The sequence below is a fragment of the Myotis nattereri genome (genome assembly GCF_964212035.1).
Source record: "Myotis nattereri genome assembly, chromosome: 13".
NCBI classification, from domain to species: domain Eukaryota; kingdom Metazoa; phylum Chordata; class Mammalia; order Chiroptera; family Vespertilionidae; genus Myotis; species Myotis nattereri.
In genome coordinates, this window is record NC_138088.1 from 5,477,162 (window position 1) to 5,548,757 (window position 71,596).

The 71,596-nt window shown below is 50.5% G+C and overlaps 1 protein-coding gene across 2 annotated transcripts; it reads right to left on the bottom strand.

Annotated features, from left to right (window-relative positions):
* Nucleotides 1–18,862: 18,862 nt before the first annotated feature.
* Nucleotides 18,863–49,543, bottom strand: TMEM273 (transmembrane protein 273). 2 transcript variants are annotated; one of them, XM_081104942.1, is made up of 6 exons: nt 49,359–49,543; nt 33,524–33,577; nt 32,619–32,759; nt 31,403–31,433; nt 30,239–30,262; nt 18,863–20,015 (listed from the first exon to the last, which is right to left on the bottom strand). In XM_081104942.1, exons 1-6 carry the CDS (start codon nt 49,402–49,404, stop codon nt 19,991–19,993), a joined length of 321 nt encoding a protein of 106 aa, XP_080961068.1. In that variant the 5' UTR covers nt 49,405–49,543; the 3' UTR covers nt 18,863–19,990. The 2 variants fall into 2 exon arrangements, with proteins under 2 accessions (XP_080961068.1, XP_080961069.1); XM_081104943.1 differs by lacking the exon at nt 30,239–30,262 and having other exon boundaries at nt 18,863–20,221; nt 49,359–49,417.
* Between the last annotated feature and the right edge of the window lie 22,053 nt (nt 49,544–71,596).

A 71,596-nucleotide genomic window follows, 5' to 3' on the forward strand; every position in this document is an offset into this window, starting at 1 on the left:
AACGGTGAGCAGAGCAGAAAGTGTTCCCCACGCTAGGTTTGGGGCGATTTGTTATGTAGCCACAGTGGGTGGGTGGACTGTGATGGCCCGTGCCATGTTTAATGTTCTAGGGAGGCAGCTCATGGGCCGGCATCTGATGGTAGTGAGCCTCCTGCCCCTGGGCACTGTGGGTCCCCCCACCACCCAGGTACTTATTTGTTCAGTCCCGTATGCATGCACTGCACTTACAGAATTGTTAGCCTGCACCCCGTGGGAAACCAACTTACAGCGCTTACATACAGTTACTTTTATGTTAGTCTTACCTTTTCCAGTCAAAATCCCCCTCCCCAGTCCCCGGTCAGCCCTCTTGCCCAGACTCCACCTAAATCCTCTCCAGTCCTCTCAGCACCCTGCCAGGTCCGTACTGCTAGCCCCACTGCGCAGAGGGGGCTGGGCTCTGGGTTAGGGGAGGGTCAGTGGGAAGGATGGGTGGGTCCTTACACTGCCCAGGGCAGGGCTGCTTCGCCAGGCTGTCTTATGCTGTCTCTGGGTGGCTTAGAGCAAAGCCCCCCAAGCTGGGCAATGTCCTTCACCCTCACGTGGCCTCTGGGCTGCTCTGGCCAGGGCCACAGGAAGACCCTCTGCCCTGGCCCCTCCTCCTGCTCCAGGCAAGCGTTTAGCCAAGGCCACCCTTACAGGGGCCTGCCCCAGGGGGTGGGGGAGGATGTCTGGCCCAGGCAGCCCAGCCCCCATCTTCCAGCTGCTTCGCAAGCCTTGCCAAGGCTCACGCTTCACTGCACAGCCAGCAGGGTCCGTGCGCAAAGCCCCAAAAGGACCCACACAGCACTTTGCTGGCGCGCTGACTCCGGCCAATTCGTTCCACACACAGCACGTGAGCCCTGACCCTCATCCAGAGGCGGGTGCTTTCCAGTCCTCACTTCTTTCCTGAAACTCTTCCAGAGACGCCACCGCCTGCTTCCGTTCCCTCTCACTCCGGAGACGGGCTGGTGCTGCAATGGAGGCGACAGGGAGAAGCGATCCTTCATCCCAGAGCAGCGAGGGCCAGGATTCGCCTGCCCCTGGCCCGGGAGCCCGATGCCCCCGGGAGCCCGATGCCCCCGGGGAGCCCGATGCCCCCGGCACACCGACTGTGGCATTTCTCTGGCTGAGCTGCTGTTGTCAAGTGTTTCAAATGGGCAACACTTCTCTTCACACTGGAAAGGGGAGACTAACCTCCCTTCCAACCCCTCCCAGAGCACCCCTATTGTAGGCTCCACACGTGGCGAGAGCTGGGCCGCCCAGGTGCTGCTGGGGTGGGGCCTGGAGTGGAGCTTCTCCCAGTGAAGATCCGTCTTCGGGGCTTATGGATGCCTCCACCTTGGGGCTAAGCTTGCGGAGGAATCGCCAGAAGCTACCGACACGGTGAGGCTTACAGGAGGGAAGTGCTTTGTGTGTCATTTTCTGTCGCTTCTTGGAACTGTTGAGAAGAAGTGAGTCAGTGGACGCGTAAGGAACACACAGCCGCAGAGAAATGGACTCTGCGAGCCCTTCCTCCTCCGGCCCAGGCCTGGGAAGGGAGCTCTGTTTGCCGTCAGACTTAATAACAGGCCGCTGCTGCCGCGGTTTGTTTGGAGCTGCCTCCGGGGTTTGGCCCAACCTCAGGGCGCCCACACAAATAGCCTGGGCTCCTCTGTCCCTGGAGGAGGGGCACCCCTCAGGCTGGGCCCTCAGCGTGTCCCTGGCTGTGCTCCAGACACAGCGCCCCCAGCGGGCCCAGAGCTGCCTGCCTCCGGCCCAGCGCTGGCTCCCTGGGGCCAGGCGTGTGTAATGAGGGTTCTGGATGCAGAAGTGCCTTTTCCAACATCTGCTTCCCGGGAAGGGTGACCTCAGCTGGGAGCAGGGGCTCCCTGGCCGGAGGCCACGCACATGACCAGGACTCCAGGATTCCAGGGCGACTCCCTCTGCATGTTCTTAGAGAGCCACGCTCAGCGCTCTGGGGGAGGGGCCAGGGAAGGGTCTGCCCTCCCTCTCTGTCCAAAGGGTGCTGGCCACAGGCCACCTTGGGCACAACTCTCAGCCGCCAGTTGCCAACCCATCTGAGTGAACAAACCTCGGGCGCATTGGCTCCACTTGGCAGGAGAGCTCCCAGCGCCCCCAGGCCGGCAGTGAGCCACCGGGGTTCCTAAGCGTGCCTGCCGGCCAGTCCCGCCCGCTCCGCTCACACCCAGGCATCCCAGCCCCATGCAAAGCTGCACGTGCGCTCCCATTTAAACAGAGCAGACTGGGAGGCTCTCTTTTTCTTTGAATATTTTTATTGATTTTTGGAGAGAGAGGAAGAGAGGGGGAGAGAACGATGGATTGGCTGCCTCCTGCGGGCCCTCTACTGGGGATCGAGCCTCCCATCTGGGCATGTGCCCTGATAGGAATCGAACCTGCAACCTTTCAGTGCATGGGACGGTACCCAACCAGCTGAGCCACACCGGCCAGGGCTGGGGGGCTTTCTTTTTATCCACACGAGTAGAATGGCTATTACAGGCCCTCATCATCAGACTGGCTTCTTCCCATCCAGTTCTTCAGGGACAGTGTCTCCTGGGAGATGACGCAGTCCCTCATAGGTGGCCAAGGAGGAGGCCAGCCACTGCCCCTTCCCCAGCGCACCACCCCAACCTCCTGGCTGATTCCAGGCCTCCCGGGGTGAACAGGGGCAGGTGCGGGCTTCCAGGAAGGCTGGATAAGGCTGTGTGGATTCCCACAGGAAATTCCCCAGAAAGGAATCTGACCAACACTTAGGCCAGAGCCTGCGACCGTCCGTTCAGACATACACGAGGGCTGCGGGTGTAGTTTTCAGTGTACAAATCTTGCCTTTCCTTGGTTAAATTTATTCCTAAATATTTTATTCTTTTTGATGCTATGTAAATGGAACTGTTTTTTAAAATTTTTTTTGTACTATTTATTACTGTTGTTCAGAAAACAACTATTTTTGTTATTCAACTTTGCTGAATTTGTTTATTAATTCTAATAGTTTCTGTGTGGATTCTTCAGAGTTTTCTACATATAAAATCATGTCATCTGTAAATATAGTTTTACTTCTTCTTTTTCAATTTGGATGCCTTTTATTTCCTTCTGTTTTCTAATTGCTCTGACGAGAACTGCAATAAAATGCTGAAGTGAGCCCTAGCTGCATTGGCTCAGTGAATAGACCGTCGGCCTGTGAACTGAAGGGTCCTGGGTTCGATTCTGGTCAAGGGCACATGCCTGTGTTGCGGACTTGATCCCCAGTAAGGGGTGAGCAGGAGGCAACTGATCAATGGTTCTCATCATTGATGCTTCTCTCTCTCTTCCTCTCTGAAATCAATAAAAATACATATTTTTAAAAATGTTGAAATGAAGTGGCAAAAGCTGGCATCCTGATCTTGCTCCGGTCTGGGAGGAGAGCGCTCAGCCTTGCACCACTGGGTGCGATGCCGCCGTGGCTTTTCATATACAGCCTTTCCATGTTGGGGAAATGCCCTTCTGGTCCTCGTATACTGAATGCTTTTATCAGAAAAGGCTGCTGGGTTTGGCTGAATGCTTTTCCTGCATCAACTGAGATAATTACGTGTGGGGGGCTTCTCTTCATGTGGGGCCTTACGTTGCTTGGTTTTCAAATGTGGAGCCAGCATCGCATTCCCGGGATGGGCTCCCCAGAAGGGAGGTCTGGTCCCAAAGGCCCCGCTCGCTCCCTGAGCTCAGCCAGTGCCGTGGGAGGAGCTCATGGGGAGGCTGGACGGGGCGGGCACTCCCATGGCGCACTGGGCAGCGCCTGAGCATGTGCCTCCCTGACCATCTGTCAGGAGAACCAGCCAGCACCGTGAGCACTGCCACCCTGCTGGGGAGGAAAGAGAAATCCCGCCAGTGTTGGCGGAAGGAGGTCACCTTCGCTCGGCTCACTTCGCCGGGGAAGGAGCTGTCCTCAGAGGCCGTGCCTGGTGCGCCCGCCGGTCAGAAATTCAACAAGTACAGCAGTCAGTCCCTCCTCCCCCAGCCACGGTTCCGCTTTCCACAGTTTTAGCTACCAGCCGTCAACCACAGTTCGAAATATTTACTAGAAATTTCCAGAATAAACAATTCAGAAGTGTGCAGTTGCGTGCCATGCTGAGTGGCGTGATGACATTTCCAGCATCCTGCGCCGTCCTGCGAGGGATGGGAATCACCCCTTTGTCCAGCGGGTCCATGTTGTATGTACATGGCCACCTGCTAGTCTGTTGTGAGATCACAGTGCTTGTATGCAAGTCACCCTCATTTTACTTAAAATGGCACACAGAGCAGTGATGCTGGCGATTGGGATATGCCAAAGAGAAGCCTCAGAGTGCCTCCTTCCAGTGGAAAGGGGCATGTGTGTGTGTGTGTGTGTGTGTGTGTGTGTGTGTGTGTGTAGGGTTCAGAAGTATGTGTAAGTTCAGGCATCCAGTTGGGATCTTGGAACATGTCCCCCCCATAAACAAGGGGGGCTGCCATGTGATAAAGGTCAGAGGCAAACACGTAAGAATTTTTATTATTTGTAGAACAATAGAAGCATGTGCATATTACTTAAATTTTTATTTACATTTTAAACCCAGCAAATTTATTATTACTTTATTGGATACCACACATAATAAGCTATTTACAGAGCACGGGTTCACAGGCAGGGGTACACTTTAATGAAATATCACTGTACAGGCAACTTTTTGTGTTATTTACATCCCGTAGTGAAAAAGGCATGAATGGCTCTTACACACCCAGATTCAAGTCGGCTTCCTGGAAACGTACAGCCCACAAGCATTAGCAATGTGATGCGGAGCAGTACGCCGTAGGACTCACCACCCAACCCACAACCGGCGCAACTGATCACAATAAAGCCAAACTAAGATCATTAAAAAGCAAGAACAGCAGCCATTGAAAACTGATCTCTCAAGACCACTGATGAGGCTCTGGAAACAGAGTGTGCGTGCTTCCCCTAATCGCCAGCCTTCTCTCTGCACGAGTCACATGCCGGGAGCCGCTGCACAGCGTGGGAGCCAGATGTCCCTGCATGGCGTTGCCTGCAAAGCCTAATACTGGACTGCTTTCAGATTCAACCACCAAACATCTGGAACCAGAATATCCAGATTGCCAAGGCATAGCCCTCAGTGAATGCAAACAGCGCGGTCGGTGTAACATGCGCTCGTCCTCGTGAGATGGAAAGCGACTTTGAAGTGCTCAGCCGTGCGGGGCCTCCAGTGGTCTCTGGGCCAGCGAGTGAAGGCCAATGACAGCCAATTATAAGTCTCTCAATAACTTTTGCAAGCCGGTTGTTTAACATAGTCATTATCAAAATTAAAGTTATAGACACTTATAATTAAACTAGAGGCCCGTTGCATGAAGATTCGTGCAAGAAGCCTTCTTTCCCTGGCTGCCAGCACCAGCTTTCCTCTGGCACCCGGGACCCAGACCTTCACTCTGGCCACCGCCTTCCATCTTCGCTCTGGACACAGTCTTCGCTGCGGCCGGAGCCTTCAGTCTTTGCTCCTCTCTCCAGCCGGAGTCTTCAGTCTCCAGCCAGAGCTGCTCCTGTAGCTCCTTCCACCCCCCACACTCCCCCTCATAGCTTGATCACTGCTTCACCTGCAGACCTCGCTGATGGGCTCCTGGGTCCCAGGGGGCCACCTTGCCTGCGGCCTGGCTTTCTGCGGCTCCTGGGGTCACACACGGGGGCCTGGATGGCGGCTACCGGTGTCCCACCCTGCCTGCAGTATGCAAATTAGCCACCATATTTGTTGGTGGTTAATTTGCATACCGTGCTGGTCAGCCAGTGGCAATGGTAGCGAAGGTACAGTTAATTACCATGTTTGTCTGTTATTAGATAGGATTATAATTAAATAAATTTTATGAAACACAAAAGTATAAATACATGCAAATCATCAATTCCTAATTATTTCACTACATTGTGTGATACACTGGCAGCTTGTAAGAGGGCTTAGAGGGAGAACTGACACCAGGGTAATTGGCAAAGGTTAAAATCAAGGCCTCCCCCACACCCTGTCCCCTGCAGGTTGTGAAACATTCAACATTGTACTGCATCCCTGGGGCTCCTATAAGCATTTACTGGAGCCCACAGTTCAGGTTGCAAAGATCAGCCCTTTAGACAACTTCTCCCCAATAACTCTACTTTCCAGAAGTTTCCACAATACAGGCCATATCCTAATCCTTCTGAAAAGCTCTTAGGACCCTCCCACCTACATGTGGGCAACACTTTAGGAAGGGCACCCTCGCCATCACTTTGTAATGCCACAGCAACCTAGAGCGTGGGCAAGGGAGCGTTCTTTCCCTTTAATAGTGAAGGAACCGAGCCCCAGAAAGGGGTGCGGGGCTCCTGGGCTCATACACCTGCAGGATGGGAACCTACTTCCTTGGCGACATGAGGCAGAGCAGGGGGGCATATTTCACTTAAAACCAGTTTAAATCAGCACCAGGTCCAAACTGGGTGCTGTGGTGGGGAAATGAATTGAGCAAACCCTCGGGCAGTGTGCAACAACAGCCTTACACTAAGGTGTGTCTGTCTCGATAATCCTGCTTCTAGGAATTCATTCCCAAGAAAATCAGAGGCGTGCCGAAGGTTGTGCTCGCTCGTTGTGAGTGGTGTTACTTACACTCACGGCGCGGAAGCCACCTATGTCCCAGGGCAGGGAGTTGGGCTACGCTGATTGGATGGCGTTAGCCTCACCTGGGGATTTGTTAGAAATGTAAATTCCTAGGCCTCCCCCAGTGTGGGCCAGCAAACTGTGCTTAAAGGAGCCTGCCTTGCGATTGACTCAAATGCCCTGAGACTGATTCCAGTGCCTGCTAGGGTTTGAGAACCCCTGGGTTAGTTAACTATGGGACAGCTAAACAGTGGAATACAAGATAGTTCATGAAGAACATGGACAAATATGTTCACAGTATAATAAGTAAAACATATATCATGCAATTCCAGCTCTGCAAACCTAGTATATGCATATATGCATGCTCACACAAATGATGCATGCCAAAATGTGAACAGCATTTATAGTTGGAAAAGGGGTTCCCCATCCTTTTATCTTTATTTTCAATTTTTTGTACAATAAACACAAGAAAGTGTTTTAAACATAAGCAATAAATTACTTCTAGTTTTATTTAAATGAAATGAAATTTAAAAGTAAAATAAAATGTATTTGTAATGCCCCTTGGGCCCTGCCCACCATCTCTGGGGCGCTCCATGCAGGGTCCCACGCACGTCCGCCCAGGGCAGCAGCCCCTGCCTCACAGGCAGCATTGGCCCCCTGGGCACAGAAAGGAGGCTGGGCCAAGGCCAGAGCCTGCCCCGTCCACACAGGGTTAAAGTCAACTGCCAGAAAGAAGCCGTGGGAAAGACATGACATTTGTTTGTGAGGAAACATAAACAAGAACAAATGAAGACAGAGAATGTGGCTCAGGGAGATCTGATCAGAGCCAGCTGGGCCAGCAGGCCGGGTGCGGGGCAGAGAGAAGCGAACCTGCGGAGGGAGCTCCCGGTGGGTGGGGGCCAGCAGCAGGTCCGCAGCCTTTCTGCCAGGGGGGTTGCCCCAGGGGGTGTGGCCCAGGCACAACACACCTGGGAAGCTGGGCTTCTGGTTGCCAGGATGGGAGGAAGGCCCACCCAGAGTCTGTCCTTTCAGCCCTATTCGTAGAACAGAACAGAATCAGCATTTACTGACCACTGACCTTGGGCCAGACACAGAGCAGGTGTTTCATTGTCATTTAATTTTATGATGGGCCTAGAGGAGGCCACTGCCTATGTCACCTCATCTGCCCCCGGTCCCCTCAGCCTGACTCAGCCTGCCTGCAGCTGTCCTCACAGCATCCACCCTCCACCTACCCCCACCCCGTCCTTTCCCTAATTCTGTTCCTACCACGTTGCTGCCCTGTTTGCAGAGCGGCCTTACACTTCATTATGTCCACTCCCCTCCCTGGGCCTCTCAGCCAAGGTCACTGCCACGACCCCTCAGGTCCGCAGGAGCAGCTCCCATTTCTCTCTCTCCCACAGCCTGGCATGGGTGCTAAACCTGAGGTGCAAGCTGGCACAAAGAGGGCAGGAGGGACATGCTTCCACCCCAATGTCGGGTCCAGCAGCCTGGGAGCCAGGCCCCGCACGGCACCGGGGGTGGCCTCATTATACCTGACACCGTCACTCACATGCCCCCTGGCCAGGTGGCACACACGCTGCAGCTTTACAAGGAAAACGCTCTGCCCTAGAGCAGGTACGCCTGCTTCTTGAATGCATGTTGCTGTTCCATTAAATCGTGGACGTTTTGGATAGAGCATCATGGAGACTCTGGATGCTGAAGAACATTGATTTCTAGTTGTGTTTTCCTAGATTTTGTATGTCTATTTAGCAGCCATTCATCATAGAGCCAAACTGACAGCCGAAGTTGCTTATGCCTCCCCTGCAATCCAGCTTTCGCAAGTAGGTGAACATCATAGCATAAACCCTCCAACCAATCTGGGTCCATAGCCCCAACACCTCCTGTGTGTCACTGTCACACATCAAGACAATAGTCCCTGCCTTCAGTCATCCTGCCCGGGTATCAGGGAACTGGAGACCGTGAGAGCCAGCCAGCGCCTGCCAACCTCACCCACACTGGCCATCCGAGCCGGCTCCCCCTGCCTGGTCTCCCATGGGAAACACTGTGAAGGCTTGGGTCACACTCCGCCTTGCGCCTGTCCCCCCCCAAATGGGGGCCCCTGGGGCCCTACACGGCACAGGGGTACCTTCTCCTTCTTTGGGGGAATGTAAGGAATAGTCATTTGCAATGACATTGACGTGTGTCACCACATAGTCACCTAAAACCTGGGCACAGTCATGGGTCTGTCAAGTTAAATCACGGCGAGTGACCTGGCGTCTGTAGACCCTGGGCCCGGGCTTTGTGGGTGGGTCTACTCCCGTTCCCTCCAGTCCTGGGGCAGCACCATCAGGGTTTCAGGGACGCAGATGTGTGACCGGGTGACTAGTGAAGGCTCTCAGAGAACAGAACCAGCCGGATGTGCAGAGAGCGATTTCTGTTAGGTAACTGGCCGGGGCAGTGAGGAGTGGGTAGGTCCACGCCTGCAGGGCAGGCATTGCCAGTTCAAGCCCGAAGGCTGTGCCGTGAAGCCTCCTCCCGGGGGCGCTCCGTCCGCTGATGGCAGAGGCCCACCACATGGAGGACAGCGGGTGTAAGTGTTAATCTCATCCACCCCCAGAAACACCCAGGGAGAGGTTGCCTGCTTATCCCGGCGCTGCGGCCCAGCCAAACGCCCAATAGACCACCCTCGCCCCACGGTCCTCTGACGTGCCAGGGTTTGAGCGCCACACTGTCCCTCAGCTGCGGGCAGCTGCTCAGGCCTCTGCTCAGCGCTCCCGGTGTCCAGCTGCTGTTTTCCAGGGGCCCTTGGCTGTTGCCCTCTGTGTGCCCAGCGAGAAGCCAGCAAGGATTTCAGGGGGATTTCTGAGCAGAATTCATGTCTCCCCCTCTAAGGCTGCTTCCTTTCTGGGATTGCTCCCCTAAGATCCTAATCACGATAAATGCCTCAAGTCCCACCTTGTCCTCCCGCCCAGGGAGACAGCCTCTTTCCGCTTAAACCCCACTGGCCCTGTGCAGTGTAAACAGGAGAGCAAGTGAGGGTGGGCCCCGCTCAGCGTGGGGCAGTGTGGGCCCAGCTCAGTGGGGGGCAGTGTGGGGCAGTGTGGGGCAGTGTGGGCCCAGCTCAGTGGGGGAGCAGTGTGGGCCCAGCTCAGTGTGGGCCCAGCTCAGTGGGGGGCAGTGTGGGCCCAGCTGAGTGTGGGGCAGTGTGGTCCCAGCTCAGTGTGGGGCAGTGTGGGGCAGTGTGGTCCCAGCTGAGTGTGGGGCAGTGTGGGGCAGTGTGGGGCAGTGTGGGCCCAGCTCAGTGTGGGGCAGTGTGGGCCCAGCTCAGTGGGGGGGCAGTGTGGGCCCAGCTCAGTGTGGGGCAGTGTGGGCCCAGCTGAGTGTGGGGCCCAGCTCAGTGTGGGGCAGTGTGGGGCAGTGTGGGCCCAGCTCAGTGTGGGCCCAGCTCAGTGTGGGGCAGTGTGGGCCCAGCTCAGTGTGGGGCAGTGTGGGCCCAGCTGAGTGTGGGGCAGTGTGGTCCCAGCTCAGTGTGGGGCAGTGTGGGCCCAGCTCAGTGGGGGGCAGTGTGGGCCCAGCTCAGTGGGGGGTAGTGTGGGCCCAGCTCAGTGTGGGGCAGTGTGGTCCCAGCTCAGTGGGGGGTAGTGTGGGCCCAGCTCAGTGTGGGGCAGTGTGGTCCCAGCTCAGTGTGGGGCAGTGTGGGCCCAGCTCAGTGGGGGGCAGTGTGGTCCCAGCTCAGTGTGGGGCAGTGTGGTCCCAGCTCAGTGTGGGGCAGTGTGGGCCCAGCTCAGTGGGGGGTAGTGTGGGCCCAGCTCAGTGGGGGGCAGTGTGGGCCCCGCTCAGTGGGGGGCAGTGTGGGCCCCGCTCAGTGTGGGGCAGTGTGGGCCCAGCTCAGTGGGGGGCAGTGTGGGCCCCGCTCAGTGGGGGGCAGTGTGGTCCCAGCTCAGTGTGGGGCAGTGTGGTCCCAGCTCAGTGTGGGGCAGTGTGGGCCCAGCTCAGTGGGGGGTAGTGTGGGCCCAGCTCAGTGTGGGGCAGTGTGGGCCCCGCTCAGTGGGGGGCAGTGTGGTCCCAGCTCAGTGGGGGGCAGTGTGGGCCCAGCTCAGTGGAGGGCAGTGTGGGCCCAGCTCAGTGGGGGGCAGTGTGGGCCCAGCTCAGTGGGGGGCAGCGTGGTCCCAGCCTAGCGGGGGGCAGTGTGGAGCCCTCCTACTTCTCTTCCTTTAAGGCTCGATGTCCCCCTGGCTTCTTCCTGCTTTGAGTGGCTCTTCTGTGCCTTTTGAAGTTTTTCCTGTGTTTTGTGCTGCGTTTATAACTGTTATTGAGAGAAGGGTTAGAATCATTCACTACTCTGTCATTTCCAGCTTCAGAAGCCCTCGAGAGTTTTAAACAATATTTTGAGATTTACAGCGCAGAATATTGTGTGCTAGCATTTTACTAGTTTTTAGTTTTTCATTTTCTTGGGTCGGTGAGATCACTTTTGTCCTTTGGCTGCCTACTGGGACCCCGCGCCTCCGCGGCTGCTTCTGCAGAGCTGCCACCGCGTCCTGCTCCTCCCCTGGGGCATCATGTTGGACTTCATTTCAGGGCCACGCTGTCAGGTACATAAGCTTCATGATGCTTCTGTCATCAACGTCAAGTGTCCTCTGTGCCCGTCAAGCTTTTTACTTGAATTCAGTTTTCCTGGTATTACTATTTCTACATCTGTCAGATGTTTGTTAGCATTTGCCTGGTATCACCTTTTTCACTTCTTTATTTTCTATCTTACTATAATTTTTAGTTTAGTTATGCTCCTTACAAACACCAGGTGGCTGAATTTTTAAATCAAAATAAATATTTGTCTTAAATAGATGAATTTAACTAATTCACATTTATTTTTGTATGTTTATACATATCTCTGCCACCCTGATTTGTTATCTGTTTGTGATGTTTTCTTCTTTGTTCTTCCTCCTCCTCCTCCTCCTCCTCCTCCTCCTCCTCCTCCTCCTCCTCCTCCCCTTTCTCCTCGTCTTCCCCTTCTTCTATTGTTTCTCTTAGCCCTGTAATTGCTTGGAAGCTTTCCAGCCCCACCCCCTGTTAATTCTAGGAGCTTCGCTCAAATTTATATCATACGAATTTAATACTATATGTTTCTATCAATATAGTATTAAGAATTAATCATCATTCTATATTATGGCCCTAACAATATAGTGCTTTTACTTCTCTCCCTCATTTGTCTTTCATATAACTTCCCATGCTGATAGCATGTAAAATTTAATGTAGTTAATAGTGCTGTAATTTTGAAAATAATCATTACCTATTTAAATTTAAACATAAATGTTAGAGTTTCTTGGCTCCCTGCCACTTCTTTTATTCCATATAGTCCTTTAAAATTTGTTTTTAATTTTGCTGAAGTTCATCTTCTAGTCATGTTTTCAGAAAGAATTTCTGGATAGTAAATTTACTGGGGTTTTGAAATTCTGTCATCTTTTCCTCCCCTTCTCACTCGAATGATCGTTTGAGTATAAAATACTGTGGGGCATACTTTCCCCTGAGAATTTTAAAACTACTGCTCCTTTATGTCCTTTCATTCAGTCCTGCCAATAGAAGCCTACTTTTGGTCACATCCTATATAATAAAAGCCTAATATGCTAAGTGCCCGGTCAGCCATTAGGCCGTTCAACCAATCAAAGTGTAATATGCTAATGATATGCTAAGCCAGGGGTCCTCAAACTACGGCCAGTGGGCCACACGCAAATACAAATAGTGTATTTGTTCCCGTTTTGTTTTTTTACTTCAAAATAAGATATGTGCAGTGTGCATAGGAATTTATTCATAGTTTTTTTTTTTAAACTATAGTCCGGCCCTCCAACGGTCTGAGGGACAGTGAAGTGGCCCCCTGTTTAAAAAGTTTGAGGACCCCTGTGCTAAGCTGCTCAACTGCTCGCTATGATGTGCACTGACCACCAGGGGGCAGACAGTCGACTGGTAGACCAGTCGCTATGATGTGCACTGACCACCAGGGGACAGATACTCTGACTGCTAGCTTAGCTTGCTGCTGGGGTCCAGACAATTGGGACTAAGTGAGAGGGGCCGGACATGCCCTGGAGCCCTCCCACAGTCCCTCCCCGGTTGGCCAACCTCCCGTGTCCTTCCTTGGCCCTGATTGTGCACTGGTGGGGTCCCTTGGTCTGGCCTGTGCCCTCTTGTAATCCAGGACCCCTTGAGAGATGTCGGAGAGCCAGTTTCACCCCGAAACAACAGGTCACTATGATGCACACTGACCACCAGGGGGCAGACACTCAATGCAGGAGCTGCCCCCTAGTGGTCAGTGCTCTCCCACAGGGGGAGCGCCACTCAGCCAGAAGCTGGGCTCACAGCTGGCAAGCGCAGTGGCAGTGGTGGGAGCCTCTCCCGCCTCCGCGGCAGCACTAAGGTTGTCTGACTGTGAGCTTAAGCCCACAGTTGGACATCCTCCCAGGGCTCCTGGACTGTGAGAGGGCACAGGCAAGGCTGAGGGACCTCCCATGTCCCCCAAGTGCATGAATTTCATGCACTGGGCCTTTAGTTCTCATATATTTATAGGTCATTCGCTTTTCTTTGTTCTTGGTAGCCTCAAATTTTACTTTCATTTTTCTGGGTATAGCTGGCTTTGGACTTATCTCACTAGAGCCTTCCTTTAAACTGGGTTTTGGCAGCTTTCTGCAGCATGGTAGTTTATTCTCTCTTTTGCTATGTCTCTCTGTTCTGCTTCTCGCTTCTCCTAGCACACCTGCTACATGACCATCAGCGGTTCAGAATCCTTCCTCTTGTCTCTGACCTGTCATACATCCACTCACTGTCTTTATGCAACTTGCTTTGTGAAGGAGAAACAGAGTTCATAATATCCAGACAAACAGGACACTGAACATCTTGGCACCTTGCCTGCTTCCTGCCCCTCTTCCCTGGCAGCCTGACCCTGGCACAGAGGCTCCCTGGCCCTTCTTAGCATCACCATGGTCTTCCACAGCCCTGGGCATTGCCACATCAGGTCCCAGGACCCTCTGCCCTCTTCCCTGGCACAGAGCTCCTTGCGCCCGGGCCGGGCACCACTCTGCTGTGGTCATGAGCCTTTCTTCCTTCCTGGGTTCCACAGTGCCCTGTGCCTGCCTCTGGAGTGCCGGTGCTGGCCCTGCTTGCCTGCAGCTTCCTCCGCGTAAGCACCACACCATCTGCTCCCACCGCGGCAGGTACCCAGCTTGTAGTGGGTAGCATTGTAGAGCATGCACAAGTTCCAGACACTGTCCAAACTGTTCCGCATGCATAGCCACTGGGAACCCATAGCGCCCCGCTGTGGCCACTCTCCCCAGGCGACAGAAAGGGCATTGAGGTCAAGCCGAGGGACTGGGCAGAGTCATGCACAGAGGAAGTGGCAGACAGAGGAATTAGAGTTTGGCTTCTGGGTTAGAGCCCATACTCTTAGCCAGGCCCAGAGAATGGTCCCGCCATGAAGGAGCACGTGGGTTGCGATGGTGAGCGCAAATGGCTTGGAGGTGCAGACAATTTAAATGAATAAAGTATCCATAGGGTCTAGGTGACGGTGGCAAGTGTCTGAGCAAGTTTTCTCTTGTTCTGTCACCTACCTTCCTTCTGAAACCAGCCATTTCTTATGGACGTCAGCCCCACACATACCCAACCCGAATGCATGTGAATCAAGGCCTGAGGGGGCATTGAGTGGTTCCTGTGACCTGACCTCTAAAGCTGGTGGAGCTGCACCAACAGGCACCTGCATCAGCGAAGGCAGGCTCTGGGAGATGGGGCCCTAGAGCAGCCGTGGGCAAACTACAGCCCGCGGGCCGGATCTGGCCCGTTTGAAATGAATAAAACTAAAAAAAAAAAAGACCGTACCCTTTTATGTAATGATGTTTACTTTGAATTTATATTAGTTCACACAAACACTCCATCCATGCTTTTGTTCCGGCCCTCCGGTCCAGTTTAAGAACCCATTGTGGCCCTCGAGTCAAAAAGTTTGCCCACCCCTGCCCTAGAGGATGGGCCCTGGAGGGTGGGGCCCTGGAGGATGGGGAAGAGTCCACTCTGCAAACAGCCCCCAGGCCCTTGCCCAGGCCAACCCGCCCCCTGGCCCAGGCCACCCTGCCTCCAGTAGAGACCCCCACCCCATCAGAAGGCTGGCCGGCCTGCAAACTGCCCCAGGCCCCTCACCCAGGCCACCTGCTTCCCAGCAGAGACCCCCACCCTGATGGGGGGATGTGGCCAGCCTTCAAACAGCCCTCAGCTGGCCAACCTGAAACACCCCCTCCCTCAGGCTGGCCACACCTCCCAAGGGGACCCTCACCCCTATAGGGGCATGGCCAGCCTGCAAACGGTCCTCAGCCCCTCACTCAGACTGGCCTCATCCCCTAGCAGGGACCCCCCACCCTGATCAGGGTGTGGCCAGCCTGCAAACTGCCCCAGGCTCCTTGCCCAGGCTGGTACCACCTCTCAAGGGGACCCCCACCCTGATCTGGGACCCACTTCAGGGCAGACCAGCCAGCTCCCACCCATGCACCAGGTCTCTATCTTCTATACTAATAAAAGGGTAAGATGCTAATTAGACTGGGAGAATTTCTGGGAGACTTTCTGGACATCCTTCCGGACAAAGCCATGGTGGTGGGGCTGAGGCACAGGTGGTTTGGGCGATCAGGCTGGAGAGGGGGTCCAGTTGGGGGCAAGCAGGCTGGCTGGGTGGGGCAATCAGGCTGGCAGGCAGAGTGGTTAGGGGTGATCAGGCAGGCAGGCAGGTGAGTGGTTAGGAGCCAGCAGTCCTGGATTGCAAGAGGGATGTCCAACTGCCGGTTTAGGCCCGGTGGGATCGGGCCTAAACTGGCAGTCAGACATCCCCTGAGGAGTCCCAGATTGGAGAGGGTGCAGGCCGGGCTGAGGGATACCACACCCCCATGCACGAATTTTGTGCACCGGGCCACTAGTTCTATATAATAAAAGCCTAATATGCTAAGTCTCTGGTCATCTCGTTGGCAATTCAACCAATCAAAACATAATATGCTAATGATACGCTAAGACCACTCAACTGCTCACTATGACATGCACTTACCACCAGGGAGCAGACACTCTGACTGGTAGGTTAGCTTGCTGTTAGGATCTGGCTGATCGGGACTGAGCGAGACAGGTTGGATACACCCTGGAACCCTCCCATGGTCCCTCCCTGGCTGGCCAATCTCCCGTGTCCCTCCCCGGCCCTGATTGTGCACCGGTGGGGTCCCTTGGCCTGGCCTGCGCCTTCTCTCAATCCAGGACCCCTCGGGGGATGTCGAAGAGCCAGTTTTGGCCCAACGGTGTAAAGACCAGTCCTATGATGCACACTGACCACCAGGGGGTAGATGGTCAATGCGGGAACTGCCCTCTGGTGGTCAGTTCGTTCCCACAGGGGGAGTGCTGCTCAGCCAGAAGCCGGGCTGGTGAGCGCAGCAGCAGTGGGAGCCTCTCCCACCTCCATGGCAGCCTAAGGATGTCCAACTGTCAGCTTAGGCCCACTCCCTGAGGGTTCCTGGACTGCGAGAGGGCACAGGCCGGGCTGAGGGACCCCCCTGGCCCCGAGTGCATGAATTTCATGCACCAGGCCTCTAGTTATGTATAACAGGATATTATAAAAATTAAGTTACGAACTTTTTATTAAAACATTTCTTACCTACCGTTATATTGGCTGGGCCACAAAAATATTCGTTGTGGGCCCCATGTGGCCTGTGGTTCATGAGTTTGAGATGCTTGTACAGAATGCCTGCCCAGAGTGACTTTGAAAGGTCAAAGTCATCAAAAGCAAGAACAGTCGGAGCAACCATCACATGGTGCACTCGGTGTCCTGGGCAGGTCCTAGTGCAGAGAAGGAGTACGAGGGGGAAACTGAGGAATCCAAATTCAGTCCAGACTTTAACGCATACTAACATAATCACGCTGGTTCATTAATCGCGACATATAAACCAGACCCACCTAAGATGTTACTTTAGTGCGGGGCTTGTGGGAACTCTTCGAACTACCCTCACAACTTTTAGGAAATCTAAAACGGTTCTAAAATTAATTTTTATTATAAAAACATATTTTAAAATTATATATTTCACCTGAAATTTCACCAACAATGAAAACTTTCTTAATCTCAGTGCCTGGATTTTGGGATAGGATCAAAGTGGACCCAAACCCGTTGTAAGTAATAGGTCCCATTTGCTGAGTGCCCATGACATGCCAGTGTTGTAAGAGGTTTATGTGAGTTACCTCATTACATGCTTCAAAGACCCTATTGGGCAGGGACATCTATTAGCCCATTTCACAAATGGGGACACTGAGGCACCGCAAGGTTACATAGTTTGTCCAGCTCACAGAGAAGCATGTGGCAGGAGAGCCCCCATGCTCGACCGTGGTTCTGCACTCTCAGAGGGACCACACCTGAGGAGAGAGACTGTCAGCTGAAATTCCAGGACCATGGACACTCAGACCCAAACGCACTCAGTGAAGCTCAATGTTGGTGGCCCAAGTGACTGCCCTGCACCCTGCACACAGCCTGGGGGAGGGCTGTCACCAGTGACAATGCACATGGGCAAAACCATATTCTCTGCAGGACGATTAATTTATCTGACACATCTGGGATTATGACACATGACTCAGAAGGGAGAGAACCAGCCAGCAGGATGGACCCCGGCCACAGCTGGCCTGGCCCTTTCGGCTTCATGTCCAGGCATCAGCCCTTCACCTGCACCGGCTCAGAGCCCTCCGTCTGCACACTCCATCACCTCCGCTGACTCGCCCCTGCGCTCTCTCATGGGCGCCAGAGCACATTTGGAGCGACTTCCAACCTGTGTGTTTGTAACCCCAGTTCACAAGCTTGAACAGCTGCAGGAGTGTGGGCTCGCGCTCTCTCCAAAAGCAGCCCGTGCTTTGACTCCTAGTAGCTGCAGACAAGCTGTAGACCTTTCCCACGACAGGGCCCCTGGGTCCTCCACACCCGGGCACCGACACCAGGCCTAGGAGGTGGTGCTGAGCTGGCCTTTCCCTCACCCCCCAAGCCTATCTGGCCACAAGTCTCGCCTCTTCACCTCCAAACAGCACCCCAAGCCCATCCTCCCTCTGCACCTTTGCTGCCAGCATCCGGCCCAGGCCACTCTCACCTCTTGCTTGAATTGGGCCAGGACTCTGGGGCTGAGGAGTGTTGTTGCATATCATGACTCACTTGAAAATCACAACTCTGATATCCTCCTCTCCACCTGATGTTTGTCTATCTCTCAACTATTTTAAAACTTGGATGATGAAAAAGGATGCCATTTATTTACTTATGCAAGCCCCATATACTCTAGAATAGAACATACCAAAGAATATATTAGAATTCTATGATATGTATACTTTCAACACACATAGCAGAACATAAACACATACTGATTTAATTTTATGTATGGATTTAGTGTACGTACTAAACATTATCATTAAGTTTGTGGATATAGAGATTGATACAGACTTAATTTTTGATCTTGCCAGATAACCCTCCCCAGCTCACCTTCTTCTCGCCCAAGTACTAGGTTGTGGCATCAGCAAAGCCACCTGCAGCCGCCTCACCTACGCAGGGATGGCCCTTCCCCTGGTGTCCAGTGTCATCTGTTCCCTCGGCTTTGGATCCTGCCCACCAAGATGGACTGTCTGGGACCCGCATGTGTCCTGGGGGCCCAGGGCCCACTGGCTTATTCCAGCCACTGGCCTCTGCTGGCACGCTCCCCACGCACAGCCCGAGGCCATCGAGATGTCCCCACTGCAGACATTGCACCCAGAGACACAATCACTTCCCAGGCTGCTCCCAAGCACGCCCAGGAGGTCCGCCCGCCAGCACCTCCATCCCCAGGAGCCGGTCCCACGGCGAAGGGCTGTCGAGGGGGAGGGCTGTAGGACTGCCACAGAAGGGGGCCACGGAGCTTGGGTTTGGATATAAGCCCAGGAGACCCATTGCAAAGGGCCCCAGCCCTTCCGCCTCCCGGCATGTTAGCCCCTACAACCCGAGGAGAGCGCACTGGCCTCCACACACTTCTCCGTGCTCTTCCACAGGAGGCCTGGTGGGGGATAAACACAACCAGAGCCCAGAAGAGGAGCTGGGGAAAGGTGGCAGAGGTGGGGACGGGGAGCGGACCCCACAGTTCTGTCAAGTCCACAGAAAATGAAAGGATTACTGAGCACTCAGAGGCATCCCCTTCAGTTCACAGGTGTCTCTGCCTTTCACAAAGCCGATATCTTAATTAAAATGCTGCCGAAAGAAACAAATCAGTGAGCAGAGAGCTTACACGACGGTTTATTCTCTTACACACAGAAAATTGAATATGATGATCGCATTGCTGCTTTCGGTTATCAGTTAGCAAGGGCTGCTAATGAGCTACATTATTATCAAGTCAGATGAAAGATGCCCTGGGAATCCAGGCAGATTGTCGAAAGGCAGCACTTCATTCTGTGACATAGCTCACCTGTCATCACACACGAGGAGAGTAATCCAGTCCAAGGAGCACCGTCCATAGAACCACCCGATCTCTGCCGCATGCAAAGGCCAGAGGGCTCCAGCCGCAGCCCCACAAACACAGGTCAGCATGACGGGGCAGAGCCGTGCGGACGGGCTGGGCCGCAGAGCCTTCCATTGATGGGAACAGTAAAAAGATGTTTCCGAGCCTTGTTACAGTGTGACAAGGCGTGCACACTGTAACAATAACCAGGGAGAAATCCTGTGAGTTAACAACCATCGCTTACACTGGAATGGCTTTCTCCCAGGCACAGCACGGCTTCCCATGCAATTCTGTACTGGCCACCATGAGCGCTGCAGGGCTGCGGGTCAGCCCGTGGCCAGCAGACGTGTCCTCTCGCTCCAGCCTGCCATCTCTTCTTTGGAAGATCAGTGTTTCGTCTGTAGAAAGAGAGACTGCTCACGGTCTCCATGCATCAGGGTGCCTGCATGTTCCTGGGGCTTCTTCCGGCAGCTACGAAGGTGAGGCCAACAGTTCTGGAAAACGCCGCTTACCTGTCGCCAAGATGCTGGTGCTTAAGAGGCTGTGTCTTGAGTTCGGCTCTCATTCCCTGAGCATGCTCTGTGGGGAGGTTCCATCGACGTGGAGTCCATGTCACCATGGAAGCCTGAACAGCTCAGCGTGGGTACCACGCAGGCAGGGAGGACTGACTGGCTTCCATCCTTCCTCACTCCTGGATGCGGTGCTCATGCCTCCCGCTGTGGGCAAGCTTCTTGCAAGAGAGGTGATGCTTTCCTCCAGGGCACAGGCACAATGGGTTCTGTTCATGCTATTATTTGCCCGGATATTGACGTCCATTACCAGCTTTGGACATTCAAATTCAAGACATTCCCCATGCTGCAGTGGGCGGCCTCAGACTGCCAGGCCCTGCCGGAAGTGGCTGCTCATTTAGAGTTCAATCACTTGTGCCTCTCTGGAAAGGAAGAGAACCATCCGGAAGACTTACTGACGCAGTGACTATGCTGTAACTAGTTGTGACATATGCTATGTGACACACCATTAGACAGGTGTGAAAGGCCATCAGCAAATCTCAGCAAGGGGCATGTCCTCACGCAACACAGCGAGGGGCTGGGGGCCAGTGGCTTCTATGGAAGAGGAGAGTTTTAGGTGGAGCTCAACCTGCGGCTGCTTTCTGCCTCCCAAGCCAAGACCACCACACCCAGCCACCTCGATGACAAAAAGGGGAGAAGTCATTCCCCAAGGGTACTAGGCACATCGAAGGGAAAGTGCCACTTTGAGACCTTGAAGAGTTTGCAAGATCTGGGCAAATAGAAGAGGAACAGGAGGACAGACCTACAGGAATGTAACTGGAAAGTGATACCTTCAAGTCTGAACTATATGCTGTTATCGAGGTGAGGCGATGCTGTACTTAGTGCATCGGCTTTGACGGAGGGAACGTAGCACAGATATATATTAAAACCCAGGAACAGAGAAGAACAGGTGAGCTCACCCACCCACATCGCAATACAGTAGAAAGTAGGGCCGAGACCTTGCGGTGGCCCCTCCCAGCTAAGAGCCTCCCAACACCTTCATTTTATGACTGAACTCACCTCAACACTTAGTTTCATATAAATATTACCTATAGTTGTTGCAGAAAGACATAGTTATGCCTACATTGCATACTTGCCATTCCATTGTGTGTGTTTAGTCTTAATATCTTGACGTTCAATTAATATCGCCCCTTGGGGGAAGAAGCCGCAATAGCAGAAGGATGGGGCAGAGAAAACCACCAACCGACCAGCCAAGCCCACGGCCATAAAAGGGGCGGCAGGCACTTACCCACCCTTGTGTCGGGGAGCAAGGCAGAGGCTGGGGTTGCAGAGCTGATGGCAGCAGAGCCGATGGAAAACAAGCAGTTGGAAAGGAGCAAGGATGGTAAGAAAGACCAGTGGGGAAAGGGCTTCTAAGAGTGGGCCTAACTGCGGGCAGGTGATGTGCTTCTTCTTGAAAGTATGATGGGCCAGGAGGACATAGCGTTTAAGTTGGCCTAGAGGCCCAGGCTCAACAGAAAGCTCTTTCTTCCTTTTGTCTTGAACGAGTCCTGAGTTGAAAGGGCCCCTTCAGAGGAAGTCTACAGTGGCTGTCCCTAGCCAGCACTTGCGCTTGAATTCCTGATGCCCAAAGAAGATCGGCAGGCCATGAGACCATCTCTTCCCATCCCCGATGGCCCAGAGCTGGGGACAGACACCTGCGAGCCACCTCCCGGAAGAAGTTGTTCTCTGCCAGGGCAGCCATTCCTCTTCGGGTGGCTATGTCACCAGCCTGGCAGAGCGAGCCACAGCCTGCAGGAGAAGATAAGCTGGGCAGGAGCTGGGAGAGCATCGCTGGCTAGATTAGCGGGTGAATTAGGCTGGAGACCTAGACTGGGCATTAAGAGAAGGAGAAGGTCTTTTGGAGACTGTAGGATTACAGTGACGGCATAAACCCGAGTCTTCTACCACATCCTACAACAAGTATACAGATCAACAGGGCGAGGAGGAAAATAAACAAAAGCTCTAATAACCAAGGGTCTATCCAGCCTGGTTTGCTAGGAGAGTCCCCGGGTGAGCTAATGCCCGTTCATGCTGAAAAGACTTGTGACCAAATCCAACACACGTTTCTGATTTTAAAAACTCAATAAAATAAGAATTGATGGGTACTTCCTTAATGTGATAACATGCACATACTTCAGCCCTCAGGCCAGCGCTTACTTAATGGAAAGCACTGGTGTATTTCCCACCAAGATCAGGCACAAAACAAGTCTGCACACTGTTTCCACTGTTATTTAGCATTGATGTTCTTAGCAGATACGATCAGAGAGGAAAAAACAATTACAGGCATAAGAATTGAAAAGATCTGGAATTTGACATGCCATCATAAAATTTAGAACATGACAAAGGTGACACATAAAATACCAAGAAGGAAACCAATGCAAACAATAGCAATATCCAATAAGGCAGCTGCTACAATGTTAACCTGCAAAACCAATCCAAAGCAATCAATCACCAAGGAGGAGATGAACTAGGAAACTCCATTTACTAAAGCAACAAAAACATCAAATATTTAGGAATAAACAGAAACTAAAGTGTGGAAAACCCATGAGAGTAAAATCTGAAAAATCTTCTGGGACGCACAAAAACAGACTTGTAATTGCACACCAATATCCCTGATGAACATAAATGCTAAATTCCTCAACAAAATATAAGCAAATTGGATCCAGCAACATATTAAAAAGATCATACACCACGACCAAGTAGGATTTATTCCAGAGATGCAAGAATGATACAATATTCTCAAATCAATAAATGTGATACATCACATAAACAAATTGAAAGACAAAAATCACATGATCAAATCAATAGATGCAGAAAAAACATTCAACAAAATCCAACACCCATTTTTGGTAAAAACTCTCAGCAAAGTGGGAATAGAGGGATCATACCTCAACATAATAAAGGCCGTATATCAAAAATCTACAGCCAACATCATACTCAATGGGCAAAATCTAAAACCATTTTCCCTAAGAACAGGAGCAAGATAAGGATGTCCACTTTCACCACTCTTACTCAATAGCACTGGATGTCCTAGCCATAGCAATCAGACAAAAAGAAAACATAAAAGGCATCCAAATTGGAAAGGAGGAAGTAGAACTGTCATTATTCACAGATGACATGATATTGTACATAGAAAACCCTAAAGACCTCACCTAAAAACTACTAGATTTAAAAAATGAATTTGGCAATGTAGCAGGATACAAAGTTAACACCCAGAAAGCTATGGCTTTTTTTATACACCAATCATGACCTCTCAGAAAGAGAAACTTTAAAAAGTCCCGTTTACCATTGCAACAAAAAAATAAGATACTTAGGAATGAACTTAATCAAGGAGATAAAAGACCTCAGAAAATGATAGGACATTGAAAAAAGTGATGGGAAGATATAAAAAAGTGGAAGAGTATACTATGTTTATGGATTGGTATAATTAACATCATTAAAATGCCCATGCTACTCAAAGCAATCTATAGATTCAATGCAATCCCTATTAAAATACCAATAGCATCTTATCTAATTAAAGAGAAACATGGTAATTAGAGTACGACCGCTACCCTTCCCATTGGCTAATCAGGACAATATGCAAATTAACTGCCAGCCAAGATGGCGGCCGGCAGCCAGGCAGCTTAAAGTGAACATGAGGCTTGCTTGCTTCAGTGATGGAGGACTCCAATGTTCCCTGCCTGCCGCTGCAGTCCTCTGAGCTGCAACTCTAAGCAACTATGTTACAAATATAGAAGCTAAACAGAACCCCAGAAACCTGCTTTAGTCCGTTGGGCTTCAGCCAGCAGGATAGCAAAATTTTTTCAAATACAGAAGGTAAACAAAGGCCAGAAACCTGCTTTCAGCAGGGGAGGCCTAAGAGCTGGAGCCAAGCCTCAAAACTAAAGCTGGCCCAGAATTTAAAAAAAGAAAAAGAGGAGCAGTTTGGAGCTTCAGTCACCCACCAGCCTGAAAACAGCCCTCAGCCCCTCACCCAGACTGGCCAGGCACCCCAGGGGGGACCCCCACCCTGAAGGGTGTGTGACCAGCTGCAAACAGCCATCATCCCCTCACCAAGGCTGGCCAGGCACCCCAGTGGGGACCCCCACCCTGAAGGGTGTGTGACCAACTGCAAACAGCCATCATCCCCTCACCCAGGCTGGCCAGGCACCCCAGTGGGGACCCCCACCCTGATCCAGGACACCCTTCAGGGCAAACCAACCAGCCTCCACCCATGCACCAGGCCTCTATCCTATATAGTAAAAGGATACTATGCCTCCCAGCACCGGGATCAGCAGAGCCGTGAGGCCTCCCAGCACTGGGATCAGCGGAGCTGAGAGGCCTCCCAGCACCGGGATCAGTGTGACAGGGAGCAGCGCCCAAACCCCCTGATCACCCTGCGGCTCTGTGTGTGACAGGGGGCGGGGCCACAACCTCCCTATCCGCCCTGCTCTATTCATGACAGGGGAAGGCGCCCCAACCCCTTGATCAGCCCTGCTCTGTGCCTGATAGGGGGGAGCTCCCCAACCCCCTGATCGCCCTGCGGCTCTGTGTGTGACAGGCTGCGGTGCCCCACGCCCCTCCCCCCCAACGGGCCCTGCTCTGTGTGTGACGGGGTAGAGCCATAACCTCCCCATCGGCCCTGCCCTGAGTGTGACAGTGGCGGCGCCCCAACCCCCTGATCGGCCCTGCTCTGTGGGAAATAGAGGGCGGCGCCCCAGCCCCCTGATCAGCCTTGCTCTGTGTGTGACTGGGGGGAGCTCCCCAACCCCCTGTTGGGCCCTGCTTGTGCATGACAAGGGGGGAGCTCCCCAACCCCCTGATTGGCCCTGCTCTGTGGGTGACAAGGGGTGGTGCCGCAACCTCCCCATCGACCCTGCCTTGAGTGTGACAGAGGGCGGTGCCCCAACCCCCCAGTCGGCCCTACCCTGAGCATGACTAGGGATGGCATCGCAACCTCCTGATCCGCCCTGCTCTGTGCATGACAGGGCGCAGTGCCCCAACTCCCAATTGGCCCTGCTCTGAGCCCGACCAGGGGCTGCACCTAGGGATTGGGCCTGCCCTCTGCCACCTGGGAGCAGGCCTAAGCCAGCAGGGCGTTATCTCCCGAGCAGTCCCAGACTGCGAGAGGGCACAGGCCGGGCTGAGGGACCCGCCTCCCCCCCGAGTGCACAAATTTTTGTGCACCAGGCCTCTAGTATTTTATAGATCTAGAACAAATACTCCAAACATTTATATAGAACCTAAAAAGATTCCAAATATCTGTAGCAACCTTAAGGAAAAGAACAAAGTTGGGGGGAATTTCAATACCAGATATCAAGTTATACTACAAAGCCACTGTGATCAAAATAGCCTGGTATTGGCACAAGAACAGACATACAGACCAATGGAATAGATCTGAGAAGCCAGGCCCACGCCATTACTCTCAGTTAATGCTTCACAAAGGAGGCAAGAGCATACCATGGAGTCAAGACAGTCTCTTCAATAAATGGTGTTGGGGAAATTGGACAGATATATGGAAAAAAAATTAAACTAGACCACAAACTTACTCTATACATAAGAAAAATCCAAAATGAATAAAAGACTTAAATGTAAGCTGTGAAACCATAAAAATCCTAGAAGAAAATATAGGCAGCAAAATCTCAGACATCTCACAGAGCAGAATTTTCACCAATACATCATCTAGAGCAGTGGTTCTCAACCTTCTGGCCCTTTAAATACAGTTCCTCATGTTGTGACCCAACCATAAAATTATTCTCATTGCTACTTCATAACTGTAATGTTGCTACTGTTATGAATCTTAATGTAACTATCTGATCTGCAGGATGGTCTTAGGTGACCCCGGTGAAAGGGTCGTTCGACCGCCAAAGGGGTCGTGACCCACAGGTGGAGAATCGCTGGCCTAGGGCAAGAGAAACAAAGGAAAATATAAACAGAAGGGATGACATCAAACTAAAAAGCTTCTGCCCAGCAAAGCAAACCAGCATCAAAATGAACCAGGACCCCACTGTGTGGGAGAACATATCTGCCAATGATACATCTGATAGGGAGTTAATTTCCAAAATACATGAAGTCCTCATACAGCTCAACAAAAGAAAGACAAGCAATCCAATTAAAAAAATGGGCAGAGGACCTGAATACACATTTCTCCAAAGTGGGCATACAAATGGCCAAGAAACATATGAAAAAATGCTCAAAGTCACTAATCAGAGTGATGCAAATTAAAACCACAATGAGGTACCATCTCACAAGTGCCTAATGGCTACCATCAATAAGTCAACATATGACAAGTGCTGGCAAGGTTGTGGAGAAAAGGGAACCCTTGTGCACTGCTGGTAGAAATGCAGACTGGTGCAGCCACTATGGAATACAGTGTGGAGTTTCCTCAAAAATGAAATATAGAACTTCCATTTGACTCAGTGATCCCACTTCTAGGAATATATCCTAAGAGACCTAAAACACCAATCAGAAAGAATGTATGTACCCTATGTTCATAGCAGCATTATTTTTAATAACTAAGATCTGGACAGCCCAAAGGCCCATCAGCAGATGAGTGGATAAAAAAAGTTGTGGTACATTTATACCATGGAATACTGTGTAGCTGTAAAAAAAAGAAGGATCTCTTAACCTTTGGAACCACATGGAGGCACCTGGAGAGAATTATGCTGAGTGAAATAAGCTACTCAGAGAAAGACAAATATCACATTATCTCACTTATTTGTGGAATCTAATGAACAAAATAGATACAGAGACATGGAAACATGCAGCAGACTGATGAATCTCAGAGGGAAGGCAGGGGAAGAGATTAACCAAAGAACTTACATGCATATATGCATAGACCATGGACAGACAGTGGTGTGGTGAAGGCCTGGAGAGGGCTTGGGAGTGGGGAGGAGGGGGTCAATGGGGGAAAATAGGGGGCATCTGTAATACCTTCAACAATAAAGATAAATTAAAAAAAAAACAGCACTGGGGGAAATAGGGTGGTTTTAAAAAGTGATATTGAGATAACTGAGTTGCCAGATGGGAAAAAGAGGAAACTAAATCTTTATCTCATACTAAACACTGCAACAAATGCCAGTGGACAAATAAAAATATAAACCCACACAGGGACTGGAAAAATTGTATATCTGTGTATATACTAGAGGCCTGGTGCATGAAAATTTGTGCACTGGGTGGGCGGTCCCTCAGCCCGGCCTGCCCCTTCTCACAGTCCGGGACCCCTCAGGGGATGTCCTACTGATGGCTTAGGCCTGCTCCCCAGGGGGAGTCTGGCCTCCCTCTGCAGGAAGCGACCAGGCTGATCAGGTGAAGGTGCCGCCCCATCACCTGGCTGCTGCTGCCACTGCCGGCCGCAACGGCTACAAGGCCTGAGCCCGGGGCCTCGCAGGTGCTGTGGCTTTGTCCAGGTGGATGTCCGGAAGATGTCCACTCTAATTAGCATATTACCCTTTTATTAGTATAGATAAAACATTTATTTAATTTTATAAAATATTGTATATATGTAAAATTTTTAATCCATTATAATTTGTGAAATGAACACAGAAGGGTAAGATAGAAACGATTGGCACCAGTTGCTCAAGGTGTGGTGGAGTGGACAGGGATGGGAGCAAGACCTCGGAGTTTGCATGCTCTTCATTCTCAAAAACACAATTAAACTAAAGGATTAAGAAAGAAAACAGGAACACGGCAGACAGACTCAATCAAATATTTCTCACTGCGTCAAATTGGTAATGCAACCTCAAAGAGAAATAAACTCAATTTGAACACAATACTCTGTACACACAGAGGCTAAATTCCAAAAAAAAAAAAAAAGAAAAAGAAAAAGAGGAATGGTAAAAGAATGTTCACGTTGCTAAGTAAGTGTGTAGCTGTGCACTGTTGTAACTCTGTCAGTGTGTATATTATATGATACAGCAAGCGAGTAAAAGCTTTCATATGGTTGAGAAGCAGAGCTTTCACTTTGGAGAGGCCAGGGGAAAATATAAAAAAAGAAAAGCTTAAGAAGAACCTTAAGGTATTGAGTTTGTGATTTTAATATACATTTCCTGACTGTCCATTGAGATGGTATAGATGCAATAATGCTTCAGTAGTTATGAGCACACATTGTGCCCAGACCTTGGTTTGTGAAAACTATTCCACATCAAGAAGAGGAAGGGGAGAGAGGGAGAAAGGAAGAAAGGAAAGGAGGGAGGGAGGGAGGGAGGGAGGGAGGGAGGGAGGGAGGGAAGGAGGGAGTCTGGGGGAATGTGATTCCAGTCTGAGCAGGGACAGTACAAGGTGAACTGGCGTTACTGTGTTCTGTCAAAGTCTAGGAAATGCTCAATGACTAATGGGGTCCTGTAAAAGCCATGAAGAAGTGACTTGTACTGGATAAACTTGGGATAATTAGAGCATAAAAAAGATTCACGATGGCAATGAATTAAAATGCACTGAAGTTCATAGGAATAATGTTCAACTAAATGAAAGAAAATGGTCTGGGGAGAAAAATTCCTTCTTTGTAGAATACCAGCTGTTACATATAGAAGAAATGTTAGAATTAGAAACTAGGTATTTTGTAATTCCCAGTGAATAATTGATTCAAAAGTAACTCATGAAGATACATTAAGTCACTGGGTGAAGAACTGTTGGGCACCCTTGGGTTGCTTACTGGTTACCAGGGGGAAATCTGACCTCAACTACGTGGAGTCCAGCAGTTGCGTCCTGGACCAGTGAGCAAACACAGCACCCCCCTCCCCCGGGGGCCTGGCGTGGGTGCCTCCTAAGGCGGCACCACAGAAGATGCAAGGGTCACCTCTGTGGCAGTCTCGACAAAATTCTCCATCTGGATTTACTCAGAAGGACAGAACCTAACAAACCAGAAAACGGGACATCGGACAGGGACAGGCTTGGGTACTGCCAAACTGGCAATGCCTCAGGGCAGTGATTTTCGCCCCGTGCAGCGCGGGAATGTTTAAAACCTGGAGTGCCCGGCTATTTACTCAGGGGCACCGGCCTCTTCCCTTCGACTGTCACATAAAAAATGACAACAGCCAACACAACAATAGCTGTCTGGTGTGAATGAATTAAAATGATAGCTATTTTTTTTTTGTCAGATCTGCAAAAATATATCTTTTGGTGTGCCGCAGAATTTTAGTAATTAGTTATGTGTCATGAGATGAAAAAGGCTGAAAATTGCTGGCATATGGGGGGGAAGCAGAGGGGTTGTCCAATAATGAGAGAGAAAATAAAGAGACAAAATCAAATACAATGATCCTGGCTTAGGGAAACAGAGCTATAAAAGATGCTTTTTAAACAACCAGAGAACTTTGAAGATGGGCTGCGTAGATGATGTTGAGTTATAATTCATTTTTCTAAACACGGCCATTGTATGGTGAGCATGTGGGAGGTAACAGGATAAGGTATTTAGGATCAAATGTCCTGGTGTCTATACCAGTTGTTAGTGGAGCAGGGGAAATAGATGTATATAGAGAAAACGCAAGTGGCAAGTGCTACCTGTGACTCCAGGACAGCGGTTCTCAACCTGTGGGTCGCGACCCCTTTGGGGGTCGAACAACCCTTTCACAGGGGTCACCTAAGACCATCGGAAAACACATATATAATTACATATTGTTTTTATGAATAATCACTATGCTTTAATTATGTTCAATTTGTAACGATGAAATTGGGGGTCACCACAACATGAGGGACTGTATTAAAGGGTCGCGGCATTAGGGAGGTTGAGAACCACTGCGCTAGATGAAGGGTGTGTATGTCTGTCTTTATTACACGGTCCTTTCTGCTTTGCGGTATATTTACAATGTTTCCCAAGAAGGGAGAGTGAGGGCATGTGGGCAGCGCCGGAGGGCAGGCCAGCAGGCCCCGGGAGTGTGAACCAGAACCAAGGATTCGGATAACCCGGAGGAGGTGCCTCCTTCCTGGGGAGCAGGTGCCCCCTCTGCTGGCCCCGCCCTGCATGTGCAGGCCTTGTCCACTGAGACCCCAAAGCAGAGGTGAGAATCCGACGCCTCGCCAACCTGATAGCTTGATGACACAGAGAAAAGTTTGGAATTTTTTTTCATCAAATGGAGTAAATGGGCTATCTGTTTGACAGGCCTCTGTCAAGAGAAGGTCTCAGTAAATAAAATTAAAAAATTAACGGCCTGAGCAGTGCGGCTCGGTGGTTGAATGTTGACCTATGAACCAGGAGGTTAAGGTTCAATTTCTAGTCAGGGCACATGCCTGGGTTGCAGGCTCGATCCCCACAGAGGGGCGTGCAGGAATCAGCCAATCAGTGATTCTCTCTCATCATTGATGTTTCTATCTCTCTCTCCCTCTCCCTTCCTCTCTGAAATCAATAAAAATATATTTTAAAAAATGAACTATCTTGCTGTTAAATCCCAGTTTTCTCAGCTCTAATCGGGCAAATGCCCCACAGTTTCATTTTACATCTTGCCAAAGTTCCACCTGCTAGGATTTTCTGCAAGTGTCCCTAAAAGCGGCCGGCTCCTGGTCTCGCGGCCTCCCTGGCCCAGGACGCATGCCATTGGCTAGCGGCCGCTCCGCTCTCGTGGCGTGAGGCGAGCCACCGCAGGCCGGCCTGTCCTTCTCCTTCAGTCAGGGCTGACTCCTGCAACCAACTCACCTTTCGGAGAAGTTGAGGTTCGACCTGAAAAGCAGCAGAAGAGGGCAGACGTCACTCCTATGTGTGATAAGTTATGGTAAGTGATTTATTAAACCGTTCCTGGGTGACAGAAAGCACGTGCGGCTTTGCTGTAAGAGACTGACTTGCTTTTCCTTCGGTCTGACTTCTCCCGACTCAGCCTGACTCCATCTAGTGTCAGTTTCAGAAATCTGAGTTGTGCCTCCCTTTGCTTCGAGAATCCCTGTGCTGGTGGGGAGCTCCCATAGGCCCCGGGCCAGGAGCCGCTCCCGCACACGGGGAGGGCACGTCCCGAGGGAAGCTGGGCGGCCAGCGAGGCCCAGCCACCCACCTCTCCTCCTTCGCCTCTTCCTTCCTTCCTCCACCACCCTTCCTCCTGCTGCCTGCAGCCCCTCTCCCTGAACCGCAGGCACAGGGCTTGTTGTTGGGTGACCATCAGCCACCTGGCCTGCATGTGGAAGTCGCCTCCTCCGGCTCTGGCGTGTCAGAATGATCCAGAACTCACACACATGCAAGATGGAGGGTTCCCTCTGACCCGGTCACACACAGCAACAGGAAACCAGGGGCTACCTGCTTGGGTTGCACTGTCCACAGCAGATCTTCCCAAACTCAAGCATGTGTCAGTCATTCGTCCCACATCATCACAGCCCTGCCGCCCCACCCTGCTAGCGGCCCGCAGGCAGACACACGGCCAGGGTAAGCAGTGGGTGTGGTGAAACCTGACATTCTTGTGAATTCCAGTTCTAAGAAGTCCCTGAAGCAGAGCCTGCGACCAGCTCTGGAGACTTCCAGGGGCCCTGGAGTTTCCAAAACTAAGTTTCCTGAACTCAGAGAATCCCTCTCGGTGTGTGGGCGTCCGGCTGGCCAGGGAGCATGGCCCAGCCACTCTGCTGACGCTCCGTCTGAGCCTTCGCTCCATCGCCCGGACACAGGCCCGGAGTGGCCACATGGTCTGCAGCACATGCCCCGTGCCCAGGGCGAGCCCAAGCCCACTTGGCTGCTACACCCTCTCATGACACCTGCCCACAGCCAGAGGAGCAGAGTGGGAGGGGGGGATGGGAAGTGTTTCAGAAAAGGGCGGGGCTGCCAGGCCAGGAGCAGAACAGACGAAGCAGGAGGGACGTGGTCCCCCAGCAGCAGCCTTACCGTGGGGCTCTCTTCTTTGGCGCGTTGGTATCTAAACAGAGAGAGCAGGGCGTTAGGAAGGAGGCGCTGTGGTTGGTGTGCAGCTCGCTCAGTGCCAGGCAACAGGGGATGAGCTCCTGCCCATGACAACGCATAGCTTAGCAGGCAGGGGAGGCTGAGCCTTCCCTAAGCAGCCCGCCCTCCCCTCTTCTCCACCTGCAGCCCCTGGAGCTTCTGCCCTCAGGGGTCTGACATGCGCCTGCTCTGTGATGAAGAGGCTATAGCTCTCCCTCCCTCCTTGTTCGCAGGGATACAAAATCAATGGTAAATAAACTCCTATGGCAAATTGAGCCCCTCGTGCAATTAGACACGCTAGCATCCCAGGAAGGCCTCGAGAGCTGCTGCCCCCCCTCTTCCTGGCCCAGACACCCCCCTCCCCCATGCCTTCTGCATATCTTCACAGATGACCATTGCATTTTCTGGAGACATGCTGAGGCATCTCCTTCCTCGCCCTCAGGAAAGCCTCATGGAAAACTGCATCTTCCATCATCATGCCATTACCCCGTTCATGGGGGTGGCTTTTGCAGGCCCCGTCTTGAGGCAAAAGGGTGTCAATCGCTGTTGCATTCTGCCAACAAAAGTCACAAACTGCTCTGGCTGGTGTGGCTCGGCTGTGTCCCGTGCACCAAGTTTGCCGGTCGATTCCGGTCAGGGCACGTGCCCGGGCCGCGGCCTCGATCCCTGGTGGGCGGAGTGCAGGAGGCCATCAGTGTTCCCTCGCACAGGGACATTTCTCTCTCCCTCTCTCTCTGAAGAAATCAATAAAAAATCTTTTTAAAAAGCCATGCACAAACTGACAGCTCAGCGTCTGCGTGCGCTGTGCCCTGCAGGTGCCTCCTGGATCGAGGACTCCCTGTTTTTGAAAAAATGCAACTGGCCACACAGTCAGTGCTGGCAGCCCCTTCCACCCGCCAGCCTCACTACCCCCGGGATCGGGTCCATCTTTCCCACCTTCCTTCAGGAACCTGATTCTTAGGACATCGGAAGCCACTAAGGAGAAAAGCACGGAGACAGACAGAAGGACGGACAGGGCAGGGGTCACTATATTTCTTTGCAGCCGTGGCTTTTAGTTTTTCTCTACCAAGGGCTCTGCAGTGGCCCTGGGTGCCTTGTGGGGTGGCTGCCGGGAACATGTCCTTGTCGGGGACAGAGCCCGGCTGAGCGCCCGTGTCCTTACCGCTGACTCCCACGTTTGCGCTCCGCAGGTCCGAGGAATCAAAATCGAGCAAGTGCTTCCTGATCATGCAGATCTTCAGGGCCAGGAAGCCCGCCGAGATGGCCACGCCCAGCGCCGTCCCGATGAGGGCGTATTTGATGTCTGAAGGGTGAGGAGACATTGAGCGATGGCTCTGAGGGGCAGCCCCTGCCAAGGGCTTCCAGGCAACCTCCACATTCTGGACGAAGCCCACGGTCACGCGTGTGACCACTGAGGCCGACCTAACGTCCACTCTCCGGAGGGCACATCGGCTCCGGCTCCTTTACCCAGATTCTCCTCTCGGAACTCCGCCCGGGTCCCCTGGGCTGTGGGGTCCCTTCCAAGGGACCAGCGGTTCCTTCCTCTGGCCTCCTGTAGGCCTTCCTCACTACACTTCCATTAGCTCCTCTCATTGCCTGCTCTGTGAGCGCTGAAGGCAAAGGAATGAGGCCTGGCTCCCGGGGAACCTGCTGGCCGCTGGGGAGCACAGGGCTCCCTCTAGTGCCCGGTGACGGCCGGGCTGACCAGGGAGGCCGCTCTCCCGCAGGAGGACACCCCGCCTGCCATTGAACTCCCAGCTGGAGAAGAGCTGATGGTGCGGGAGGGAGGGGCCTGGGCACAGAGCAGGGCCAAGCCTGCTGTTGGGACGAGGCTGCGGGCAGGCCAGTAGGTGCTGGAGCTGCACATCAGAGTGTGGACAAAGGTGGCCCGAGGACTCACTTCCCTTAGGACAGGCCCTTGGGCAGGACAATGTCCAGGAGAAAGCTGCACTAGCCACTCAGGCAGACCTGCGGGGAGTGCCCTTCCTCTGTGTGACAGCTGTAAGAGGCCCACCGCTGCCACACCCGCCTCGTCTCCTGGGCAGAGTCAGCTGGGCAGGCACCTACCAGTTTCGGCCCCAGTGGACTTGCCCGTTGCCAACACTTGAGCTCCTCCAACATCTGCAAAGAAAGAAAACCCCGAGTCTGTTAAAGCAGAACCGCTGGTGTGAGCAGGCCAGGCAGGGCTGGGGGGCCAGAGCCTGTCCCGGCCACCCCCTCCTGCACGTCGGGAAGGTCTGCTGCAGGGACCGCTCCTGCTGGGCCGCCACCCTCAGGGGCACAGAGGTGGCCCTGGCTGCCTCCGACCGTCTTGGAGTCTGGATGGATTGCCAGAGCCCCACAACGCCCAGGCCGGGAGAGAGGGTCCGTTGGTGCAGTGAAACCAGGCTGGAACTGGGACAGAGAAAGAAGAACGGACACAGGTCAGAGTGAGTGAGGTGAAAAGAGCCAGAGAGCCAGGAACACAGAGAGAAACGCAAGGAAACGTGCGCACAGGGACACACGGAGGGTGCGCCCAGCTCAGCCTGCAGGCCGGAGCAGGGAAGGAAGAGGAGGAGGAATGTCTAGTGTCGAAAGGCCTGGCATCCAGCACCCTTCCTCAACCTCGCCCGCCAGTAACCCTGACCTCTCAGCTTCTGGCCCTCTCTAGCAGGGAGCCCACGGCCTGGGCTCAGTTCAACCCCGTGCTCCATCCTGTGTCCACCCCAAGCCCCGAGGCGCCCCTACATCCTCGGCCCAAACAGGCTCTCCAGGCTGTCCTGCCTCCGGCCCAGGGTCAGGGACTGAGTGAGCACCCGCCCCGGCCACTGCTCTGACAGCTGCAGGCACTCAGGCAGGCCACATCCTTCCCCAGGAATCCCTGCTGGCCAGCTGCTGCAGGCAGCCTGTCCCTTCTGGGGGAGGGAAATCCTCCAGGCAGCCTCCCCCTGCACTCCATCTCTGCCCTGAGCTCTAAGGAGCCACTGTGTGAGGTCCATCCTGAGCTGCTAGCCTGCCGACCGCACCCCTGCCTCCTGGGCCTTAGGCCCCCTGCAAGTCCCACGTGCTGATTTTCCCAGGCTCTGCAGTGGACGGAGGATGGAGGAGGAGGGAGGGCCCTCGCGGGGCTGGCCTGCAAGCATAGCCAGGGGCTCTCAGTGCTCCCACGGTCGGATCTGAGAGAGACACGGGAAGAAGCCAGAGCCACTGCACTTGGAAGTTCTGGGTTCTCTTCAAACAGGAAGAGGGAGCCAGCATTCAGAGGACAGGCTCTCAAACCAGGGGAGGTCCCCGCTGCTGAGCAGGAGCTGGCTGTCCCAAGGCTGGTCTCCCGGGGGGCAGGCAGGACCGGGCCAGCCGGCAGACACACGGGGCAGTGGTCGCAGGCACAGTGCGCGTAGGCAGTGCTGACCAAGTCTGCCTTGGCGGCCGGCGCTCCTTGCACTGTCCGGCTGAGCCTGGAGCAGAGCAGGGGCTGCCCTCCCCAGGGGGCGGCTCAGGCTCCAGGGTGGCCTCGCCCACACAGTGTCTGCCTGTGCCCAGGTCGGGCCCTGAACCCAGGAGCTCTCGCCAGGCACACACCTGAGGCTATGCCTGCCAGAGGCTGCCTCCTTTGGCTGAGATGCACAAAGGCACTGTGCCTGAGTCTAGGGTCTCTGCTTCTTCCTCATGCCCATTGGGACGTGCTGTTGCCAGACGACCTGGTACTCTACCACCACTCCCCCCCCCCCAAAAAAAAACAGCTGGTTTTCAGCCCCCTCTCTGCAGCCCCTCCCACCTCAGTCCTGCAGAGCACCTTCTGCAAGTGCTTCCCCACAGGAAGGAGCCTCCTGCAGGAGTCAGTGGGGGAGGCCGGGAGCCCCCTGGATCCCCCATGGAAGGGCAGCCAGCAGGCCTGCTCCCTGCTCCAGAGAGTGAGCGGAAGGCGCAGCGAGGCCTTGGCCCACCTCCCTTGGAATCTGACCCTCGTAGTGCCTTCCCTGACATCTAGAGCCCGTGCTGTGCACCCCTGATGGGCCCGCCCGCAGGGGGCCGCACTCTGCGCTCCCTATTTGCGAAGAGTCGGGCTGTGTGGTTGCAGCGTGGGGCCGTGGGGCCGTGGGGCAGTGGGGCAGTGGGGCCGTGGGGCAGTGGGGCAGTGGGGCCGTGGGGCAGTGGGGCCGTGGGGCCGTGGGGCAGTGGGGCCGTGGGGCAGTGGGGCCATGGGGCCGTGGGGCAGTGGGGCCGTGGGGGAGTGGGTCCGTGAGGCAGTGGGGCCATGGGGCCGTGGGGCCGTGGGGCAGTGGGGCCGTGGGGCCATGGGGCCGTGGGGCCATGGGGCCGTGGGGCAGTGGAGCCGTGGGGCAGTGGAGCCGTGGGGCCATGGGGCCATGGGGCCGTGGGGCCGTGGTGTGCACGCTCTGATGTTGTTCCATATGTATCTGAACTAAAATAGGGAAAGGTGGCCAGAGTGTGTGTCAGCTGAGGCCTGGCCATTCTCACCTTGGAACTTAAATATTGCAGAATGGCTTCTACCTTTGTATTTCACAAATTCCCACATTCTCAGCTACAAGAAAGACCCCAGTGTCTAGAAGAGGCACTCGTCACCCCCTAGCTGAGTCCGCACTAGGAGCGAGGCACTGCCGTGTGCTCCCCATGGCCTGGCAGGGAAGACAGGGTTGCCCTGAAGAGGAGGCCAGTGTCATTGGTGATCCTGACACCTGCCTGAGAACCTCGCCTCACAACCGGCAGGGAGTCTGAGCCGCTCCTGTGCGGTGGACACTCGCTGTGCGCTGGCCCACCTCCCCTGACCTTGGCCCCTCAACTACTGGCAGCACCTGGGTTTTCCTCTGGGAATCACCTGCATGCGATTGCCCAGGGCTGGCTCCAGGATGGACCTGTGACCCATCCTGATTAATTAGCATATTCCTTCTTCCCGTCAGCAGTGATTGGTCATGGGCAAGGCAAGTGATCCAATTCAGGTCAGTGAGGCTCAACTCTGGGACTTCAGGGACAATATGAAGAAACAGGGGCCTCTCCCGGAATTGGTCCTTGTGGGCTCAGAGAGGCCCCCCGGGTGGAGGGGACCTGTGAGATGGAAGCGCCCCCAGAAGAGGGTCAGACCGGGACCAAGTCCTAAAGACAGCCCTGAGCCCTTGAATCCAGCTGTGCCTGAAGCACGTCTTTTCTTCTTGACGATTCAGTCACCTCAGAAGCAAACACCTTCTCCATCCTGATCTCATCTGAGCCAAGTAACTAACCTGAATGCGAAGAGCCCACGACATAGGTGGCAGGTCCTTCCCAGGGCGCCCCTGGAACTCGGGTTGGCGAAGCAGGAACGCGACAGAGGACAAGGGTTTCAGGGCACAGCCTCGCCGGCCCCAGCTGAGCGCTGCCTGCCGCTCTGCGCTTTCACCGGCTGCCCTTCTGCGGGATGCCTCCTGGGAGAGCGCTTGCTGATCCTGAAGACTTACCACCAAGGCCCCGCCTCTGAAGTCCCGTGCTCTCTGTTGGTCCAGGATCACCCTGCCACCCCGTCTGAGAATGAAATACCCACGCACCCGGTGGGACGCATGGGGACACTCCTGCAGCCACTGCGGGGCCGCACCAGAGGCCAAGGCCATGGGCCAGGTCCCAAGCCAGGCCCCGCTGGAGAGCGCGGAAAGGGAACCAGAGTGCCAGTGAGGGGGGCAGCATCGTTGTGCTTCACACAGTTTGGCCCTGGCCTCCCTTTTCTCATCTGAAGATGGGGCATAAGCCCCTGACATAAGAGAGGACTCCCCAAGACAGTTCCCTTCTCTCTGCCATTTGCAGATGAGGCCCACGAAGCCCAGATGTGGCAGCTGTGGCCCGGAGGCGCCGGAGGCCCAGAGCAGGAGGCTGGCCGCCGTGAAGCAGGCCTGGGCTCCGCCGCGCTCCTGCTCCCGTGGCTGCTGGGTTTGCACAGACCCTTCCTCTGACCCGGCTTCGACTCGCAGACACCACAGGCTCCCTGTGCACAACCCAGAAACCATCTGGAGTTGCTCTTCCTCAATGCCCTTCTGGTCTCATTAAAGAGACCGCAGCTGCCAAACCTCAGATGAGCAGGCTGCCCGTCCGGCTCTGCTGTCCTTGCTTCCTCTGAAGCCACGAAGGCTGGGGGAGCCGTGGCTGCCTGAGCTGTACAGTCTCAAGACAGAAAGCAAAGGAAAGAGAACAGCAAAGCAGAGAAGGGGAAGGGGAAGGGGAAGGGGAAGGGGAAGGGGAAGGGGAAGGGGAAGGGGGAAGGGGGAAGGGGGAAGGGGGAAGGGGGAAGGGGGAAGGGGGAAGGGGGAAGGAGGAAGGGGAAGGGGAAGGGGAAGGGGAAGGGGAAGGGGAAGGGGAAGGGGAAAGGGGAAGGGGGAAGGGGGAAGGAGGAAGGGGAAGGGGAAGGGGAAGGGGAAGGGGAAGGGGAAGGGGAAGGGGAAGGGGAAGGGGAAGGGGAAGGGGAAAGGGGAAGGGGGAAGGGGGAAGGGGGAAGGGGGAAGGAGGAAGGGGAAGGGGAAGGGGAAGGGGAAGGGGAAGGGGAAGGGGGAAGGGGGAAGGGGGAAGGGGAAGGGGAAGGGGAAGGGGAAGGGGAAGGGGAAGGGGAAGGGGAAGGACAGGGCAGGGCTGCCTCCAGGGACCATGACCCTCATTTCAGGGGGAGCGCATAACCCTCTCAGAGTCCCAAACCCGAATGGGGGCGTTGAACCCAGCCAACTGGGCTCCACAGGAGCCTCTTACATGGGCCCGAGGGGCGGGGGCGAGGGGAGGAGCACAGTGGCTCCAGGCTGCCTGCAGGTCGCACTGTGTCCTGTGGCTCAGGTGGAGCCTAGAGGGTCTTTGCTCTTTGTGGCGCCAGGTCACCTTAGGAGCCCTCCCTGAAGGTCCCCAGAGCCTTCTGGGCCTCAGTCCATCCCTGAATTCTGTGGGGCTGAGCACAGTCAGCAGAAAACTGTGACAGACAGGGCATCCCAGCCAAGTCCTGGGTCTCAGCCACGGGCCCCAATGTCCCAGGACAGCCCTCCTGCCCCTGCAGCTGCCCTGCCTCCTGGTTGCTCACCTCCCTCCACGTGGCTCACCTCTCAGCCTCAACTCAGGCCCTCCACCCATGCGGTCCCGCCACCCCTCCTGCCCTTCCGTCCCAACCAGATGTGGTGCTGGGGACCCCCTTCGTGCGCATCCACTCACAAACAAGTGCCAGTCAGGGCATACAGCCGAGCAGTGGCCGAGCGAGGGCAGATTCCTGCCCTGAAGGATGCCACAGCGCAGCAGGGGCAGGAGATGCCAAGCAGACTGGTGTGAAAGCTGTGCTCCTGGAACCCTGAGGAGCACGGAGTGAGCTTCCCTGGCCCAGGGGATGGAGCACAGTCCGCACAGGGGTGGGGCGATGACGTGAGGAGGCCTGCAGACCACAGGGCCAGGTGGATAATGGTGGGGTTGGGAGCAGGAGCAGGGGGTGGGCCACGTGAGGGAGCTGGGGCCTGTGCACACAGCAGACACGTTGGTCCGCCCTGCAGCAGTGAGCAGCTGCTGAAGGATCTCAGCAAGGCGGAGACATAATCAATCTGCTCTCGGCAGAACTCCTCCTCCAGGAAGCCCTCCCGGACACCCTGGGTTGGATTAAGGACCCTCCTCTGTTTCTCTCTGTGTTTCCTTCTGGGCTGAACTGTCCTCCTGATAGACTGTCTGCCCTTGCGAGTTGGGGCCTGACTCATTCATCATTGGGTCCCAGAAACACCTCGTAAAAAGTCAATATTTGCTTAATGTAGGAGAAAGCCCTGTGTCCATGTGCCCCAGGCCTCCGGGACAGCCTTCACCTCTCCGCCTGGGCCAACTCCCTGGCCAGGAGGCCGAGGCTTGCACAGGCCCCGCGGGCACAGGCCCGCCCTGGGCAGGAATTCCCAGCTGCGCGAGCATCTGTTCCTTCAGACAAGCAGGAGAGCGCGAGCAGTTCATCTTCCTGGGAACCATTAGCTGGTCATTTCGTGGAATCAGATTTAATAAAAGAAGCAGTTCAAGCAATTCTGGTGGGTAAATGAGGGTCTGGGTGTGACAGGTGCTTGCGGCCACTTTAAAGGGGAAGCACACGCGGTCTGGCTGGGAAGTGAGTGAAAGTGCGTGGATTTGTGGCAGCCAGTTCCTCATGTTGTGACCCAACCATAAAATTATTTTTGTTGCTACTTCAGAACTGTAATGTTGCTACTGTTATGAATCGTAATGTAAATATCTGATATGCAGGATGGTCTTAGGCGACCCCTGTGAAAGGGTCGTTCAACCGCCAAAGGGGTCGCGACTCACAGGTTGAGAACCGCTGATTTAGAGGAATGAAATGTGAAAAAGCGAAGATGCTGCATACTGACCTCCAGAGAGACACCCCTGGAACCAGTGCTGGAAGTGACCCCTATAAGGCTAAGAGGGGGTGGTTCAATACATTTAAGAAAAGAAGTATTTGTTTATAGATTAAAGAGTACATTAGACATGCACTGTGTATAAGAAAGGTTGAAACAGGGAGTCATATAGGTGTCTGGGAAGAATTAATTCAATTTACATTGTTTCTAATGGGGAAAAAGTGATTCAGTTTTCAAACAAATCGCTTCTCCAACAGCCTTCTGAATGAATTACGTTCAAGAACCAAGGTTCCACTGTATTAAAAGATTCAACCACCCTATCAAACAACAGGACCCAACACTAGCAGAACACACATTCCCTGTAAACACTCCTGTACAATATATATAGATAGACAATACTACAGGTCAAACCTCAACAAATTTGGAAGAACTTAAATCATACAAAGTGTGTTCTCTGATCACAATTGATTCAACTGGAAATAAATATTAGAACGATTACATGAAATTTTCCAAACACTGGGAAACTAACAATACTCCTAAATAATTCATGGGTCAAAGAAGTCCCAAGAGAAAGCAAAAGATTTATTAACTAAGAACAATGAAAACACACATATCAACATTTGTGAGACACAGCTAATGCAGTGCTGAGAGGGCAATTTATAGCCCTGAATGCCATTTTTTACATTAGAAAAAAGGAAAATCTTAAATTAATAATCTAATATTCCACTTGAAGAAACCAGAAGAATATCAAAATAAAACCAGAGCAAGCAGAAGGAAGTAATAAAACAAGAGCAGAAATCAATGAGATTGAAAGCAAAAATAATACAGAAAATCAGTGAAACAAAATACTGGTCCTTTGAAAAGATTAATCAAAGTGACAGACGTGTGGCAAGATTAACAAAGGAAAAAGAGAGAAGACATCAATTACCAAGGTCAGAATAAAGCAAAGATTTCACCACAGACCCTGCAGACCTCAGAAATAGAAATAAGAAACTACCACGAAAAACTCTATATACATAAAAACCTGATGACTTACATAAAATTCCTCAAAAAGTCCAAACTATCACAGCCCTGGCTGGGTGGAGGGTCATCTGGTACACCAAAGGGTTGCAGGTTCGATTCCCAGTCAGGGCATGTACTAGGCTGTGGGCTCCATCCCTGGTCCCAGTGCATATGGGAGGCAACCAATTGATGTTTCGATGTTTCTCTCTTACATCAATGTTTCTCTCTCCCCTTTCCTCTCTCTAAAATCAATTAAAAAAAACATATCATTGGATGAGGATTTTAAAAAAGAAAAGAAAAGAAAGTACAAGTTATACTAACCCACCCAATATGAAATTTGGGACATTGAATTCAAAATCTACAAACTCCCCCGAAGGAAATCTACAAATCTACAGAGCATTTTATGGGAGAATTCTAACAAATGTTTAAAGAAAAATTAGCACTAACATTCTACAACCCCATCCAGAAAACAGAAGAGGGAACACTCCCTCATTCGTTTTATGACGACAGCATTTTCGTGACCTTAAAACCAGACAAAAACAATGCAAAAAAACAAAACAAAAAAAAAAAAAAACTGCAGACCACTGTCTCTCAGGAATATAGATCCAAAACCCTTACCAAAACGCTATCAAATAGAAGTCAACATGATAAAAGAATTATACATGTGACCAATGGAGTCTATTCAGGGATGCAAGACCTGTTCGATATCAAGAACCTATGAAGGTAATCCACCCTAGTAACCAGCTAAACAAGGTAGACATCACACAGTCATATTCAGTGAGGCAGAAAAGGCATTTGACAGAATTCCACACCATTCATAACAAAAACTCTCAGAAAACTACAAACAGAGGAAAACTTCTTCAACTTCTAAAAAAACAAAACACAGACCATAGCTAGCATCATAGTTAATAGTGAGAACCAAGATCATTTCTCACTAAGTTCAAGGATAAGGCAAAGATATCAGCCATCACCATGCCTCTTCAACATAGTACAGGAAGGTCCTGCCAACCCAATAAGGGAAGAAAAGGAAATAAAAGGCCTAATACTAGTACCATTTAGAAAGGGAGACACCACTGTCCTAGGTGCAGATGACACCATGGTCTATGTAGAAAATCCCAAGACATCTAAAAAATAACTCTTAGAACCACAAGTGAGTTCAGTGGGAGGTAGGGTACAAGACTAACACGCACTTCGATTGCACTTCTGTGTACTAACAATTACACACACAGAGAGAATATGTAAATACAACACAATTCACAATCACTTAGAGATGCTTAGGTGCAAGTCTGATAAGACATGTACTGGTTTCATATGAAAAACTCTACAAGACTGATAAGAGAAATAAAAAAACTTAAATGGAAATATTTATGAAATTCATGGAAACTCAGTATGGCAAATATGTCAACTATCCCCAAATTGATAAAGAATTAATGTAATTCTATCAAAATCCAAGCAAAATTTTGTTGTTATTGGTAAGATTATTGAAGGGTAAAGAAACTAGAATCATTAAAAACTTTTTTGAAAAGAAGAATAATGTAGGAGTTACTCTCCCATCTTAAAATACATATACCTACAGAAATTAAGACTGTGTGTTATTGGCAAAGTACCAGACACATCTATATAATAAAGAGCCAGGGTTGTAAGACTGAAGGTTGGATCAGACCAGAAGTCAGTGCTGGTGACCCAGCACTGACTGGGGCGGTACAGACCCAGCACTGACTGCCTAGGGGGCTGCGGATCAGGCCCAGAGAGAGGCCTGCAGAGAGAGAGGCAGGGTCTGATCTGAAGCCTCTGTGGCAGCCATTGATCAGAACTTGCCTCTCTTTCTCTCCCAGCCTGGCCAACAGCCCTGCCTCCATTTCTCTCCAGGCGTCCACAGGGGCTGCTGATTAGCCCCGCCTTTCTAATCAGGCCCTGTTGATAGGCCCAGAGACACTGACTGGCATAGAAACTGACCAATCAGAACCAAATCTGCGTCAACTGTGAGGAGCCAATAGCTGCCTAGGAGGTGGAGCTTTTGATGCTGACTGGCATAGAAACTGACTAATCAGAACCAAATTGGCCAACAGAGGAGGGCAGTTGGAGGCGAGATCAGGCATGCAGGGGAGGACAGTAGGGAGCGAGATCAGACTGGCAGGGTAGGGCAGTTAGGGGCGATCAGGAAGGCAGAGGCAGTTAGGGGTGATCAGGCCAGCAGGGGAGGGCAGTTAGGGGCAATCAGGCAGGCAGAGGTAGTTAGGGGCAATCAGGTTGGCAGGGGAGAGCAGTTAGGGTGAGCTCGTGCTGGCAGGGAAGGGCCGTTGGGGGAGAGATCAGGACATCAGGGGAGGGCAATTGGGGGCAATCAGGCAGGCAGGCAGAGAGGTTAGGGACAATCAGGCAGGCAGGCAGGTGAGTAGTTAGGAGCCAGCGGTCCCAGATTGTGAGAGGAGTGTCCGACTGCCGGTTTAGGCCTGATCCCTGTGTTCTGACATCCCCCGAGGCGTCCCCAATTGGATTGGGTGCAGGCTGGGCTGAGGAAACACCCCCTCTGTGTACAAATTTCGTGCACCAGGCCTCTAGTATATATATATGTGTGTGTGTGTGTGTGTGTGTATATATATATGATTGCTTAAATGATTGCTACAACCGGACAACCAGACCAGATAACCGGCCAGTAGCTATAACATGCACTGACCACCAGGGGTCAGATACTCAACACAGGAGCTGTCCCCTGGTGGTCAGTGCACTCCCACAGCCAACCTCCTGCAGTCCCTCTCCCTGGCCGGCTGGCCCCAATGAGCTCTAATCGCCAGCCAGGCCGAGGGACCCAACCCGTGCACAAATTTGTGCACCAGGCTTCTAGTCTATATATATAAAAGCCTAAGAGACCATTTGAGTATTTCACTGTTTAACCGGTACCCATGACGTGCACTGGCCTGCAGGGATCAGGCCGAAACCAGCAGTCTGACATCCCCTGAGGCATCCTGGAATGCAAGAGGGCACAGGCCAGGCCGAGGGACCCCACTGGTGTATGAATCCATGCACTGGGCCTCTAGTACATAAATGAAAAGGAAAGGATAACTCGGAAATTGTCCACACAAGTATGACCACCTGGTTTTTGCCCAGGGAGCAACATCAGTTCAATCGAGGAAGGTGGGCTTTCAGCCCAGCATGCTGAAGCAGCTAGGTGTTTATGAGGAATAGTTTCTTGACCTAAATTCACAAAGGAACTTAAAGTGGGTAAGAGATTTAAATGAAAAGTATAAAACTATATCACTGTTAGAAGAAAATGTAAGATAAAATCTTGATGACTTGGAGCTTGGTGAAAGCTTCTCAGACATGATATCAAAAGCATGATCCATAAAAAAAATCAGTAAATTAGACTTAATTAAAATGAAACATTTTTGCTGTGAAAGACCCTGTGAAGAGAATGAAAGACAAGCTAAGGGGCTGGGAGGACATATTTGCAGATCATATATCTGATTAAGGACTCATGTGGAATATATTAAGAACTCTTAAAATTCGGTATTTAAAAAAAGACAACACAAAATAAAACAAAACAACACACAGGCAATCCATTTAGAAAATGAGCAAAGCCATGACGAAAAGTCTCTCCGTATCAGGAAATCTCTCTTGCTTCCTGGGGCCCAGCGTCTCCCTTTCCCCAGGCTGACTCTCTGAGAGGCCTGAGGTATTCGTTTCCTGTGTTACATTGTGGTGATTTGTTACACAGAAAAAGAAACAATTCATCAAGAGCTCTCGCTCTCCCTGGAATCCGCGCACCATCTGAGCCATCCTCTTGGCAGGAACCTGGAGCCGGGGAAAGCTGTCAGGAAAGATTTTTACAAAGATCTCAGGGACTCTGAGCCAAGGAATAGAGTGATGACTTTGACTTGTAAGATAAAAACGAATTTAATTCTCTGTACCCTGCCTCTGCCATCTTTTCATTATAAATTAAGGGGAGGGAAAAGGCTGTTCTCTTCAATAACTCTGGCTCCTTTAATGAAGGATGTTTTAGGCAACTGGAACATAATTAAAGTGATATTGTATTTCTTTTATTAACGTGATTATAGTAATGCATAGATTTCAGCGGGTGCTTTCCAACGGGATTAAAATGGAGACAGATGGCTGGCATTTGGGTTGGAATTAGAGTCCATAGAAATATATTACATGCCAGCTTTGTAAAAGGAAGGTGCAGACCAGCCGGTGCGGCTCAGTGGCTGAGCGTCGACCTAGGAACCAGGAGGTCAAGGTTCTATTCCCCCTCAGGGCACATGCCCAGGTTGTGGGTTCGATCCCCAGTGTGGGGTGTGCAAGAGGCAGCCAATCAATGATTCTCTCCCATCATTGACGTTTCTATCTCTCTAGCCCTCTCCCTTCCTCTCTGAAATCAATAAAAATATATTTTAAAAAATAAAAAGGAAGTTGCAAACCTCTAATAAAATGTCTAAAAATTTTATCAGTTGTTTTCAATAGCTATTCTTAGAGCAATATTTTAGCAAACTTTAAAAATATTGATCGGTTGATGGTTAAATTGCACATAATTTATTTAGCATTGTGACAAGCACAATCCAAAACCTAGTTGTAAGTCTCTGTCATTGTGCCCAAAGCAGCCAGCCTTTCTCAGCTGGTGTCCTGTGGCTCCACTGTGACGCTGTAGGACACAGGGCAGTGTGCCGCTCTGGGGCGGGAAGGGAAACCAGAGTCTAACCATTAGGCTATGGTGCAGGCCCCAAAGGTTCTATGAAAAATGTCCTGTGAAAGAAAGGGAGGGAAGGTCTAAAATGCCAGTCATGAAAGAGCAAAGGCTGAGATGTGAGGTCACAGAAGGCGACGGGCGTGGCTGCCGCGGTGCCCAGCCTCCCCGCGGGCTTTGGCTCAGGCGCAGTGAAAGCTGCAAGGGCGCCGTGGGTCAGCCGGGGCCATGGCAGGTTATGTAACAGCATTTGTCGCTGTTAAATTTCCTGAAGCTGATCGCTGTGCTGTGCTTATATAAGAGATTACCTCTGGGGAAATACACATGAATGTTTTTAGGGGTTAAAATAAAACACACACACACACACACACAAACATGTTGTGTGCAACTTACTTTCAAATGGCTCAGAAAGAAAGTTCTCTCTCTCTCTCTCTCTCTCTCTCTCTCTCTCTCTCTCTCTCTCATAGGTTTGATTATATCACATTTAGAGACTTCTGCAGAGCAAAGGATACCACGAAGATGAAAGATAAACAACATACTGAGAGAAGATATTTGCAAATATTTGCAACACATGGCACAGACAAATAATTAATATCCAGAAAAAATACACAGAAGACCAATAACCAAATAAAACTAAAATGAAATATACAGAAAAGGAACCTAACTGTGTGGTAAATATAGGAAATGGTTCTTCTCATTAGTAATCAGGAACACATAACCTGAAAACTTGGCAATAACATTTTACAATCCCCCCACTGGCAAAGCATGAGAAGTCTGACCACACCGAGTATGCTGGATCTGTGGGGGGGCAGAGAGCCCAGCCCTCCCGGTGGGAAGCGATTTGGCAATAACCAATAAAGGGAGCCATGCACACCCTGACTCAGCATCTCCTCTCCCAGGTGCGCCTCCTGGCACACACTGCGCCCCAGTCCCAGGAGGGCTGGTGGCAGCAGCGCAGCCATGGAAAGCGAGGAACCACTCAGCCCCACGAGCACCAGAAAGGACCAGGCAGCCACATGCAGTGTCGGGACCAATGGCACAGGCAGCTGCACGGGTATGTCTGGTTCATGTGGTCAGATGGGGTGGGCACTGCCGCATGTGGAGTGTGCTGCGTGCACCCAGGTCACGTCTTTACCACCTAGAACGTGGCACAGGAAGGAAGTACAGCCAAACCCAGGTGCGCGGGAGTGGGGGAATGGGGGGGGGGGGAGGGGGTAGGGCACAAGACAGAGGAGGGAGCCAAAAGGCTTCAACTCCATGTCTGATGTGGTTTCTTTGCTGAATATGTCAACTTATTATCTAGATACTTTTTAAATACATTTACCTTTAAAACAACCAAAGTTTTAAATGTGCTAATTCATGATGTCGGGTCCATGAATGTTTGTTATATTGATCAGTTTTTTAAAATATTTTTAGTCCTGGCCTATGTTACAGGGACACAGGTTCAATTCCCAGTTAAGGCAAATCGATGAGTCGCTCTCACATTGATGTTTCTCTCTCTCTCCCTCTTCCCCTCCTCTCTTCCTTCCACTCTCTCTAAAAATCAATGGAAAAAATATCCGCAGGTGAGGATTAATAACCAAAGATACCTTTAGGACATTCAAAAACCGTTGTTTCTAAACTGTCCCATTACTGTGGGGGTCCCCTGAGAGCCTGATGTCACTGGGGTGACAGGCAGAGATGCTCCTCGCTGTCCCTGAGGCCTCCCACCCACCCTCACTCGGCCCCCGAGGGACCCGCTGGGCACCTGGCCTCCAGGTCATCATTAGTAAGTTGTACTGGGTAACCCCTAGGGCCCTCCCCCAGCCCATTAAGGGAAAACCCTTCTTGCTGCTTTCAATAGGCTGCCATGTTATACTTTTTTTGTTCACAGAAATTTATTTATTGGAATTATGAATATATATGATCATTATGAAAAATTCCAACACAGAGAAACTAAAAAAAAAATGCCGGGTCATCCTATTTTCTATGAAGAATAAAGGATAGTATTCACCATTTGCAGTCAGGCTTTGGTTAGGTGAGCAAACAACCGCAAAATCTAACTGCACCATCGTGACTGCCGAGCTGCGGCCGTGTCACTTCTCGGTTTGCATCAGGCCTGGGAGTGTCTTTCACCAAACACCCTGGGTGTTTGAAACCACAGAGCACAGGGTGTGAACCAGATTCCTGCCGATATCACTGTTTCTGCTTTTCACCGTGGCCAGCAGTGCTGGGTAAGAGTCTATTAAATATTCGGAGAGCTTCGCCCTATTATTTCATTAAGATAAACCCTGAAGTTGGGATTTCTGGGTTATTGCCAAACTGCCTCTGGGGAGGTTGGATGAATGAGTTCCCTGAGAATCCGGTGGTGAGTGTGCAGCCCGTGTCAGATGCTGGCTGCGGGCTGGGTGCTCAGCACGCGGGACAGAGTGAATTCCCTGCCCAGCCCTGGGAGGGGTGCTGTCAGCACCCCCAAGTCACAGAGAGGAAATGCACCCGCGGAGATGAGCAGCCTGCCCCTCTCTGAGCTGCTGAGTCCAGCCAGGGCGGACGCTCAGGGGGTTAGGGCAGACGCTCACTCCTAACCACATCTCTGCCAGGAGTTCTGGAAGCACCACTAGCTGGGACCCCGTGCCATGTCCTAACAGCCTCACCCGTAAAGTGCAGGCAAGAGCGGGACCTGCTCCCGCTGCTGTGGGCAGAGTGAGCGCACGCAGCGTCTAGCGGAGACAGCAGGCCCGCACGCCAGGGAGGCACTAGGAGACCTCAGGTGTGTTTGCTTCTTTCCTTATTGGTGAGCTCGAGCACTGGAAAGGCTTACTATTGGTTGGTAATTCTTTGTATAATCTGCACATTTTGGGTCGGGCTTCTTAAACTTAACTTCCTTTTCCCACAGGACAGATGATCTAAACAGGTCAAAAGCAGAAGCGGGGTTAGAACTTCTGCCACTTTACTGAGCGCACTTGGCACGAGCTGCCCTGCAGGCCCTGGTCGTGCTCGCTGGGCCTCCCGTCCCCCGTTGCCACTGTCAGGGAGCGTCCCCATGTGTAATGTGCTGGATGCTGTGGCTGTCTGTCCGCAGTTTCCTGCTGGGCTTGCTGCCGGCTTCAGAGTCCCTCTGTGTGGGAAACGTGAGGCGGCCTGCTTGCCCCTGAGTCTTGGTCCAGGGCGAGCTCTGGGAAAGAGCACCCTTGTCTGCATGAGGCGCCCATTGCCTTTTTAAGACATAACAGTTGCTGGCAAAGGGGGTTTTGCCAAGTTGCGTGGCTCTGGCCTGCCCCGCCTGCCTCCCTCTAGCACATTTCTCCCATCCCTCTGCGCCTTCCCTCTGCCCCTCTCGGTTTCTTCCTGTGCCTCTGGCCACCTGCTTGTCCCCCCACATCTGGCTGCGCTTTTTGCTGGCCTCTGCCTCTGCCTGGTCCTTCTTCGATGCACAGGGTTAGAGGGTAAGGAGCAAAGGTGCCTCTGCCTAAGGCGGCCGCTTCCCTCCCTGACAGAGGCTCCCACCAGCTGCAGAGGGGCCTCCACAGGCCTGCATTTTCTCATCTTGTGGAATTATTTTGACTTGACTTGATTAAGTTGAACTTAATGTGCACACTCTCCTAAAAGATAAGCATTATCACCCGTTCTATTGGCTCAGAAACTGATGCTCAGAGGGCCTGAGGTTTGCTCTGTGGGCAATGGAGCCACCACGGTCACAGCCAGAGGTTTCTGGGTCCCAAGCCCAGAGCTCTTCCTGCCACATCACCCTTTCCGGTTCTCCCAGGCCCGGTAGCATTTGTAAGCTGCAGCTGGAGTGAACCAGACAAGAGCAATGCTCGCTGTCCATCAAAGTGAGCCATGCTTCAGGGACTGAGCCCGAGTGGGCAAATGCTCACCCAGTTCCCCACCCACCCCCAGCAGAGTAACACCCCCTCACTGCACCCCCACTTACCCAGGAGCAGGAGGAGGGACCTCAGAAGGCCGGCCACCCAGCCCATGCTGGCTGCTCCTGGCCCTGCAGAGCGGCCGGGATGCTGTGTGGCCCAAGCTCCTGGGGACCACAGCCAAGCCTGCAGGTCGAACGGGGAGGAAGCCGCTGCCACGCCCCACACTGCTTAGTTCCTCTCCAGCCTGTCTGTGGGCAGGGCTGCCGGAAGGCCAGACCCGGCCTCTGCCAGCGGGTGGAGGGCTGTGGCCCACGGTGAGGGCCACTGAGACATGTTAGGCACTGGTTTGCTTCCTGTAACCCGCCTTCCCCCCCCCCCCCCAAACACACACACACACAGCACAAGACGGAAGCACAGCTGGGTGCAGATTCCTGCCCAGAGACCCAGGCCTGGGAGGAGGGAGTGGGTAGAGGGAGGACAAGGATGTGGGCAAAGCCGCTGGGCCTGGTGCCCAGCTCCTGCAGGGGTCAGTCAGAAAGCTGCCCTCCCCGGTCCACGTCTCAGAATAACATTTTAAATTCCTCAAATAAAGTGTAGGGATTATAAAAGAAGCCAGCTAATACTGAAATGCGGTTATAAAAATACTTAGAAAAGGACTTATGACATAGAAATGTATGTGCTTCTATATCCACCCAGTAAGTGGGAGGGCAGCATCTACCGCACTGACGCCGGAGGGTGTGACGCGCGGGCATGTGCGCACTGGGCGGTGCCCACACTGATGCAGCAGGGGCACGGGGTCAGGCTGGCGCTCCCAGGAGGAAGGCGAACTTTCCAGGAGACGCTGCAGACAGACGGGACTTCCCCTCCAAGCGCACAGACCCGCGGGGCCCAGGCGTCTGTTCTCCTTTTGACACCCGCCAAGCCACGAACTCAAGTGTGTAAGAAACGCTGCTGTTTGACAGTGCAACCTGGGACTATAGTTAGCAGAAGTAAGAAGGTAAAGGAAAGAAATGTAGGCATTTAGGGGCAGGCCACAGGGAATCATAGAGATAAATGTGATCCGATCTCACCATAAATACATATATATGTGGTGTTGTTTCACTAGCATTTCCTCATTATAAAAGTTATACTTATGCCTTTACATATGGCTTAATTTCTTTCCTTATCTCTGTGTAACTGTACACAGTTCTGTTGCTGACCCAAGAATAATATTGTGATTCTAAATTTTCTCAAATATGTCCAGGTCATGATAAAACGTATAAAGTCCATGAAGGTACTAATGCAAATTTCATTATTAAAGTAATTAATCCTGAAATAATGAAAGCAGCAAAACCCAAAAGCAACTTTCATTTTCAATTTTTTCCTAGTGCTTCGTGGGAGCTGAGAACCAGGGCGGTCGTTAATGTGACTTTGGGGAAGCCATGGACTAACGCCAAGTTCAACAGCTCAAAGCTCCTGTGGCTCGGGGCTCCAGCCAGAGAAACCTAGCATGGCTGCTAAGAGCCCACTTCAAGGGGAGCTTGGGAGACAGAGCATCTTCTTCCCGGTGGGCATTTCATTTCATCCACACGTGGCCACCTGCAGGATGTGTGGAAAATAGGAAACTCTGGTGTATGCAATATTTCCCTCACTATTGAAAAGAGGAACTTCATTGTTAGCCCATATCTCTTAGAAGGTTGCAAAAGTTAGCATTATCAAATTTGAAGACCAGCAAAAATGCAAACCATGCAGATGCCCTGTGTCTTGACTTCAACCTTGGGTAATGGATTGTCTGTTATCTGGGCGTCAGGCAGCTTCTAAGAGAAGGCTGCAAATGATGGGAGGTCTCACATTCTGCCCATCTTGCCAGGAGGGATTACAATCTTCCCTGGCTTCTCTGCCTAGGAAATGAGGCTTGAGTCATTTACAAATTCTCAATTCGCAGATGGGATTCTGCCTAGAATCACAAGAATTTAGTACAAATATTAATTTCCTTTGTAGTAACAAATGTCATAATCTAAATAAAGATTCTAAAAATGGACCTACACGAAAAATCTCTTCTTACCCAAACAAATCCCCAAATCTAACTGCTTGGGAAATACCCGACCAGGGTATTGCTTACTAAAGCAGAAAAATAAGACAAAAACGTTGGAGAGAGAAATAGTGTTGGGATTGAGTCAGGCTTGTTAAAAAGAAGTTAAAAGTCAGTTATAATGTAGTGATTAAGAGCATAGAGTTGGGGGCCAGATGGTCTTGACCCAAACTTAACCTCTCTGCTTCTTAGTTTCTTTATTTTTAAAGAGAAATAAAAATGTACTCATAGGGGTGTTATGAGGAGTAAGTGAATAAGTACATATGTTCCTCCTAAAACAATGATTGGTGCATTGTAAATATGAGTGTAAGTGGTTGATGTAATTTTTTGTTATGTTGATTTACAAAAAGTAAACCCAATTGTGAGTGGCCTATAAAATGAATACTACAAATCTATACTGACAGATACAAGGGGTGACTTAACTAAGTGGGGACTTCCCACACATTCCCTCGTACATGAGCAGAAGGCCCCTGGGGACCAGCACAGGCTTCACAGAAGAAAACTGGTGAGTCCCTAAGGGCGACACTGACAATTGTGAGAAATCGTGTGGAGGCAGAAGGTGGTTGGGTCTCAACATGTGCGGTGGAAAGTGGCACCACACACCTCACACCACACACCACACACCAGGCAGCACACACCAGACTCAGGATCAGGGAGAGCTCTCTACTGGACCTTCCCGCACGTACATCCCTGGATGAAGCAAAAATGCAGCGGCCAGCTGGAGGTGGGGCTCATCATCAGGGCAGCACCGGAGGGAACTGACCAATGACACTCGGATGTTGACGGGCCTGCCCCTGAGCGCGTTCCAACACTGCCTCCGCCCCTTCTCCACTCGCAGTGCACGTGTGCCTACAGCACGGAAGCCAGCTGGATCTGGAACTGAGAGGAGAGCCAAATTACCGAGCAGCCCCATGAGGGCTCCGAGGCCTTACGGCTTAGGAGCAGAGGAAGCATGCAAGTAAGCGGTGCTTGAACCCAGAACCTAAAGCCAGAGGAATCTCCACCCACCACGTCACAGCCCTCTCAGGACAGCACAAGTGGAGCTGGGATTTTGCTGGTGTTCAGTCCATATCACTAACCAAGGCAACAGATCATCCTAAAATAATACGAGTTCACAGGGAAAAGTAACAAGGCATCTGAAATGCACAAGTGTTAAATATGAAAAGTAGAAAAGCCAAACATATGATGACAGAGGAATTAGAGTTAATGGAGCAGGAAAAAAAATACACCACACAATAATTTAACATAAGCATAAAAAAATATACCCAGAGAAGTAAGAGAGGCGAGTGAAAAACAGAAACAAGCAGTAATGGGGGGAAAAATGGAGTCACTGGGTATAAAAGTATGTAAGTAAGGAACACCATAGAGGACATGAACAGAAGGAAAATATAGCAGAAAAATTAATTAGTGTGATTTTAAAAGGTTTGGTAACTCTCTCTGGAAACAGCATAAAGAAGAAAAAGAATAATAAATAAATGTTTAGAACAGCCGTGGGCAAACTACGGCCCGCAGGCCGGATCCGGCCCATTTGAAATGAATAAAACTAAAAAAAAAAAAAAAGGCCGTACCCTTTTATGTGATGATGTTTACTTTGAATTTATATTAGTTCACACAAACACTCCATCCATGCGTTTGTTCCGGCCCTCCGGTCCAGTTTAAGTACCCATTGTGGCCCTCGAGTCAAAAAGTTTGCCCACCCCCAGTTTAGAAGCTTGGAGGGCAGAAGTAAAAGTGTCAGCATCAATATAATTGGAATACTGGAAGAAGAGAAAAATGAAAAGGAATATCTGGAGAAATAATAAATTAAGTTTCTCAGAATTAAAGACTAATGATTTCAGACTGAAATGGCTCAGGAATGTTAAGAAGCATATATTCAGGTGGGGCAGTATATTTTATTTAAGTATATTCTATTGAAATTGAATAACGTCATAGAAAAAGAAAATTTTCTAAGAGCTTCAAGAGAGAGAATATACATCACTGACAAAGGAAAAAGAATCAGGTTATATCCAATATCTCAACAGATACAATGGAAGTAATCATAAAATGGAGCATGAATAAAAGAAACTTTAAACCAAGAATTTTATATCCAGCTAAACTCATTTAAATGCAAAGACAAAAATCTTAGTCATGCAAAATTGCAGAATCTCTTTCAAAACACTCACAAGAAATACACCAGCAAAAAGAGAAATCTAAAAAGCCAATGAAAGATAATGGAAGTTAGTGTTAAAAAATGTTTTTAAGCTTATTATTCAAATGTGGAATTATCCAAAGAATAAAGAGAAATATATTTCTTTTCTTACGTTGCTTCTTTTTCCATTCTTTACTTTCTTTCTCTTTTGATTTTTAAAATAATTCTTGATATACACACAAGCAGACATTTTCAGAATTAAAATTCTAGATATTCTCACGTGCAGTGGGAAGTGAGATGAACATAAAGACTGGGAGCACATCAGGTGGAGGTAAGCACATGCCAAAGCCTATTGCAAGGAAGACAGAGGTATTGGTGAGCTCAAGAAATTTATGGGGAGAAAATCATAGGGATGGATCATGAGAGGTTAGGGATAGATATCAGAATAACAAACTTCGACTATTTAAATTTTAAATAAACAGAAGGAAAATCAGTTTTGTAAAAGGAGAAAAACAATAAACAACAACAAAAAGTAAAGTGAAAGAAGGTAAAAGAATATGATGTAAATAAATTATAACATAAAATAATTATGAAATAAGTAAAATATCACTGTGATTTAAGGCATAAACAAAAATTTAAGACAAAAATTATAATAGTAAAAATTGATAAATTATACTTCATTGAAATTAAAAACTGTGCAGCAAAAGACATAAATAGCAGAGTGAAAATACAACTCATAAAATGAAAGAAGATATTGATAATTCATGTATTTGACCCAGCCCTCATTTTTAGGTCTTCATGTTTCTATAACACAAGGCAATTCTCAATAGAAAAATGGGCAAAAGACTTGAGGAGGCACTTCACCAAACAAAGACTATGTCAATAGTAAGAAATATATGAGAAGGCGCTCAGTTACATTTGTTAGCAGAAAAATACAAATTAAAATATCAATACAATTCCACTACATACCCACCAAAATAGTTAAAATGATAAAAACAGAAAATACCAATAGTTAGTAAAAATGTAGAGCTACCAGATTCTTCAGATACTACTAAATGTTTGGCAGTCTCCACTAAGGTTAAACATACACACACACACCGATCCAGCACTTCTGCTTCTAGTTGTTTACCCAAGAGAAATGTATATGGGGAAACGTGCGTGTGCCACCAGACATGCACTGTAAAATTGTCATAGCAGCCCAATTAGCAATAACAAAACCAGGAAATCATCCAAATGGATTCTATAGTGTAAAGAGCACAAACTCATCAGCATCTTCACACAATATAGATTGATCTCACAAATATAACATAAGCGAAGGAAGTCAGTTACATTTATGTAAAGTATGAAAACAAGCCAAATTAATCTATGCTCTTAGAAGACAAGCGTGCCTTCCTTTGGGGAGTAGTAACTGCATGGGGCACAGGGAGACTTCAGAGGTTCTGATAATAGACTGGAGGGTTCAAAGGCTTGCTTTCTTTTTATGGAAAGTCTTTGAGCTCTGTATTTTAACATATACAATGCAGTATGTATATTGAACTTCAGTAAAAATTAAATATGTTAATATGGGTAACTCACTAATTATAAGACAGAAACCCTAATATTGGATTTTTAAAATTCTGCATATGTTGGCCATATATTGTTAAAAAGATATATTTTTAAAAGAAATTCATAAATATTGAAAATAAACAAAAAATAGCAGACAAATACAAAATACAGAGAAGTCATTTTAATATTGGATAAAACAAAATTTAAGGTGCAAAATAACATGAAAGGAAACAGTGGATATTATACTGCTAAAAAACAAAGAAAATATTATAATAATATACAGTAGACACCTAAAAATATAATCTCAAAATATAAAAATTGACAACTGAAATAATTACAGGCAGAAATAAACAATTATAGTTGAAGGGTGTCACACATCTATTTTGAAGGGTGTCACACAGATATCAGTTAAACAAAAATAAGCAAGAAGTAGACTGGTTGAATATTGTCATAAATAAATTCATATTAAAATACTTAGGTTCAAAAAGGAGAGAATACAAATTTTGTGACACATCATTTCCTCTTATATCTCACTAGTGTTCTGGTGCACGGATTTGTGCCCACTGAAAGGAAATTAATTAGAAGAAATATTTTAATATCGCTATTTGCCCTTTCTCTAAAATAGAAGTGTCAACCAAATTCACAATCGACAATGACAGATCAAAACTGGTGCCAGCGAGAGCTTTATATGTATCGTGCATGTGCAAGTCAACTTAGCCTTTTATAGATATAGAATGAACTTGCTTAATTAGACCTGCTTTCTGATTTAGCTAAACTTTTCCCAGCCCAGTGAAGCACCTCAACTTCTCTTTCAGGTAATTGTCAGCAACACAGCAGTTAAATATCAACACAAAGCAGATTATTATTGTAGATCATGCAAGGAGAACAAAGGGTGAAATATTTAACTGCAGCAGTGTGTGACTATATTCTGCAAAGTGAGAAAACCTGAAGTCATTTTCAAGGTCACCATTTCTTACTTCTTTTCAGTCGGGTCAAGTTGCTAAACTTTCTAAATCTCCGTTTTCCGGCTAATGAAAAGAAAATAGGATTCCACCAAGTCTCCTATCTACCTACTCCCGGACTTCTGTGAGGATCAAATGAGATGAGGCAAAGGAAAACAATTCACAGACATTTGGTTAAACTGTAAAATGTTTGCACCTGGCGATAAAGCAAGTCGTGTTCCTGGGCTGAAGAAACTCTAAGGAGGCTGGTCACTAGGGAGAGGAAACTAGGCGTTGCTATGTGACATCATTACCTGGAACCCACAGCTACCGTTTCCAGGCTGGGCTGGGCTGTGGGCTGCATGTTTTGCCATGGGGTCTCAGCAGCATTGGCTGCGATTTGGTGGAGTGATGCTCTGGGGTGGTGGCAGGGCCCGTGATCCACCTGGGGAAAGCCAAGTGTTGGTTTGTTGACGCCAGGTCCTTGAAGCCATTTATTTTTAAATTAGAGACCTGGTGCACGAAATTCATGCATGGGTAATGTCTCTAGCTGTGGCCAACAATCAGGGCCTATTGGGGCCTTCCTTTCCCTGGTTGCCGGCTGCCGGCTGCCGGCTGCCGGCTGCCAGCCGGGAACTTCCTTCATTCTGCACTGCCCGTGTGTGGTCAATGCACGTCATAGCAAGAGGTCAAACTTCCGGTTAGTCAAACTTCCAAGGGGACAATTTGCATATTAGCCTTTTATTATGTAGGATGGCCAGTGTGCATCATGGCAGCTCCTGTGTTGAGCATCTGCCCCTTGGTGGTCAGTGTGCAACATAGCTACTGGCAGGATGGACTGACACTTAGCCTTTTATATATATAGACTAGAGGCCCAGTGCACGATATCACGCAGCCCCACACACCTGTGCACGTCCCGCCCACCACACTCGTAGCCCTGCCCACCCGCCGCCGCACTCACAGCTATGCTCACAGCCACGCTCGCAGCTGCACCTGCTTCACCGCACCCACCTCACCTCACCCATCCGCCTGCTGACAGCCAGCCTTGCTGTGATCAAAGCCTGTGGACCACAGGGGAGGGCCAGAGAGGTGCTCCATGCACCTCATGGCGACCGGTCGTTTGGTTGTTTTGGTCATGTTGCCTCTTGGCCTTTTATTATTATGACTAGAGGCCTGGTGCACAAAATTTGTGCATAGAGGGGTGTCCCCTTAGCCCAGCCTGCACCCTTTCTCAATCTGGGACCGCTGGCTCCTAACCACTGGCCTGCCTGCCTTCCTGATAGTCCCTAACCATTCTGTTTGCCTGCCTCATCACCCCTAACCCTTCTGCATGCCTGCCTGATTGCTCCTAACCACTCTGCCTGCCCCCCTGATCACCCCTAACCACCTCTGCCTGCCTGCCTCATCACCCCTAACCCCTCTGCCTTCCTTCCTGATTGCCCCTAACCACTCTCCTGCCTTCCTTATCACCCATAACCATTCGTCAGCCTGCCTGATCACCCCTAACCACCTCTGCGTTGGCCCCCTCCACTGCGGCTTCATCCAAAGAGAGGTCTAGAATGATCTCCGGAAGGTTGTTTGGCTGTCCAGCCTAATTAGCATATTATGCTTTTATTATTATAGATTGGCAAAAACTTAATCATGTTCTTGATCACATTAACTTCAAAGAGGCTGGAAAATAGTCTTGCATCCACGAGCCCTGCATAAAATTGAGGGCTATGTTATAAATGATTAACAAAACATTGTTTCGAATACTAATACAATAGACTTCCAGTAAGACTTATCAAGAGGGAAAAGAGAAATAACATAAATAAGATACTGTGGCATAATTGAGAGTTTTTTAAAAGAATTTTATCAATATCTACATAAATAAAAATAAAAACCTCAAAGAATGGACAAAAATTGGTAAAAATATAAAATGCCAAATTTAGTACAAGAAGAAATAGACAAATGTACCAATAGCCACAAAAAAAATAAAATAGATAATCAAAGGCATGCTTCATTTTAAAGGTCCATGTTTATATTCCATTATAAGTGAGTTCTACCAAATTTTATAGGAACAAATCATTCTTCTACAAATTTTTACAGAAAAAATGGAATTAAGTTGATAAAAGCTTGTATTTTTTGGATGCCAAAACCCAAATAAGGTTAGTAGAAAAAAGATGATAAAGATAAAGATTATAAATATAAATAAAGATCTAGATAATAATATAAATATAAATGTAAATATAAATATAAATAATTTTACATGAAATATTAGTAAGTTAAATTTAACTGCTTACTTTAAAAAAAACTAAAACCAAAAACACATAAAAACTATGACCAAATTGGGTTATTCAAATAATTCAAAAATGACTTAAAATAAAAAAATCTATCAATATAAGTGACTGTAATTGTGAATCAAAGGAGAAAAATTACATGATCTGTCGCGGCTGACCAGTAGACCCTGAGCAACGGATGAATGATGACTCTGACACACATTTCTGTGAAAGAGAGGCTAAGGGACTGCTTGGCTATAGGAACAAAATGGCCCCATTTGCCTGCCTCCTTAGGCTTTTTTGTAACGACAGCTTAAACTAAAATTAACTTCTATCAGCAGTTAATATACAATCAGCTGCGTAAGTATCCTTGAGAAGACACATGCATCTGCATGTCCTTTAAGCAAGGACGTCTGAAGACCAAGCATAAAGATTTCAGTAAACACCCAGGGGCTCAGACTTGTTTGGAAAAGTCAAGGCAGGGGCTACCGCCTTTGGCAAGGTCCCCCTAGAGGCCCCCAACCTTTTGGAGATTCCTCCTTACAGACTTTCCAACCAAGTTCCATGTTTCCCCACATCAAATCATCCGATACAGAAAACACATTTAATAAAATTCAACACTTGGTTATGGTTTTTAAAAAAAATTGCTTTGTGTTAAACAGGAAGAAACAAAACTGTCATTACTTCCAAATGAAATGACTACCTAAATAGAAACCTCAACAGAATATACAATTGTGAGAATTAATAAAGCAGCAAAGCCAGGAATTTGAATTCAAAGCAACTATATAAAGCAAGAGCTTTCTTTATACAATAAAAAAATTAAATATATTCAAATATTAAGATCTATTCACAATGGTAACATAAATGATGTTATATAGAAATTTATTCAATGAAGAATGCACAAATCACTTTTGGAGATAAATCTCTGGTGAAGTACATTAAAAAAGACAATAAATGCAGAGAATACCATTTTTATATATGGAATAAGTTAACATTATAAAAATGACAGTTGTCTGCAAACTAATGTATAGATTCAATAAAACGACAAAAACTTCAGGTGAATTCTTAGAAGCTTCACATACTTATGTAGAAAATAGAAAACCAAGAATAGTTAGAAGATTTTGAAGAGAGCATGCAGACAGGACGGGGATGATGGTGTTGGTGGAGAGGAACTTGCCCTAACAGATACTGCTACTTACTAAGTGACATGACAGTGATGAAAACATGATGATGTAGGCGACGATGACACCTATGACGATGATTTCTTTATACAAATATGCTTCCCATTGTTCTTCGCTCCTCACTGCATCTCTCAGCTTTCATCTGGGTTCACCTTCCTCCTTGAAGAACATCCTCCGTTTACTTTTCAGTGTGAATCTGCTGATGACAAATGCTCTGGTTTTTTGTTTTTTCCTGAAAAAGTCTTTATTTCATTTTCATTTTTATTGGATTTTTTTGCTGGAATTCAAGATAAATAATACTTTTCCTTTACCATTTAAAATATTATTTCATGGACTTTCATTGATTTTGTTTAAAAGGCAACTTTATCGGACGATCCAAGTTTTATGTAGTCAGAAGCTTATCATATTTAGTAATGCTTATCTAAAAAGGAATACAAAGCTATAAATGCAAAATTAGGTTAAAATTACAAATTTATAAAAAGTTAAAATACTACATAGTCAAACCTAGAAAGAGAAAATATTTTCATTACCTAACTACCAGACAAAACTGTATAATACTTTTTCCTTTATTTTTTGCAATATATTTTTGATGTCTCTTCATATGTCAAATACTTTTAACAGTAAAGAGAGCCCAGCTGGTGTTACTCAGTGGTTGGGCATCTACCATGAACCAAGAGGTCATAGTTCGATTCCCAGTCAGGGCACATGCCCCGGTTGCCAGCTCCATTCTCAGTAGGGGGCATGCAGGAGGCAGCCAATCGATGATTCTCTCTCATCATTGATGTTTCTATCTCCCTCTCCCTCAATAAAAACATAAAAACATTTTTTTAAAAGAGTAAAGAGAAAGTTCCCTCTAACATGTTTGAGATTTAATTTTGTTAATTGTTTTAAAATGTTTCTTTAGCATCATACTTTATTAGCAATTTTTTAAAATGTATGATTATTGTCAAAATTGGGAAGAGTCACATCAAGTTTTTTTTCTATGTGAGCTGTAAGATTTGGAAGAGTTCTTTGTAGACTTGCTTCCAGCTTCTGTGTGCTTCACGCTGTTAGCTTCTTTGCTTGCCTGCTTATTTTTTTCTATTGCTCACATCCCTCCAGTGTGGCTCCAGAACATGCTTATGCTAAGATGCAACCTTCGGCTCTTTTGAAGATCTTTTTTCTTTTTCTTGCTGCTTATAAGTTTTTCTTTCTTTCATTTCCACCAGTTTCACTCTGATGTGTCCGTGGTTTTCTTTTGATTTATTTTGCTTCAACTTTTTAGGATTTCTTCTAAGTATGTGACTTAGGATTTTTCATTAGTTTTAGAAAATCGTTGGCCATGATCTCTTCAAATACTGTTTCTGTTCCATCCCCTCCTTCTATACTTTGATTACACATATGTTAAACTGTCACTTTATCTTCTGTGTTTTTCATCCGTTTGTCTTCCCATGCTTCTGTATAGATATTTTCTTCTAAAGTATCTTCCAGTTTACTAATCCTCTCTTCAGGGGCATGTAATCTGATGTTTAACCATCTATTGAGATCATTTTGGTCATTGTAATTTTCAGTTCTACAATTTTCATTTGAAACTATTTTTATATTTTCCAATTCTCTGCCAAAACAATCTTATCTTTTGTATCTTTGAACGGGGGTAGGTATAATTCTTTGAACACTTATATTCTAATAGCTCAATTTTCTGGGTTGAATATGGGTTTATTTCTATTGTCTATTATTTTTCTTGTGTTTTTTAATTTCTAATGTGGTTTTTAATCTTTTTATATACCTTTTTTTAATTGACTTATTGATATTGTAGGTGAAAAATTAGAAAAATAAAATTATTTAAAGCTTAGGACAATGTTATCTTTCTTCAGATGGATTTATATTGCTTTTGACAGCCTTTTAGTTCTCACTAGAAAAAACTGTAACACCTTAGTGCAATGTCAGAGGTAAAGCTGAACTGAAGCGGGACTTCAGTCCTCTGAGAGCTGGTTTAGTTTTAGCTCAGCATTTCTCCTGGGGATTAGCCCTTCAACATCATGACCTGAAGTTGGGAAGGTTCCCAGGGCCCGCTTCCTTAGCAGGGTCTGGGTTCTATGTGCCCAAAACTTTTCTCGTTTCTCAGTCTCGCAGCCTCCTCCGCAAGGACTGAAAGATGCCCAAAAAACTCTTCAAAACTCATCTGGAGTTTCTTCTCCCAGATCTTGTTTCCATGTTTCTTCATCGCCTTATTATCTCTCTGATGACTTTAAATAGATGTTTACAGATACATTTTGTCCAGCTTTTCTGCTCATTCTTATTGAGAAGAAGGATCCAAGAGAAACTAAGATGGTGGCATAGATAAACACCGGGAAATTGCTGCTTCCCGCAACAATTGATAAATGCATCAAAAACACAAGGTGGACATCGTCCAGAACTACAGGGGGGCTGGCTGAGTGTAAATTCTACAACAAGAAGGAAAGAAAAGCACACTGAGAGCCAGAGGAGCTGCGGAGGTGGAGTGCAGAGGTGCGGGGGCTTGTGCGCGGAAAGGGGCTGGCACCTGAGAGCTCGGCTGTCTTTTTGAATCCGGAGGGAGACACAAGCTCCCGACGGCTCTGAAATCCGGTTCCAGGAAGTCTCTGGGAACCCAGGACTCATACGGAGAGAAACTGACTGTCTGGCAGCGGGCGAGCTTGAGAGCGGCTTTCCCTCAGAGGTGCTTGCAACCATTGCTGGGACACTGGGACTCTCGACTCCTTAGGGCGGGGCTGAGGCTCCGCCATAGCTGCTCTCTCCGCCCTTTGATTCCTTGAGACCCCGCCCCGCCCAGGCTGAAGCAGAGGCTTTTGCATATGAATGCCCTGGCCATTTGCAACCTGTAATTACCTAACAAACTGCAGCCTGGCCAGACAGACCCAGAACTTCCAAGAGAAGGCCCAAGGCCCCACAGCGGCTTGCATTGCTTCACAGCTGAGCCTCATCAGGGCACCTCCAAACTCCAAAAAAGGAAGGGGAATCTGCAGTTCTCTTCATAGCTCCTGCTGTGTAACCTCAGGCAGAGGCTAAATTGGCACCCCCTGCTTAGATCCAAGAGCTACTGTGCCCAGTGGTCAGAGGGGGGCCATCCAGATCACGGCTCATCAGATTCATAAGGGACACACTCAGGGTGCAGTCTCAGTGAGCACCAAAGCCCCACTGAAGCAAGTCTTGCACCAGAAGGGTGTCTCCAGCACAGAAGTTCTCCCAGTGCAGACACAGCTGATTCTCACAGCCAATTGGCCTGGAGGTCAATTCCTCCCAGTGATCCTGCAACAACCAAGGCATAGCTACAACAAGACTGTGCACAAAGCCCACAAAGGGGTGCACCAAGAGTGTCCACCTCAGGTAACTGGGGAGGCTGAGCCACTGGGCCCTACAGGACACCTAGCACACAAAGCCACTCTATCAACACAGGGAAGCAGCCAAAATGCGGAGACAAAGAAACAGGTCACAAATGGCAGAAATGAAGGAAAGCAAACGACTGGACATAGAGTTCAAGGCCACGTTTATAAGGTTTTTCAAGAATTTTATGGAAACCGCCGATAAATTTAATGAGTCCCTCAATAAGTATAGTGAGACCATGGAGGACATGAAAAAGGACCAACTAGAAATTAAGCATACATTGACTGAAATAAAGAATAACCTACAGAGATCCAACAGCAGACAAGAGGATCCCAAGAATCAAGTCAAAGATTTGAAATACAAAGAAACAAAAAATACCCAACTGAAAAAGAAAAAAGAAAAGAGATTCCAAAAATATGAAGATAGTGTAAGGAGTCTCTGGGACAACTTCAAGCGTACCAACATCAGAATTATAGGGGTACCAGAAGAAGAGAGAGGGCAAGATATTGAAAACCTTTTTGAAGAAATAATGACAGAAAACTTCCCCTACCTGGTGAAAGAAATAGACTTACAAGTCCAGGAAGCGCAGAGAACCCCAAACAAAAGGAATCCAAAGAGGACCACACCAAGACACATCATAATTAAAATGCCAAGAGCAAAAGACAAAGAGAGAATCTTAAAAGCAGCAAGAGAAAGACAGTCAGTTACCTACAAGGGAGTACCCATACATCTGTCAGCTGATTTCTCAACAGAAACCATGTAGGCCAGAAGAGAGTGACAAGAAATATTCAAAGTGATGAATAGCAAGAACCTACAACCAAGATTACTTTATCCAGCAAAGCTATCATTCAGAATAGAAGGTCAGATAAAGAGCTTCACGGATAAGAAAAAGCTAAAGGAGTTCATCTCCACCAAACCAGCATTATATGAAATGCTGAAAGGTATTCTTTAAGAAGAGGAAGAAGAAAGGAACTCTTACCATTTGCCACAGCATGGATGGAACTGGAGAGCGGATAAATACCACATGATCTCACTCATTTGTGGAATATAATGAACAACATAAACTGATGAACAAGGACTGATCCAGAGACGGAGAGGCATTGATTGGACTGTCGGGCTTTGGAGGGAGGGTAGGGGAGGGGGGGGGGGGTAAGGGGGAAAGATCAACCAAAGGACTTACATGCAGGCATATAGGCCTAACCAATTGACACGGACAACGGGGGTGGGTGAGGGCATGAGCGGGGGGGGGGGGGGGGTAGAGGGTAACGTGGGGACAAGGACACATATGTAATATCTTAATCAATAAAAAACCTTCAGTAGTTCAAAAAAAAAAAAAGGATCCAAATTACATAATCTATATTCCTGGAAGTCCAGGTCCTCACAATCAAACTTAGTGCCATGCAAAGCAATCCCTGTGAGTATGCTGGCCCCCTCAAAGCTCCCTATTTATAGAAATTAAGGCCTTCGAGCAGAAGGGTTTCATGAAGTTGTTAACCAGTTGCTAAAGACTCAAAAGAGTCTGATTATTTCTATTAGCATTGCTTGAGGAGTTGTTGAATCCTTTAAAAATGGAAATTCAGATCCCATCCCTAAGCCGACTTCTGGGGGCACAGTCTTGTCATACCTTCAGGAAAATGAACTAAGATTCTCAAAGGCAAATGGAGTCTGGAATGGACATCCCACACCCTGCGCTCATACGATCTAAGGTTTTGCCCCTCTCCCATGTGCACTCTATCTGCTACCAAGAGGTTCCAGTCTCTGAGCATCTTCCCAACTAGAAGAAATCTAGGGTCAGTCTTTTCTTACCCAAGCCCAGACTTTCTTGCATAGGTAATATCAGCCCACGTGCCTTCTCTCTCCGAACTTATCTGTTGCAGTTCAGAATATATACATTTAATTAATTCAGCTTTACCTCCAACCTGTAAATGGTAGAGAAGTGTCAGATTTATATGGTGGATAAATAACAGGGGTTTTCCCAGGAGACTCCATCATGGTGAAAGAGGGTAACTGTAATTTTTAGCTGTGAGTAATTGTACATAATAGAATCCTAAATGATTTTTCTTCTGTAATTTCATTAGAGTTTAGAAATTTAATTAGATTTTGAATCACTCTGAAATAAAGTAGCAAAACACCGAGAGACTGAGCGCGGTGGTTACTTTGTCCTTGGAGGCCACACGCTTGGTCTCAAACTGGCATGTCTTCATTAGGAGGAAGTTTGCAGAACTTCTTGATATATTATTGTCTTTCAGAATGGACTCTGAATAGGTCTTCGGAGAGCATTACAAGAGCACACAATTATTATGCACACTCTTCGTGAGGTTTAAGATCATCTGCCTTGCATATACTTAATAAAAATATGTCTCTGAAGTTGTTTAAGAAACTGTGAAGATAGGAAAGATGTTCCTTGAATGCCCCAACGCTGTTCCCGGATTATTAGCAACTACCTGTACATTATGATGCAGTGAGGAGCTGTTTGCTTAACTTTAATGATTATGTAAGGTTTATGGTTATTTTTATTGCTGAAACATATGAACTGTCATGGTGGCTGTAATTAGAGGCGAGCTGAAGTGTTCCTGCTGCCGTGCCCGGGGACGGGGAAGCTACTTCCTTCTGAGCAACTTCTCCTCGGAGCCAGAGCTGGGGGAAAGGCACCAACTGCATGAACAGTTTCTACCTCAAAACAGAGTCAGAGACAAAAATATATAAAAAAGCTTTGCAACCCCAGGCCAACAGCTTGGACCTAACGAAGCTGCAAGGCACCGGTCCTCTGGGCTCTGAACATCCGCGTCTGCTTAAGTCTCTGAAGGGGCATTGCCCACGTCTTTCCCCACGTCTCCCGTGAGGCCCGGCGATGGCAGAGATGCTCCAAGGGGCGTCCGTCTGTCCTGGCCACGCTGCTGCTGCCTCTGCCCAAATGTCCTCCCAGGCCGGGGCTCGGAAACAGGAGGGGCAGGTGCACAGAGAGCCCAGCCAGCGGCTCTGGGAGGCCTGGCTCAGAGAAAGGCCGAAGCACCAGAAGGTCAGGTGGTCAGGCAGGCCAGGGGCACAGCCAGTCCGCAGAGGGCGGGCGGCCTGGGCGAAGCGGATGGCACAGTGATGACTCAGAAGAACTGAGCTTCTGTGCGGGAATACCAGGGCCTCAGGGACCAGGGAAGGAGGCAAGAGGAGAGGGATGCTAGGGACAGGAGAGGCAGCCCCGGGGCCCTGGGCCTAGGGAATGGGAGCCTGGGCCTGGCGGGGGATGGGGGGGCGGAGGGGGGCAGCGCTGCAGGGGCCTCCACAAGGGCTGCTCAGCCACAATGGACTCTGGGCCATGGCAGACCGAGCGCCAGGGCGCCTGGCCCCACCTTCACCCACACAAATCACGCTGGTTCACTACCCGCCTTCTCTCCTAGTCGCGAGCTCTCTGAGCAGCCGGATGTGTCAGAGTCATTCTGTTTCCAGGACACACAGCGATTTCTGGTGGCAGCAGGGGTGAATGAATGCATGCATGAATGAATGAATGAATGAATGACCAGTATCAGAGTGTAGCTTAGAGACGCCTAAGCCACTGCTATAAGGTGGAACGCTGAGCCTTACCCCACGGACAGTAACACTGCCGGAGGGGCCTCCTTGAGAAAGACAGTGGATAATTTCTAACAAAATTTTCCAAAATGGGTGTGTTTTTTGACATGCAAGCTGTACTGCCGGGGATTTTCTCTAAGAAAAGAACCTCAAAGATGGCAAAGAGCCTTATGCACAAGCTTACCTATAATGATGAAAAGTTAGGAGTAAACCAAATGCTCAAAGAGGAACATAACAAATCCGGACACACACTGATAACAATGTTTTTTCCAAAGTGACAACATGGAGAAGCCCATTAGAGGAGAAAACAATATGCACGATGTATTTTCATAGAACGGTCGCAAAAATGCTGGAGAAATGACGAATGAAACATATCAGAATGGCAAGCCAGGAGGGAGTGCCTCTCACATCCTAACCCGGTTCTCACAGAGAGGTCTCCCCTGGTCTCATGTGCCTGACACAGTCCAGGTCATCAGCAGCGGGGCACACCTGGTGGGGGCAGTGCTGGGAGGTGTACCTACTACAGGAATTCCTCTGGCCTCTGTGCACCGCACAGAGCATTTCACTGCAGCACCAGGCCTGACACCATTCCCCTCAGCACAGGACCCACAGCCATTCCCTCAGCACAGGACCCACAGCCATTCCCTCAGCACAGGGCCCACAGCCATTCCCTCAGCACAGGGCCACAGCCATTCCCCTCAGCACAGGGCCCACAGCCATTCCCCTCAGCACAGGGTCCACAGCCATTCCCCTCAGCACAGGGCCACAGCCATTCCCCTCAGCACAGGGCCTACAGCCACTCCCCTCAGCACAGGGCCCACAGCCATTCCCCTCAGCACAGGGCCCACAGCCACTCCCCTCAGCACAGGGCCACAGCCATTCCCTCAGCACAGGACCCACAGCCACTCCCCTCAGCACAGGGCCCACAGCCACTCCCCTCAGCACAGGGCCACAGCCATTCCCTCAGCACAGGACCCACAGCCATTCCCTCAGCACAGGGCCCACAGCCATTCCCTCAGCACAGGGCCCACAGCCATTCCCTCAGCACAGGGCCCACAGCCATTCCCCTCAGCACAGGGCCCACAGCCATTCCCTCAGCACAGGACCCACAGCCATTCCCTCAGCACAGGGCCCACAGCCATTCCCCTCAGCACAGGACCCACAGCCATTCCCCTCAGCACAGGACCCACAGCCATTCCCCTCAGCACAGGACCCACAGCCATTCCCTCAGCACAGGACCCACAGCCATTCCCCTCAGCACAGGACCCACAGCCATTCCCCTCAGCAAAGGATCCACAGCCATTCCCCTCAGCACAGGGTCCACAGCCATTCCCCTCAGCACAGGGTCCACAGCCATTCCCTCAGCACAGGGCCCACAGCCATTCCCCTCAGCACAGGGTCCACAGCCATTCCCTCAGCACAGGGCCCACAGCCATTCCCTCAGCACAGGACCCACAGCCATTCCCTCAGCACAGGACCAACAGCCATTCCCCTCAGCACAGGGTCCACAGCCACTCCCCTCAGCACAGGGCCCACAGCCACTCCCTCAGCACAGGACCCACAGCCATTCCCTCAGCACAGGACCCACAGCCATTCCCCTCAGCACAGGACCCACAGCCATTCCCTCAGCACAGGACCCACAGCCACTCCCTCAGCACAGGACCCACAGCCATTCCCCTCAGCACAGGGCCCACAGCCATTCCCTCAGCACAGGACCCACAGCCATTCCCCTCAGCACAGGGCCCACAGCCATTCCCCTCAGCACAGGACCCACAGCCATTCCCCTCAGCACAGGACCCACAGTCATTCCCTCAGCACAGGGCCCACAGCCATTCCCTCAGCACAGGGCCCACAGCCATTCCCTCAGCACAGGGCCCACAGCCATTCCCTCAGCACAGGGTCCACAGCCATTCCCCTCAGCACAGGACCCACAGCCATTCCCTCAGCACAGGGTCCACAGCCATTCCCCTCAGCACAGGGCCCACAGCCATTCCCTCAGCACAGGGCCCACAGCCATTCCCTCAGCACAGGACCCACAGCCATTCCCCTCAGCACAGGGCCCACAGCCATTCCCCTCAGCACAGGACCCACAGCCATTCCCCTCAGCACAGGGCCCACAGCCATTCCCCTCAGCACAGGACCCACAGCCATTCTCTCAGCACAGGGCCCACAGCCATTCCCCTCAGCACAGTGCCCACAGCCATTCCCCTCAGCACAGGACCCACAGCCATTCCCTCAGCACAGGGCCCACAGCCACTCCCTCAGCACAGGACCCACAGCCATTCCCTCAGCACAGGACCCACAGCCATTCCCCTCAGCACAGGGCCCACAGCCATTCCCTCAGCACAGGACCCACAGCCACTCCCTCAGCACAGGACCCACAGCCATTCCCCTCAGCACAGGGCCCACAGCCATTCCCTCAGCACAGGACCCACAGCCATTCCCTCAGCACAGGGCCCACAGCCATTCCCTCAGCACAGGGCCCACAGCCATTCCCTCAGCACAGGGTCCACAGCCATTCCCCTCAGCACAGGACCCACAGCCATTCCCTCAGCACAGGGTCCACAGCCATTCCCCTCAGCACAGGGTCCACAGCCATTCCCCTCAGCACAGGAGCCACAGCCATTCCCTCAGCACAGGACCCACAGCCATTCCCTCAGCACAGGGTCCACAGCCATTCCCCTCAGCACAGGGTCCACAGCCATTCCCCTCAGCACAGGGCCCACAGCCATTCCCTCAGCACAGGGCCCACAGCCATTCCCCTCAGCACAGGACCCACAGCCATTCCCTCAGCACAGGACCCACAGCCATTCCCCTCAGCACAGGACCCACAGCCATTCCCCTCAGCACAGGACCCACAGCCATTCCCCTCAGCACAGGACCCACAGCCATTCCCTCAGCACAGGACCCACAGCCATTCCCCTCAGCACAGGACCCACAGCCATTCCCCTCAGCACAGGACCCACAGCCATTCCCCTCAGCACAGGACCCACAGCCATTCCCCTCAGCACAGGGCCCACAGCCATTCCCTCAGCACAGGACCCACAGCCATTCCCTCAGCACAGGACCCACAGCCATTCCCCTCAGCACAGGACCCACAGCCATTCCCCTCAGCACAGGACCCACAGCCATTCCCCTCAGCACAGGACCCACAGCCATTCCCCTCAGCACAGGACCCACAGCCATTCCCCTCAGCACAGGACCCACAGCCATTCCCTCAGCACAGGGCCCACAGCCACTCCCTCAGCACAGGACCCACAGCCATTCCCCTCAGCACAGGGCCCACAGCCATTCCCCTCAGCACAGGACCCACAGCCATTCCCTCAGCACAGGGCCCTCAGCCATTCCCCTCAGCACAGTGCCCACAGCCATTCCCCTCAGCACAGGACCCACAGCCATTCCCTCAGCACAGGGCCCACAGCCACTCCCTCAGCACAGGACCCACAGCCATTCCCCTCAGCACAGGGCCCACAGCCATTCCCTCAGCACAGGACCCACAGCCACTCCCTCAGCACAGGACCCACAGCCATTCCCCTCAGCACAGGGCCCACAGCCATTCCCTCAGCACAGGACCCACAGCCATTCCCTCAGCACAGGGCCCACAGCCATTCCCTCAGCACAGGACCCACAGCCATTCCCTCAGCACAGGACCCACAGCCACTCCCTCAGCACAGGACCCACAGCCATTCCCTCAGCACAGGACCCACAGCCATTCCCTCAGCACAGGACCCACAGCCACTCCCTCAGCACAGGACCCACAGCCATTCCCTCAGCACAGGACCCACAGCCATTCCCTCAGCACAGGACCCACAGCCATTCCCCTCAGCACAGGGCCCACAGCCATTACCTCAGCTCAGGGCCCACAGCCTTTCCCCTCAGCTCAGGGCCCACAGCCTCTCCCCTCAGCTCAGGGCCCACAGCCATTCCCTCAGCACAGGACCCACAGCCATTCCCCTCAGCACAGTGCCCACAGCCATTCCCCTCAGCACAGGACCCACAGCCATTCCCTCAGCACAGGGCCCACAGCCACTCCCTCAGCACAGGACCCACAGCCATTCCCTCAGCACAGGACCCACAGCCATTCCCCTCAGCACAGGGCCCACAGCCATTCCCTCAGCACAGGACCCACAGCCACTCCCTCAGCACAGGACCCACAGCCATTCCCCTCAGCACAGGGCCCACAGCCATTCCCTCAGCACAGGACCCACAGCCATTCCCTCAGCACAGGGCCCACAGCCATTCCCTCAGCACAGGGCCCACAGCCATTCCCTCAGCACAGGGTCCACAGCCATTCCCCTCAGCACAGGACCCACAGCCATTCCCTCAGCACAGGGTCCACAGCCATTCCCCTCAGCACAGGGTCCACAGCCATTCCCCTCAGCACAGGAGCCACAGCCATTCCCTCAGCACAGGACCCACAGCCATTCCCTCAGCACAGGGTCCACAGCCATTCCCCTCAGCACAGGGTCCACAGCCATTCCCCTCAGCACAGGGCCCACAGCCATTCCCTCAGCACAGGGCCCACAGCCATTCCCCTCAGCACAGGACCCACAGCCATTCCCTCAGCACAGGACCCACAGCCATTCCCCTCAGCACAGGACCCACAGCCATTCCCCTCAGCACAGGACCCACAGCCATTCCCCTCAGCACAGGACCCACAGCCATTCCCTCAGCACAGGACCCACAGCCATTCCCCTCAGCACAGGACCCACAGCCATTCCCCTCAGCACAGGACCCACAGCCATTCCCCTCAGCACAGGACCCACAGCCATTCCCCTCAGCACAGGGCCCACAGCCATTCCCTCAGCACAGGACCCACAGCCATTCCCTCAGCACAGGACCCACAGCCATTCCCCTCAGCACAGGACCCACAGCCATTCCCCTCAGCACAGGACCCACAGCCATTCCCCTCAGCACAGGACCCACAGCCATTCCCCTCAGCACAGGACCCACAGCCATTCCCCTCAGCACAGGACCCACAGCCATTCCCCTCAGCAAAGGATCCACAGCCATTCCCCTCAGCACAGGGTCCACAGCCATTCCCCTCAGCACAGGGTCCACAGCCATTCCCTCAGCACAGGGCCCACAGCCATTCCCCTCAGCACAGGGTCCACAGCCATTCCCTCAGCACAGGGCCCACAGCCATTCCCTCAGCACAGGACCCACAGCCATTCCCTCAGCACAGGACCAACAGCCATTCCCCTCAGCACAGGGTCCACAGCCACTCCCCTCAGCACAGGGCCCACAGCCACTCCCTCAGCACAGGACCCACA

Excerpts from the sequence above, each read along its gene's own strand:
- TMEM273 (XM_081104942.1), bottom strand. The coding sequence starts at position 49,404 with ATGGGCTGGGTGGCCGGCCTTCTGAGGTCCCTCCTCCTGCTCCTGG. Across the intron at positions 33,578-49,358 it reads GTCCCTCCTCCTGCTCCTGG|ATGTTGGAGGAGCTCAAGTG; the intron begins GTAAGTGGGGGT and ends CTTTCTTTGCAG. Across the intron at positions 31,434-32,618 it reads CGCAAACGTGGGAGTCAGCG|ATACCAACGCGCCAAAGAAG; the intron begins GTAAGGACACGG and ends CTCTCTGTTTAG.